The sequence below is a fragment of the Limanda limanda genome, chromosome 10 (assembly GCF_963576545.1).
Source record: "Limanda limanda chromosome 10, fLimLim1.1, whole genome shotgun sequence".
Lineage (NCBI taxonomy): Eukaryota > Metazoa > Chordata > Actinopteri > Pleuronectiformes > Pleuronectidae > Limanda > Limanda limanda.
Genome location: NC_083645.1, coordinates 8405270 through 8476443, shown reverse-complemented (window position 1 = coordinate 8476443; position 71174 = coordinate 8405270). Strand labels below are relative to the sequence as shown.

Genomic DNA, 71174 nt, shown 5'->3' with positions numbered 1-71174 from the left:
CTGTTCATTAAGGTATTGCAGACCATCAACCGATAAAATTAGACACCCCAAGTGACTGCCCATTTTCCACGTCTTCACACTGTCCATTTCTGGATGACCTAGTTCTTGAACTGAGACTTACCACTGGACGGCTAACTAGCAAATGAGACAACTTGTGAAAAATTTGCTTAACTAGAGAGACTTACTTCTCTTCTTGTGGTGGAGGCTGGCCACCTACCAGCACCTCCTGACTGGGTGATTCAATAAAGTTATTTTCCTGAACAGAACTCTTTCTATTTTACCTGTGGTGACAGAAGTTGATGAACTTCTGGCAAAGGGCCTGCTGAATCTGAGTTTGCCGATTAGTCGGTGTGGACAAGGTTGTAGATGTGGTGTTGCTCCAAACTTCATCATGGTCTACTTGGGTGGCTGGCTAGCAGGTGACTCCACAGATTTGTTGTCGTTGTAAGACTTTGTTGTAACTTTGCCAGCTATCCTTCCACTCGCTTCTTCTCAGAGACTTTGGTGTGGCAATTGTTTACTTAGGACGACTTCGTTCACGAATGTCTTCCATTTTCATGGCAAACAACAACATTACTAGCTTATTAGGTCAATAGAGCATGCAGTAGGTCAAGTTGATAGTGAACCTGTAGCGCGCCCTCTGCTGGTTCACAAGTACATCTCCTTTAGAGGGTCTGTTGTGTTCATCGACTTCAAATTTTGACATTGAACAGCTATTATATTTCAAATATTAACCCTTTATTTTAAGCTGCCAATACCAATTTCTATTATCTTATTAAAAGATACAACTTTTCTTACTCATCTTAATGTTCCATTTAAGTTTTAATATTAGTTTTTTGAAATTACCACGAGATACTGGTCATGTGTTTAACTGACTCTCCTACATCTGTTTTTCAGATTTGTGCTAATCTGTGAGACTGTTTGAATATTGTTCCTGCCAGTCGAGCGTCCATGAACTTCATTGTCTTCCGCTCACCTTGCCTTCTCCTCTTTACGAGCTCGTTAGTGTTAACTCATCAGCAGGGTCAAACACTCTGAAAACACACATTACAACACAGCCAGGAGATCACGTTACACAATTTGAATAAATACAAGGCAATTTGTCACTGTCATGTCAGAGTTGCCCCTTTCTCTGTCTGCCCTTGCCGCCTCCCTCATCCTCCCCTCCACCCCCACTCCCTCTCCACGCCCGGCCTCCTCTGCTTGACACAGCAGCAGGAAGCAGTAATGGTGATTGTATTAACCCCTCGCAGAAAGCACTGACCTTCGCTTCTGTTCAGCTGGAGGTAATAGTCCTGGAACACACACACGCACCACATATGTTGGGAAACACTGGCTCTACCGGATTAATCAAAAGCTTTGGGATGAAGTAGAGGCTTGCTGAATTAAAAAATTGTCTTTCTGATACGGCGATATGTCAAAACCTGTTCATTATGATCTCCTGACCAAGTCTGTCGATAGTTTGGCAACAGTAGTTCTGGAGTTGGTCAAACAAGGAACAGTCTCCCTCAGAAGACACACTTCACTCTGTCTCTAAAGTCCAGTGCTGTATTCTCTCAGCCGATGTGAACAGTACAGACATTTCCACATACGTGGGCATAAATGAGCCTTATGATGCAATGATCTCAAAGACCAAATAAAGCTACCATCAGACTGTGAATACAGTTAAGGGAAAACATTTTAAGCTCTTAACAACCCTTACAAGTTGTCAATTCAATAATACAATGAAGTGAGTTATTACAAATAGTCCGAAGATCACAAAATGCAAAGGTACAACATTACCATCAAAGCAGGTGCAATCCTTCCCCTGACTGACCGTCTCATTGTTTCCTCGCTCATAGTGTTACTGATTATTAAGGTTGATAATGATGAAGAGTATATCTTTTTAGATGCTGCCCTCACATATGGAACCTTTCAAATTTCCCAATCCCACCTTCAGCCAGGTGTGATTTGTTGCTGGTGCAGAGGATTGCTCAGTTGCTTGCTCAGTTGCTTTTTTCACCCTTGTTTTGCTTTTAAGCTCCTCTGCATAATAAGTAATTAGCTTTAATAATTAGCTAGATAAGAAATACTGTGGGCATGTGTAAGCTATTTGGTACGATGTAGATAAGAGAGCTGTGTAAGTCATGTATTGATACATGCTTGATACTGAACAGAACATTTAATTATGCACTGCATGAAGGTGAGCTCTGCAGTGATACGTATAAGGTGTATACTTTTAATACATACTACAGCTGAGTAAAGAAAATAGATGAGAGAGTATATGTCAGTGTGGTGTAAGTGTGTGGTTTACAATAGTCAGTAGTACTTTATAATAACTACACACTATGGAGCATTAGTTAAGTATTAGTAACTAGTGGAATCCTCATTTAAAAAGCATTGCTCCAACATTCGTAGACATGAGAAAGTTATAAATAAACATAGTAGTAAATGTTTTATTCTTAATGAATGAGCTCATCGAATTTGCATTTAATATTTTTGATTTAATAATTTGTAAATACACTATATAATATAATAACCTTTTCTATATTAAATATATCAATAGCAAACCTGTTATTTAGCAGTTGTAAATAGGTAATACATACTACATGGTTAAGAAACTATTTACTTTTACATTTGTACATGCCATCGTTAGTTAGTGAGTTCATTAATAGTTTTTGTAACTACTTATTTATACTGTATTTCATGATGAATTCAGGTGGTTACTAGTTGTTAGTTATGTATTTTGTATAACCTCATTTACAGTGACAACTATCTATGCCTTACAAAGCATTAACAAACGAGATTGAAAGGCCATCAGTACCTTGTGACTCCAAAAGTCTCAGTCAGGAAACAGACTCAATATAAAGTGATATGGTGTGAGCATGGACTATAGTGTCACTATGGACATTCAACTTCTTAGCTTTCTTAAGCGTTTGAATACCATTGAGGAAGGTTGCGCTCAGTTCTAAACTCCTAATTGATCAATCAGAACGCTTTAGTAGAATCCAAGAAGCTTTTGGCAATATGACCTTCCCTGTACAAAGATTACGTTTTATGTATGTTTTCATACATAAAATCTATTCTATCTTTGCCAAAATAAAATAAATTGTGACCTTCTTATCTAAAAGCAGTGGTAAATAAATGCTTGAGCCATTTTGATCAATCAATTCCAAATCCTTGACGACTACATCGCCAAACCCCTTTTGGTGAATTGCAGCCACTTTCAGCACAACAGTATTAATAGCAGGTGGACATGCTCTCTGTAGACTAGCTTCGGTCTAGTGTTGAGTGAACTGGCTGTACACTTCTAAAAATGATGTGACTGTTTTTGGTCAGAAATAAAAAAGGAGTAATACCACTGGCCCTGTTAAAAGAAACCAGCTCTACCACTTTCAGTTGACTGAAAAAACTGCACATTTACCATAATCACAGAATGAATATCCAGACATTAAAAACTACTTCATATCACTTCCCTTGAGATTCACAACCTCAGCTGGCTTATTTTCATTGGTGATTTGACAGCAGATTAGTGGATCTAACAGTGACTCCCTGTATGGGATTTCTTGCCAAAATATCGTTCACATTAAGCCTGACTCCTTCACACATGGATCTGTTATAGTCCTGAAATTAAAACGAAGGAGGAAAACATAAAAATATTACGATTATTTTACAACAGAGGTATTTCCCCCTTATACTCAGATGTAGACTTTTGTCTGGAGAAGAGAAATATCTTTGGTCCGAGAGGAGATCCTTTTCTCAGAGATGTGTGTGGGGTGATAGTCACACGGGGCACCTCCAAGTGTTCAGGGTTTAATACAACAGCTCAGACCTCCTGTACTCTTTCATCTGCCTGTTTCAACATCCCTCTTTCCCCTCCGCCCGTCTCCACTGCTCTCTCTTAAACAAATCCTCTTGTTTCTGACAACTGTCAAACTCTTAAATAAATCCTGCCCCATGCGAGATCCCTGCCGTTACCTTCTAGCCCAGACAATACCTCTCCGAATGCATGCACACACACGGAGACACAAACAGACACACACACACACACACACACACACACATACACAATCATGTACTCCTATCTTATATCTTCTTGAGATATGACATATGCATTCCCTGGCCCCTTATACCATCCTTAATGCTTACGCCTGACCTAAACCTAAATGAAGAATAAAGATTCTTAACCCTGTAACAACTCTTTGAATAGTGAGGCACAGTCAAAATGTCCTCACTTTCCAAAAAGGTCCTCTCTCTGTAAGGTTTATATAATGGTCCTCACAGAGATATAAGTACAAGTACACACACACACACATCCATTCAAAGACCTCCGGGTCAGATCTGTGACCTATCAAGACTTTGACCTGTGTGGGTGAAACAGTCAAAGTCCTTGTAGACCCAGATGTCCTCTCGGCTTTTAAAAACCGCAGTCTCTCCTTCACTTCCTTTTCTCCTCCTCTCTTCCTTGCTCGCTCTCCTTACCCTGCAGTCCCTCTGGAGACTCAGTGATAACCAGGGTAGACGGGAGGAGGAAGGGAGCGGAGGAAAGAGGGATGGAGGGAGCGGGAGGAGGGGGGTGAGAGGGAGTTGTGATGTCCCGACTCAGGGATATTTAATCCTCTCGGTGAGGGGCGAGCGTCTCTCTCCCTCTGTTTGGCTTTGGGAGATCAAAGAGGCGGTTCAGATCCTGGTGAGATCGCTCGCACTCTCCTCCTGAGTGAACCAGAGAGTCTCACACACACACACACACACACACACACACACACACACACACACCAAAAAACACACACGCACACATACACGAAGTGCTTGGGGTGACTGGCGAGGATGTCGCTGGTGGTGGTAATGAGGCAGAGACTGATGGGACTTTATGCAGTGTCCTCAACCACCAGTATATGAGCACACTCCAAATAAAATCCAATCTGTGTGCAGAAGGGAAATGAGGGGAGCAGAAGCCGCACACTCAGGTTAATTTTAGTTCAGTCTCTATAGAGTTACACCAGTTCAAAAGTTAACGTCTTGCTTGAAGAATCTTTGTTCTCCGGTGGACTCACAGTCTGTTTCAGTGTGTGAGAAAACAAACACACAAGAGGTTACAGTCAGTGTTGTTTAATTTCCAATCATCTACAGTCTGAGAACCCATTAGATGCACTTTTCGTTTCCGGGCACACTGTTGGCTTTAGGCCATGGCCATGGCATCCTTTTTTTCTGGTTCGGCCGTCCACCCACACTAAATTAATAATGAATCCTTCAGAAACAGATTATTTAAAACATGCTCCCCTAAAATGAGGAGATCTGAGAGCTCTGGTCCTATATAACGAGTATTGCATGTTTTCAGCCATCTTGTTATCACATGGTCAACTTCTAACATTTAATCACAACAACATCAGTTTCATCTTGTCAATTGAACTCTGTTAAATGTCTTTCTGCTCTACTGTCTTGTTTATTGGCTATATGTAGTGTTAAATAATAATTACAAGCTGGTGGACCCCACAGGCCAGATAGAGTTGTTGTTTGTCATTTCAAAGTGGATGATAAACCTGAAAGTCTGAAAATTATGTTGGATTTCCAAGTTAATCCAAGAGATATACACATCTGTTTCGTTCGTAAGGTTGAGGTGTTGGTCTATGACATTTACAGCCCACATCAGAATTCATAGATACAAGAAAAAGAAACAAAGAAATTAAAAAGACTAACTTTCCTTCCGTTTTATCTCCTGTGGCTGCAGGTCATCGTCAGGGTGAACCAAACACATGTAGCTATGAAGCCTTATTTCTAACAAGTATCATGGCGTCTGTCAAGAAAAGTAGATGCGGAATGTTGCATTCATACAGTGTGTCTCATTATTGGGACATGGTTTTAGCAACGTGAAAGGCACATTTTGAGAATTATAATTGTTAAATTGGAAAAGTTACAAGGACGTATGGCCTCCGATAAAGTAAAATCTCTTTGGTGGTGTTTTTGTTCCCAACAAACAGCTTTCACAAAACCACATTCTCACAGAGACAATATTACACAGGGAACTTTTGTGGTGTGAGCTAATAGCTGCGAAGCTGAAACCCCATTCAGAAGGGGAGTTTGCATTCTAGTTTATAAATATATTGGATCCCTGGAGATATGAAGAATGAATTGCTGTCTCTGCAACCCATGAATTGCACTACAAAAGGTGACAATTTGTTTGAGCAGGTCATTTGGGCTAAAACCAGGTGTGAGTAGCATCATCATCAGCATCATCACTACCATCTGACATCAGACACCTCCTCATACAGACCTGAATCTGAGTTAAATATGTGAAACAACTCTGTGAATATGCTCATCAGAGGCAAAGCGCTTTATTGTTGGACGCAATATTGTTTTTCTCTAATTCCTAAAATGAATTTCAAACCCATTGCAGTAGAACTCTTTGCCAAGTGTTTATAATATTACTTAAAAGATATCCTGTGAGTCATGAAGTGAGTACATTTCAGCGCTTTCTGTTTCATAACCCTGGAGGAGTTAACAGTGGGAGCTGTAAACCGTATAGCAGGCGATAACAAAAGTGATGATTCCAATGTTTCCTTTCTGTTTGTGTTTTAATTTTATACCAATCCCCTGAAACACACACACAATCACACAGCACACTCACACTCATGCACGCACACACACAAATGTAAACCCACGGCTCCCCTGCCACTCGGCTTCTGAGGTTTGCAGGTCTCTGATAGGAAGCCTCTGAAATGGAAAAGAGATAAGAGTAAATAAACAAATAAATACAATAAAAATGAATTTGTGCTGGTTCAGTGCACACAGAGGGAGCGGGGGGGGGGGGGGAGAGGGAGGGGAAGGGAGTGCACTCGGCGAGGCCCGACGACGAATCCCACAAAGATGCATTCTCAATAAAAGCAAAGCAAGGTAAATAACTAAGTGAATTCATGCAAGTTCCATTTATTCAGTGGAAAAGTCTCAACAGACTTTGCACTGGGAGAGAGACCATTTGGCTCTCTAACAATGGAGCTATCAGTTACTGTCTCTGTGTTCCCTCGATATGATCTCTGACCATTTTACACAACTGAATTGCTCCAAAAGACAGATTTGATTTCCATCACAATAACTTCATTTTGGGGTTGTCAGCTAATTCTCAGTGGCACGGCAATCTTTCCTTCAGCCCCTGCTGATACCTTTGCTGAGGAAACCGCGCTAAACCAAATGTTCTGCGTTGCCCATCTGCCTTTAAAGCAGCGCTACAAGGCTTTGATGTGCACCCACACCAACACGCCACTCCAGCAGCCTTTCTTCTCAGATGTTGCTTAATTACACTATCATAGTCGGTTAATTACCTTATCAGGGCATGCATAATCCCATGGTCAGTGTCTGAACGCCATGTATCAAAGCAAAGCAAGTCTCTTTCATGTGCTTTTATTTTGGTCGTGATTAGTGGATTCAGTGGTTTTAGGGTTGCAGATGAAGTTGGTTATTTTTACTTACAATTATTGTCTTGAGGAGCAAATAGAAATAGGTGTTTGTTTTATTTTGTTTATTTAGTGTAGCGGTGCTCTGATAATTCTAATTGTTCCCCGGGAGAATTCATCTGGTGTTATAGGAGTAATGAAAACAAAACAATGTGCTGGCCTGGTTTGTGGATATGATGGCAAAGAAAAAGCTTAATGTTTTTGGATATAAGATTTATACCACTGTTGTGTCTTTACTTTAAATACAGAACCAGAGCTGGGAAGACTAGTTTAACACAAAGACTGGAAAGAGGAGGAAAACAATGTAGTCATATAAAAAAATATGGAAACAGCACCTTTAATGCTCATTATTTAAATAAAGGCCTAAATCTAAAAAGTCAGTCTCTATTTAAACAATTTTAGTTGAACAATATTGACTCTCCCTTTATTTGAGGGCTAATGTTCATTTGGATTGATTCCAAATGGAAAAACTGTTAAATCTCCACCAATGCCCAACATCCCCCTGAGGAAAAGACGAACAGGAACATTAAAAACTTCCTCCTGATCTGGATCAACACCAAACAATAATGGTTTCTTCCCTCACCCACACTACATTGTTCTACCAAATTTCGAGGTAATCTGACCATTCGTTTTTTGCATAGTCTTGCTTACAAAGAAACAAACAAAGCAACAAAAGGAAACACAGGGCTTTAAAACAAAACCTCCATAGCAGCGGTAATAAGAAACAACCTGAACACAGTCACAGCAATTTCTGTTTTTAGTAAAGAAACAACTTTGTATCACCATAAATTGTTATTTTTCATTTTGTTACTGAGCCACACAGATGCTTCCAAATTTTATGTTAATCTAGCTAACACTTCTAGCTCAGTGACACCCAGGCATGGGATTTATGTCAATCTTTGTATCTCGGAGAGAAAGTCTGTGTCTGCAGAGAAGAATACAAAATGATTTATAGGTTAATAATCGAAAAGTAATGTCAGTCCTCACACAACATCCTAATCTTGTGTGTTGGAAATCGTGGAGTGACTGCAAACATGTTCTGACTGCCACGTGTATGTTTACCTTGAGTGCATCTGATGTGTTGCATACGTGTCTGTGTGATGCACACACGGCTCTGTTTCGGCAATGGAAACGATAATTAAGAAATAATTGGAGGGGCTAGTGAAATGTTTCTCAGGCGTGGAAGATGCATGCCTAAATGTTAATTCCACTCAGAATATGTAACCGTGTGCACAGATGTTAATGTAGACTCCGCGTTAGGCTCTTGTGTTGAGCACCTTAGTGCTTTCCCCCAGTGCGCATGTGTTCCCCCCCTTAGCTCAGCCAGCAGCCTACTGGTTCTGTCAACTCGGGGGAAAATTTCCATTTTGCAGCTAACTCTGCAGCCTTTTGATGGATACGTCTTGCCGACTTTTATCTCTCAGTGCGTCTGCAAACTAATTAATATTTTTTTCTCTCTCTCGCCCTCTCTCTCTCTCTCCTTCAGGCAAATATTTGTTTCTTCAGAAGTGAGCGTGGGCAAACCTTCCTCACAGCTCCATATGCTGCCAGCTGCCAATCAAACGGGCTGGAACCCTGAAACTAATCGCAACCCCCCTCCTCCTCCTCTCATCGAGTCTCCTCTTCCTCTCCTTCAGCAGAAATGAAAGACAGAGGGGCGGGGAGGGGGTTAAAGGAAAATAAAGACATACAGTTGAGGAAAAGGAAAGAGGATGGTTGAGACACTAGCCTGAAGCAGTGTCTCCTCTGTTGTGTCTGTCCACACACATTGCTTCATGCACGTCTTTGTTCTAAACTCTTTGTTTCTATTTTACATTTTTCTATTTATTTTATTTTTTTGTTCAATCGGATTTTACTGTATCTGCACTGGATTTGGTTTGTTTGCCAAACAGCTCCAGCAGTGAGTGGCAGATGTACACAGCGGCTTGTGTTTGTATCTGTGTGCATTCATTGAGTGTTTCCTACCCAGGTAGTGGTGTGTGTCAGGTCCAAAACACAAGCACACACACACAGACACACACACACACACAAACTGGGCCTCAGCCAACAGCTGTAGATCAGCAGGAAGTGAATGAAGAAGGCAACACCAGCAACAAAAATGATTAAAGTTGCGTATTATATCCGTCACACTGTTGTGTTTATTATATTTTAATCTGCCGGCTCTGAAGCTGCAGCTGACCTGTGAACGCCGAAACAAACACTCAGAATTGGATTTAATAACTACAACTTATCCGATAAATATCTTGTTATATAACCCTAGCACTGTGCCAGGTTTTGCTGAGCCCACCATCGCTGTCCTCTGTCGCTTGATAAATTGGTGTTGAAATGAGGAGGGAGAGAGAGAGATATTGGAAAACAAGGCAGCAAAGGTCAACAGCCAGACTCAAAATGCTGACTCATCAACACTGTGGTCAGATTCCTGAATTGCAGACCAACCACAAAGTCCCAGCAAGAGGCTTTTGAAGTACATTTGAGTTTCATCATCATGTCACTTTAGGTCATGTCCTCTTGACCTAAAGTGAGATAGCAATGTTATGTCTTCTTGCAATGACAATGGAGGACGCAGGCAGCTAAAGACGTCCTGAGCAGAAAATCATGACACCAGCATCTGAGGAGCGATGTGTGGAATATGCAAAATCTTTAGGTGACAAGATTTTGGAGCTAAATGGAGAAAATGAGGTGGAACACGTTGACTGAAATGTATCAGCTGTTTAATGTATCTACATTAATATGCAGAACAAAATGCCAGCAAAATGAGCTGAAACACGTTCAAAAAGTATCATTGTTTTTGTTTTGTGTGGAAATACGTGCGACTTGTGTGATGAAAGAAACAAATCTTTGCCCTTGATATTCGCTGTGAATGGGAAGCCTCGAAATATTGGCCTTTGCCCCAGAGCCTGGTTCGTCATCAGATAATAGCAAAGACAAAGACAAATGCTGCAATATGAGGCGTCTTGGTTTATGATGTTATTAGTCTGTTTGGACCAGCTGCAGTTTACAGGGACTGTTGTGAATCAGGATGTTGAGCTGACTCTGGCTATCAGGTAGAGAGTCTCAAAACCACTAGAGGGCTACAAGAGTTTCTCTGTGAGGGCGTGAAAGTGGACTAAAGAGTATGTGGACTTTACTTTGCTGGATAAAGAAAACCAGCTAGCCAGAAGTCTGCTGATGTCAGAGTGATTTCTTACTCGTCAACAACTCTGTTCTTCGGGTGTTTGTATTGTCTTGAGGCAAAGAATCACATAAGTTTCAATGACAGACAACACTTATGGACAAAGCCGGATAAAATCCATCTAGTCTAAAATTGTTTTGTAAACCACATTTCGACTTTACCACCTGCCTAACATTCACTAAGTTGTGGCCATTTGTCTCGGCCAAAGAGAGCAACATTCTTGAGAACTGGTTTGAGTTGCTATTAAAGAATCTGACCATCAGTTTGATATCTCATAAACTCTAAATGAGACTGAAACCAGCTTCATGCAACTAAACCTGAGACAACAGTTTTGCCTGTTACACAAAACCTGCTCCCAATTATCCACATCAGCTCTCACATGCAGTATTATACAGAAACAGACACATTAGGCACATGTATACTTTTTACAAAAATGTCTAATATTAACGCAAATATTTAAGCTAAATTATATAGTGTCTATTATTCTTATTCTAGCAGCACTTTACTTCTTTGGTATTCTCTTCTGCCCCTCACCTCACTATGTCATTTCCCTTCCAAATGTAAAACCGAGCTGTTTCTATTTACTACACATTCAGCACTTCTCAACAACAGCAACAGCAACATTTCACAATGCATTTTCAATCTCTTCTGTTTTCAGCCGCAAAACAACATCTGGTGATTTGGCTATAACATTAGAAAGCACATTATAGTAAAAAGCGTGAACATGCTGAGATGTTTTCTTTCAGAAGAAAAGAGCATATGATTTGTCATTCACTCATAAGTCATATTGTATGATGCCGTGGTCTGTAGAGACTGTGTTGTACAGTCACACACTCACTCTGTGCTGTCTCCCTCCTGCTATCATCATCACAGTGTGTGTGTGTGAGTGATCCTGTCTTTGTGAGGTTAATTGAAGGCAGCAACTCTGACTGTATCAGACATAATCTGCCTGCCTGCGTGTGTGTGTGTGTGTGTGTGTGGGGGGGGGGGGGATGTCTTTAATAACCACACTAGTGATTTATACAAAAATTGAAAAAGAATCACACACAGCAACTATTCTTTATTCCTCCACCTGCTCCCTTTCTACATCAACTATACTCTCCCCAGTACAGATTAGTGTGTGTGTGTGTGTGTGTGTGTGTGTGTGTGTGTGTGTGTGTGTGTGTGTGTGTGTGTGTGTGTGTGCGTGTTGGGGGGGTGGGGGAGCTTTTCTGGGGATTTTGGCCGTACAAAAGAAACAAAAAGGAAAGAGTGATGCCATAAGGCCTGCTATTCTCTCATATCAGCTCTTATCAGGGCAGTCATTTTTGACAGGAGAAAAGCCTTTATCTGGGAGAAACTGTGTCCGTCTGCGTACACACACACACACACACACATACAGACACACACACACAAAGAGCTGTGCTCAGTGCCTGGTGGGCCTGAGCTCACACACACAGAGCAGGTAATCGGCTCACTAGGAGAGTTAGGGGGTTAGAAAAGGGACGGAAAGATCTCTCACCAAGTGTATCCCCCTCTTTGACTGGATTAGAACCAGCAAGTATTCAGTCCAGGTGCTCTGGGGGGACCGAGGGGTGAGGAATCCACCTTGGGGTTAATTTTCTCCAACCTAGTGTGAGACCACATCCTGCTGTTTGGTGTCTGACATCAATGTACACGGGACCTTAAGCAAATACTGGAAAATTATCAGTAAATAATGCTGCCACACCTTAAAATATCCCTATTCATGCTTACACATGTACTACTGGTCAAAGGTTTTAAACACCCCCAGTCCCGGGAATAACTGTAAATTGCACAAAGATTAGAGGTAAACGGCCTAAAAAAGTTCAGGTTATCATCGAGATTTTATATAAAAAAGGCTTTTATAAGGAATTCAAATTGGTTAAATTACAGTTTTAAAATGAAGGCTTGGAGGTAAATGCAAAAAACAATTCCTAAAGATGACTTGACAGAGTCCAACTGTGTTACCGCTACTGATGCATCATCGGATCAACACTGGTCTCCAAGAAGTTGTAGGACACTATGTATGTTGTAACAGGGGTGAGATAAAGAAAAATAAATAGCAGAGGAAGCCAGTCTGGTTGGTCAGAAACACCAAAACATTAAAAGAACAGAGCCAGACCTAAACCATCATCACTGAGCTGGTAATCTTGGCCAAGGATGTTATGTTTTCATCTGACTTTGTTTGTTTTTGTGTGTTTTTGTTTGTAAGCAACTTTATGTGAAACTAGCAGGAAGGTTATCACCAGACTATTGTGGTATAGGTCGTTCAATTTAGGTGTTGATACAGGAATCTTTTCGTCACTTTATTTAAATATTGTGAGGGGGTGTTTTAAGTTTGTTTGTTTAATATTTTTGTGACTTGCAGATATCTAAAAATGTCAGGCATCTGCAGGGCGCTAATATCTATTAACTGGTGATATTTGATGTGAATCTGGATGATGATCCAGATTTTGTGAATCCCAATAAAACTTTGGGTGTGATCTTTATTCAGTTACTGCACAGAGATAAATATATTTTCATCTATATCAAATAACTGATATTTTCCTTGTGTTTAATGTGAGCTGTAGATTTCTGTGTACATGGTTAATGTATCTGATCTCACTAATAAATAAAGCAGCCAGTCAGCCTTGGCAGAGGTGTGCACGCTCTGAGTTCCCTTCTATTGAGCGATAACTGGACAGGAGGTGAAAGCGAAAGCAAACTACTGAACGCTGCTGAATGAATCAATCATTAAAACATTCAAATTTATTTCAACGCAAAGATTTGTTGATTCCTTGTTTTAAAAAACTTGTGGTGAAGAAAACTTTGTCTCTCCCTCCTGGCAGAGAGAGTTATTACACAAACACTGTTGACGCACACTTATGATGTATGCATAATAGGTAACCCTGCCCCGCTGGGTACTCTCTTTAACTTTGATTATTTAGTAATAGTATATCATAGCTAGAGTTTGACAGAAGCATGATCCATATTGTATTTGTAAGATAATTTGCCCACTGTTTAATCAAATATCCAATATTCCCATATATACAATAGTTTCATCATTTACAGACAGTATTATAAGTATATTAAAATAAAGATCTATGTCTACATATGCTTGTCTGTTTTTTTAAGCTTCTCTTTTTTTATGTGACGTTTATTAAGCAAATCACAACTGAGGAAGTAGAAAACATCAACCATGATATGGTTATTGTATGGCAGTGTCAAACACTTGTCTAAATGTGTTATTATCAAAGTATTGTTGTTTATTAAAAAATAGATTTTAGGTTTTCTTAAATATGACTTGCGTACATTATGATAATTTTAAGCCCCTGTTACGTTGATTCAACATTTCCCATCTGACCGCGCTGTTCACATCTTTTACATTTCATTTGTTTCTATCTGCAACATCAGAAACAAAATTCTTCAAAGCTTCCAAGGCTTTTCCACCATAGGTTCCAACATACTGCTTGATGCTGAAGCCACTTTGACTCCATTGCTCCAGACAATAGTAAACCAATCACTGCTGGTTGATGTAAAACACACTGGTCCTCCGGCATTGAAATGTTGCAACAGACACCAGATTTAAAACTCCAGTTTGTGAAATGCACCGATTTGACCTGGAGTGGATAGATTTAAACAGCACTAAGAGAATGTATCTGGCATTAAATTAACTGTCGTTCATTTACATGTAAAAGTCCCACACTTCATGTTTCCAGTTGTTTATTAATTATATTACTTAATTTCAGAAACACAGAGACATTCAATTATGTAAAATGATATAAGGGCTCACAAACTTCTAACTGCTAGCGTACATTTAATTCACAGCCATTACGCCTAATCAACAAGACGTATGCTCGTTGGGTTCCTCGGGTGTGCTGGGGTTAATTTGCAAAGCATTTATTACTTTATTATCATGTCATGTCTTTATTCACACGATGCTCACTATGACATATGCATAATATTATAATGCCATTATTGCTGACACTTCAAGTGCAAGATTATTTCTTCCTTAAATGAAGTGATAGTGTGTTTCCATTGTTGTGGATGACAGGGGAGGAGACATAAGAGTTAATTAACTATAATTAGAAAGAGCTACAGTCATTGAACAAGCCGGCGTTATAGTTCAATACTTCGCTCCGTAATTACCCCCTTTCCTATCCTTTCCTTTCTTTCCTTCCTTCCTTTCCTTTCCTTTCCCTTCCATACTCTCCTTTCCTCTTTCCTCTTCTTCCTTCTGTCTATCCACGCATAGGAGCATCTCCCGTTGAAAGAGGAGAGCCGGAGAGCCATCTGCTGGCTCACTGTGGTAATGTGATTTTGATACTTTAACTACATAAATGTGTATGAATAAACTGTGTTCTGCAGCAAAGAGAGTCTTTATGTGTCTTCGCTCCTCCATGATTGTTGACTGCAACCTAGGATGGTGATTTCGGAGCTGGGGGGGGTTCTTTCTGTTTTTTTCATGTCATTGAATCTTTCTTTGATATTATTATTGGTTGTAGATAGTCATCGCGACATTCACCATTGTGATCCCTAACCATTTTTGGTGATCCTGGCCTTTCCACCTACAGGCCAATACTGGTACAGGATAATAAAAATGAATAAATGTTTTGATCAAACGTTTTTCAATTCCCACAATCAGGATAACCTGCTTATAATAGCTAAATCATATTTGTATCTGTTGAAGTTCCCAAAGCCAAGAAAAGTTGTTTGATGAGGAAGCGATTTAATTACAATACAGTGAAGTGAGGAAGAAAACAGAGGATCTCAAAAAGAAACAAAAATGAGGACCATAGTTTATATTTTCAAACAACGTATTCTACTTTTAAGAGCAACTTTGATTTTTAATGAGATGCACACGCCACTGAATATACATTACATTATATAATCATACATAGTTACCATTAACAATTATGTAAAAGCCCAAAGCTGCGATATACCAGAGGTAGAATGATACCAAGAAAATCACCTACAAGTCGTAACATGGCACGTGTGTGTCTGTATGTGTCTGTGTTTGTGTGTGTGTCTGTGTTTGTATTTAATCAGCCCTCCCCAACACCACTCCCCTCTCCACAGCCGTAGATGTGGCTGATATGTGTGATTGAGCGTCCACTTGCTTGTTTCCACACTCCGCCCATTCAGACCAATGAAAGGGGAGCGTGATCTAATATTGTAGCAGTTATGATACAATCACGAGCCTGTGTTTCTCCTTTGGACAACACTGTGGAAAAGAAGGGCTGAACGGAAGGGTGATCTGGTGAATGCATTGGAAATTTGTCAACAGACTGGTTTTAGTGTTTGCATGTCAGGTGGGATCGAGAGGCAGAAAAGAGAAAGTAGAAGGATTTGAATGAGGGAGTGAAATATGATTGGGGTGAAGGAGGCAGGTGGCCGGCCCGCTGTACACCAACCAATCCCACAGCTGTTCATTTCTCAAAGCCCCCTTTGTACCCCACAACCCCTATACGCATCAATTCTTTTCCTATACCCCCCTGTATACCCACATCCCCTCTCCTGCTCCACCCCCACCCCTCTATCCAAACCCTACCCTTTCTGTCTCACGTCCATCCAGCCTCTCATCCCCTCCCACCTCACTCTGCACCGGCAACAGCCCACTCTGATCATGTGCCAAAACCAGGACAGGGGGGGGACACAGCTGGCTCACCCATGCGTACCTCACCTTCCGCTCTGTGGAATCATCATTTGCAGCATCAATAAAAAGCAGCAGTTGGCAGAATTACTGAAGGATGCAGTTGAGCAGAAGAAATATTTATATTCTCAGAGTTTTGCTTTAAAAAAAAATGAAATAGAGTCTCAGCACATTTTATACTGCTGGTTAATATGCCAGATAACATATCATGTTTACATCTATAATACTGATTGCTGACCTCTTGTGTAATTGGTTATTTTTATGGAAATGAAGCAAAACAAGTGACAGAAATCAGCAACACCAAACCAGTGTCTCTGGCCACAGGCGGATTCACTTCCAAAGGGGCGATGCAGTAATGTTGGTCGTGTGTTTCCAGTGGGTGTTTACATCCCACATGTGTGCCACCGAGTCCCAGTGCAGGACATAAAAAGGTCAGTCCGCTCCTCTCCTACGGTCCAGATGGTGAGCTCACTTGCTGGCACGCAGCGCCCGGCCCACCAGCATGAAAACCAACCCAGAGACGAGCTCCAGAGGCACGCCAGCAACTGCCACCATGAACGACAGGCCGTAGAGCACAGAAACCTTGGCGTCTGGACAGGCCTCTCCCCTTTCCTGCAGGACGTAGCTTTTCACGTCCACCGCCTCCATCCACAGGACGTAGAGCAGCAGCATGAACAGGAACAAGCAGGCTGCAGAGTATGGAGAGTGTCAGAGCCTGTCACTGCCTTGAGCAACACCAGAGGAATGCAGCTCCCTTACTCATCTCTACTGTTGCCACAGCAGCTGCTGTCGTTATAGCGACCGTGCTGCAGAGCGACATCTGCTGTACTGTGTGTTAGGGTATGTATTTGTAGTGTGACGAGTGTAAACAGCCGACAGCAGCAATGACTGCAACATGACTTTGTGTCTGTGCATGCACCTACTCCCCTGATAGTGTATTTTCAAATCCACTCATGTGAATGCACAGTAGATTATGTTTTACCAGCAGCGATGAGGAAGGCTCCACCCAGCTTGTAGAGTCGGGGGCTGATGAAGGGGACACCACAGACCAGGAGGAAGCCTCCAGCCAGAGCTGAGACCAGCCCGAGGATTATCAGCACGGTCCAGAAACCCCGAAACACTGCGGGAAACACAGCCGAGGCCGCCATCAGAGCGGTGCACCTATCTATCTGTGTGCATACTGGGCCTAGGGTAATACCCAGAAGGTCTAGAACTTGCACATGGAGGCTGTATTACAGGCAGATAATACGATTTCTACACTTAAATTGTGCATGTATAGGTTAATGAATGAATTCAATATTTTGTATTTTTTAACTCCAGAATTATTACTGGCAGAGTAAAGAGACAGCATTTAGATCTTAGTGTTGGGAAATGAAATATTAAGAAATGATTGAGCAATAAACCAAATACATTAATATTAATACTCCAGTTTATTACAAAATTTGGCTGTGGGGAGACATTTAAGGAATTCACTATTTCAAAGTTTACTTTTGAGTATGAAATGATTTGATCTTAGCTTATCTTAGTAACTGTATAATGTAAATGGCCTTAATGTCAATTGTGTATGTGTGAACATGTGCAAGTTTTTGAAATACTGGCATGTATCTATGTGATTGTGTTTGGGACTTTGGGACTTACCTGCTGTGGCGTCATAACTGGGATGAGGCACCTGTCCAAGTGCGACAGGTAGAGGGAACAGGTAACCATGGCTACACAACTTGGACTCTGGCTGGTTTGCTAGAGTAAAGAAATAATGGTATTTTTAAAAGCTCAAAACCTAAAAAGGAAAACACAATGTGGTTCTAGCCATGTCTTCATGCGGTTGAGTACAGCAAAAACTAAGATACGCCACAAAAGTGCAAAAGAAAATAATCCTATAACATGTAATAAATGCCGACATATTCGTATTACTCTCCTGCTGTATATTTTCTGTCAAATATCCAAATTATAGACATTTTTCCTCCCTGCACATGTGAGCGTGTCGAGCAGACCACGCCACTGAGCATGAGACATTCAACCACATTGGACAAGCCCCAACAAAAACCTTGTTTTTTCTACATACTGAAGAGAGTGGCCACGACTGCATCTGCTGCAGGCTCCACCTGAAACACACAGCGCCAGAAGAAGCCCTCATGGTGGAGGGTGAGCAACTTCTGAGGAACAGTGACTGGTTCCACGTCTGACTGGACCTAAGAGGGGGAAGGAGATTGTAGACAAACACAGACAGACAGTAGAAAATAATTCAAGATGGATGAACTTTTATGTGTTTCATCATCTGTCAGCACGTGTCTGTTAGCCGCTCTGTGTGAGTCTGTGCTTCAGCCGAGCTGTGGCATTAAACATGGTTCTGATTATGGCCTGCTGCTCCGTGAGGTTTTTCAAGGGGGAACTTATGAGACACGCATGAGTGATACTCTCCGCTGGCTTGTCAAAAACATGATTGATGGCGCTGAATAACACACAGCAACTTTAATCATCCTCTTTTATTGAAAATGAAAGACTTTGTCGTTCACAGGGGATTTAGCTTTTATAAATATATCCCTTACTTTGCATTTTGCGAACTCTCTCACACATGTGGCACGGAAGAATAGAAAAATGTAAGAAACTTTAACGGGCAGCACAGGAAGATCAGGTGACTCGCCATGGGGAAGTCAGCCAATGAAAGCAGTTGTATTCTCATGGCTCTAAAGGAGAGTGGTCACGTCTGAGAAAAATGACCCTGGTGATGTCATCAGGGTTATTTTAGCTTGGGAGAATTCAACAAACTATTCACTGAATAAACTAAGATATTAGCATGTTAGCGTTGTTATAGGGTGAATGGTAGCATGTTGATGTTAGCATTTAGCTCAAAACATTGTGAAAAAAATCATAGACTGTTTACAAAGATGGACGACATGACAGCTCCCAAAAGTGACCAATCACATTTGAGCAGGCTTTGGTTGGCGGCAGACAAACAGTGGTCCTGGGCCCTACCCCTACCCCTTGTTTTTTAGGGTTGTCTTGCACCTTGAAACGTAGTCACAAGGGGAACGAATTGTGACACAACGAATTGTGACACGTCATCAGTAGTCGTCGATGTAAACAGACAAGACAGTTTTGCTTGGGATGTCATTGTAATAACATTGATGAGATCTTAAATAAAACAATGCCATTGGTTGCATTTACTAAAATGACGGACCTATAATATCCAAATAACATATATGCTAATGCTGGTGGATCAATTTCATTTGAAATTGAAAAGCTTGGATGTTCTGCATTATTTCACATATGAATCAAAAGCACACAGGCTATATAGCAGTGGTCTATAGGCAACTCTGCCAGGATAGTTTGTTATTAGAGGAGCAGTTAAGTTCAGTCACATCGCCACTATAGGAGGGTTCAATCAAGTGCATTGTGTGTCTTCAAAGAGGGGAGGGCAGGGATGCGATTTGAAATTATGTGAAAATACAGGACTATCATGCAAAAAAAGATTGCTAGCATGCTAACGCTAGTGCGGTCGCGGTCTTTGATTTCAAGGTTGTTATGCAACAATTGACCATAATACATTGAAATTATATTAAACTGAGATATAACAATAATTATGGTAATTTTTAAATCCTTATTAATGGAGAAAATACTACATTTGTAGGTCTCTCTCCCTGCTGGTTGGTGATACACAAGGCATTCTAGGTATCTCTAGGTTTGAAGTGTGGGTCTGAAAAATCACAGTTTTGAGGGGTCTAAAGCCTACCCCTCAGCCCTACCCCTCCAGCCCAACAGGGATTAGGACAACCTACTCCTAGATGTGTACATGCAAAATGAACGCGAAATGATAAGGGGTAGAATCAAGAGATAATGTAGGATTGGGCCTAAGATCCAGTGTTTTTGACTCTTACTACAAGTCGCTAAAAACCAGGGTGTCTTATTCTCTGCTGCATGTTCTCGTATGAAAGTGAAATACCAAATCACTTCAGTATTAATTATAAATATCTTACTGTGACATGCACCCCACTGTCTACACCAGATCAGGTTCCCCAGAGTTATTTTTTGTGGTTATCACATGTGATGTGTCACAGTTAAAAATAATGTACTGCTGTGACTATTATTATATGCAATTAATTAGCTGGAGATCACCAAACAGTTCTGAAAACCAGCAGCAAGGTTTGCATTCAGTATGTGTATTTGTTTTGTAGAAGGGAACAATTACTTGCGCGCGCACACACACACACACACATACTGGTTTCCATAGTCCATTAATCATCACCTGTGGGGACCACCCTTTCTGAAGGATCTAGAGGTATGACAAAAAACAGGGCCACTAACCATAACTCTGTTAGTTTTTACACACCTTAAATATCTAAATTGATGAGCTAGTGTTTTGACTAGTAGTGTGTTTTTGCATGACACACAACTTGTCAGTAGACTAATGGGGATCTTGCTACAATAAAGCGTATTATTACTGATAAACAACCTTTATCAAGTAAGTCCTTCCTTGTTACATTTGTTAGAGCTGTTTGTTTAAAACTAACAAAGTTTAAACCATAAAAGAACCAAAATAAACGGCAGTATTACATTGATAACAATTCAAAATTTATCGGGCTCAGTTGTCGATAGATAATGTTGATATATAACCTGTAAATGGTGGTAGGGATGAAAACCATCACTTTGCACAGAAAATCTTGTGCTTCTTATGTACTCATCTTCACAATGAAGCAGAATTTAAGTTCAGTGTCACGTGGTTGAAGTGAATATTAATAGATGAAACTGTGACAGGCTATCTCTATCTGTACAGAGAACACATCTTGTGCAGTCAAAATGTTTTTTTTAAAATATTTTTCAACTTCAGCTAACCACAGAGCAACAGCATACTTCTATTAAATCACCTGCCACTTAAATTCCATGAGAACTCACATTTAAATTGTATCATTAAACTTTTAATGAATTCCACTTCACAAAACAACAAAGATTTGGTTGAATGAACCTCAAAATAAATTCAAGTTATCTGAGTTCTAAGGAAAGAAGGGTTTCTTAAACAAATACAATTTCAAGTTTTGCTGATCCTTCCTTTTTTTTAAACGTATACATTTTGGCCATTATTGGAAGTTTGGTACAGAACAATACAATACAATACTACAAATTTGTAATGACAGGGATACCTAAGTGTATGTGTCTGTTAGAATTCTGATCCAAAGTTATAAATCCTACACACTGTATACTAGCTTCTAAAGTAAACAACACTGATTTGTGCCTTCTGCCTGAAATTATCAGTGGGAAAGAGGAAATTATTGCTGATGATAATAATACAGTGAGTGAGAGTGAGGACGATAAAAAGAACAGAGAATGAAATAAAAAAGATCTTATTCAAAGTCGGAGGCAAAAGTGAGTCCAAATAATGCTGTTGAGAAGGACACAGCAGGAGAATTCAGATAGGAGGAGGCACCTAGGTAGGGCAAGCCATAGGCATGACATGATGTACGAATTCAGTAGCAGAAAGCATTGTGTTTTTGTTTACAGTACATCGAAGATGATGAGAAAAGAATAGTCAATATGTTTAGTTTTGCGTTGACACCAATGCTAATATTATTTGGACAACAAAGACTCAAAAGGGAGATTTTTTATTTGTATTCTCCCAGCTTCACATCTGTGGGGTGTTAGAAACGCTATGAACTTGCCTATTCACTGGCTCTGAATCCTTCTGATTATCTCCTGCTGTGTTCTCTCATTGGCTCATTCGGACAATCTGCAGAGTTTTTACTGGGGGGCTGACAGGAGAAAATATACAAATTTGCTTACCTTGTGCTTCACTTTTGCTCATCTGCACAAGTTATTTATATATCTTCTTAGCTGGTATCTTCAGCAAATAATCTTCTTTTTCTCTGTTGATTACCACCTGTAAAGCTGAAAATGTCCACCCTGCTTAAATCCTTCCTAATGAGAACCAGGAAGTCGGTGGTACCCAACCATATTTGGAAGCTGTGTGTGTGTGTGTGTATGTGTGAAGCAGTGGGTGCAGTATTAGCCAGAAACAAGTAGGGGCACTAATGAGCAATGCACACACACACACACACACACACACACACACACACACACACACACACACACACACACACACACAGACTCACCAAAAAACATGCCATAAAGGCCAATGCTAAAATTTCACAGGCACCTTCAGAGTAGATCCTGTAGTTATTTAAAAGGGTTATCCTTATGGGGACTGGATTTTTGGTCCCCGCATCGCAACCGGTACCCATGACGTGACTGACACACACACACACACATTTGTCCTACCTCAGTCCCATTGACATCTTTCCCCCCTGTCTGGGTTGTTTGTGTCGGCCATGTATGTGGTCCACAGTTGTCACTGGCCACCAGCCAGTAGTCTGTACCAAAGGCCAGGAGGAAACACAGGGTCCCCACTGCCCCAAAAATCCCCCCAGCCAAGGCCGCGGCTCCCACCCTCATGACTCCGGCTAAAAATCTCCTCCTCTGTGCCCCTCTCTCCTCAGCTTCCAGTCCTCAGGTCAGTGACTCGTCAAGACCCCTCACCGGCGTCCACTGTGCCGCCCTCTGCCCCAGCCCTGGTCCTAAAGAAAACAGTGTGGATCTCCCAGCCACTCCCTGCAGGAGCTGTGGTGGGAAAAGAGACCAAAGCAACTGAGGAGGTCAAAGTGGGGGTGGGTGAGTGGATGGTGGGGGGGCTATTTTTAGGAGGCTGTCCTTGTCAAATTACCACTGGGTGTGTTGTGCATTCATAAAGAAAACAAGGAGAGGCAAGACTGATTTGTGTGTGTGTGTTACAGTGTGGACGGCCTGTATCAGCGTTTATGGCTGCAAGGTATTTCTAAGGTGGGTGTAACTCTTGGGGAAGCACTTTGAAATTAAATTAGACTGCAGATGCAAATGACCCTCAAACCAGAGCTGTGCAAGAGGTGAAACACGAAGCATAGCAAAGCTTTGTCACTGGCAAACATTCAAAATGATAAAGCCCGAAGGTGAAATATTTAACACTTTTAATTGGAGGATGCCCATGAAATTGGTTAAAATCCTTCATAAACCCAATTTACACACCCCACAAGTAGTAACTTATAATTTTATGGAGCCAAAATATTGTAGCTGAACACACTGGAGTCATTGATTTACATTAACCCCCGGGCTTTTTTTTTCTTTCTCACAGTCTGTGCTCAATGCCGCTTCTCGTTCTCAAAAACTCTCAGAGTTAAGGTGTGCAGGTGGACCCAAAAATGCAGAAGCAAAGCTCAGTAGCAAAACAAAAAGTGTCCTTTAATAAACGTACAAAGTCTAAAAACCAAAAGACACTGGAAACAAGACAGCTAAAAATCTATGACAAACCAACGACAATGAAAGAGAAGCACAGGGACTTGGGATAAGGGAGGCAGAGTTGAATACAAGGGAAACACAGGAGGAAAAGGTGCAGACGATCACAGGGGAGGGAGAAAGGACAAAGGCAGGAAATAAAGTTACAGACACACAGGGGCAAAATTTCACCAAAAAAAGGGTAACAGAACTGAAAATGAACACATATCCAAACACAAGGAAAAAACAGGTAAAAGTCATAAAGCAAAAGAGACCATAATCAAAGGAATCCAACCCTGGGCAGACAAAGACCCATCTCCACTCATGCAGGTCCTGTATAGTGGCCGCATCCAGGAAGATGAAGATCAGTATTTCACACACACTGCACCCCATCTTCAGGAAGAACTGGAGTTAGCTGGTGTTGCTGCTCTCCGACACGTTTGCCTCCACATACGGTCTCATGGTGACGGCAAAGGTCACAATGCTAAAGGAAGATCATTCAAAATCAAATTTTACCGGACAAAGCATTGAGAAAACTAGATTTTGGGGTTCAAGTTAGTATTCTGCAGCACTCACATTTTGATACCTGAGTAGTGTAGCATATCTTCGATCAGGTACGACATGTATGACTAGAGGAAAACAAAGAGTGGGCCGATAACATCGGTTCTAGGGGGGGGGATTTTCATGTCAGGTGTGCCACCAGGCCAATAAAAGAGAGGCCTGCACAATAAACGAAAGAGACCATAATCAGTCCAACAAAAAATCCTCAATCTCAGAGTTACTGTCAGGATTGTGTTGTATTGTTGTTTGGTTATGTCTCCTCCCCCCTTTCTGTATGCGCCTGGGTAGGGTGTTGTGGTAGGAGGCGTGGCTGGCTCCGGCTGATGCAGACGAGGCACACCTGCACTCAATCTAACCTAATCATCGCCTCCATATATACCTGGTCTTCTCAACACTTCGGCGCCAGATTATTCCGTCTTCGATGGTAGTTAGTATATAGCTTAGTCTCGCCACGTTCTTGCCACCCTGACTTCCGCTAACCTTTGGTTTCTCTTCAAACCCAGAACTCTGTTGTGCTTCACCACCTGGATCTGCGACTCGCCGTGTACTCTGTCTACTACGTGCTTGCTGCCTGCTACCTGCTACCTGCTGGAGACCTGCACGCTACCTACCTGCTACCTGCCTGCAACCTGCCTGCTACCTGCCAGCTGCCTGCCGCTCCTGTCTGCCAATAAACACCGTTACCTCCATACTATCCACTCTCCGTGTCTGCTTTGGGGTCCAACCTGTACTAAACCTTAACAGAATAATCTGGCCAAAACATGGACCCCGCAGACGCGGAGAAGCTCAGACAGGCTTTCTCCTCTCAGGAGAATCGAGTGGGACAGCACGAGAGAGCGTTGCTGGAAGTAATGGAGGCCCTCACTGCACTTACCTCCAAGGTGTCGCTGATCGGGACTCAGATGGAACGGATGTCGACACATCTCATCTCGCTGCCGGCTCCCTCACCTGCTCCGGTTCCGGATCCGGCTCCAGCATCTCCATCAGTGGTTTCATCGGGCTCGGTGTCCACTCAGCTCCGGGAGCCCGTCCTCCCCAACCCCGCTAGGTTCACCGGTCAGTCGGGTTCCGGTAGGGAGTTTATTTTTCAGTGTAGTCTGGTCTTCGATCAACAGCCTTCCACTTATTCTACTGACAAGTCGCGGATAGCATTCGTCATGAGCCTCCTCTCTGAGAAAGCCGCGGCTTGGGCTGTGGCTCTCTCACTTAACAACTCTCCGGTTTGCTCTTCGTTTTCCTCATTTTCGGAGGAATTCTTAAAAGTGTTTGATCATCCGTTACGCAGCAAGGAGGCCAGTAGCCGGCTCCTGTCGCTTCGTCAGGGGGAAAACTCCGTGGCCAAACACTCCATTGATTTCCGTATCCTGGCTATCGAGAGCGGGTGGGACGAGAGAGCGCTTCAGGGGGTGTTTCTCCGGAGTTTGAGGGACGAGCTGAGGGACGAGTTAGCAGCTAGGGATGAAACCTCCTCCTTAGATGAGTTAATCTCGTTATCCATTCGATTGGATTGTCGGCTGCGCGAGCGGCGGAAGGAGAGGTCCGGGAGGGGGAGTCACATCCTTTCCGTGATGCGGACACCGGGTCCTCTTCAGCGGGGGTTTCCGCCATCTCCACGACCATCATCCGGCGCCGACGTCATTCCTCCTCGGACCGCAGCTTCTCCTTCCTGCTTCGAGGAGCCGATGCAGCTGGGAAGTACGAGACTTACTCCGCGGGAGCGTCAACGGCGCCAGCTGCAGGGTCTGTGCCACTACTGCGGGCAGGATGGACATCTGCGGGTGCACTGCCTGCTCCGGCCAAAAGAGGGGGCTCATCAACCACTGGAGGAGCGTTGGTGAGCCAGTCCTCTGTCTGCTCGTCTCCTCCTCGCTTGATGATCAAAGGTACAATTTCGTGGGATCTGATCTCCCGCCCTCTGTCTATCCTAGTGGATTCAGGGGCGGATGATAACTTTATTGATTCCAGTTTGGCTACCCAGGTACGCATTCCTTGTCAGCTCCTTCCTCACCCGAAGGAGGTTTTGCTTTAGATGGCAGACTCCTAGCTCAGGTCACCCATCGCACTGTGCCCATTAGTCTTTTGTTATCCGGTAATCATCATGAAACTATTTCCTTTTTTTTGATTCCATCTCCGGCCTCCCCAGTAGTTTTGGGGTTGCCATGGTTAAAACTTCATAACCCGCAGATCGACTGGGTCACCGTTTCTATCCAGAATTGGAGTCTATTTTGCCACTCGCATTGTTTACATTCTGCCATTCCATCCACATTATCTAAGTCACCTTCTCCTCCCAAACCAGTGGACCTTAGTTCCATCCCTCCTGCTTATCATCACCTCCAGGAGGTATTCAGTAAGGACCGGGCTTTATCTCTCCCTCCTCATAGACCATACGACTGTGGGATTGATCTTCTTCCTAACGTTTCATATCCCTCCAGCAAACTATATAACCTTTCCAAGCCGGAACGAGTCGCCATGGAGGTTTACATCACTGACTCGTTGGCCACGGGACTCATTCGTCCCTCTTCTTCGCCATTGGGGGCGGGCTTCTTTTTTGTTGAAAAGAAGGACAAGTCGCTTCGGCCCTGCATCGACTTCAGGGGACTGAATGACATTACAGTTAAAAACAAATACCCCCTCCCTCTCATTGACTCCGCTTTCGGCCCCTTGCATGAAGCAACTATTTTTACTAAATTGGACTTAAGGAACGCTTACCATTTAGTGAGAATAAGGGAGGGGGACGAGTGGAAGACGGGTTTCAACACGCCACTGGGACATTTTGAATATCTTGTCATGCCCTTTGGTCTCACCAATGCCCCTGCTGTCTTCCAAAATCTAATCAATGATGTGTTAAGGGACATGTTGAACTGTTTTGTGTTTGTTTATCTTGATGACATTTTGATTTTTTCCCGCAACCTCCAGGAGCATGTTCAGCATGTGAGTTTAGTGTTAAAGAGACTCCTGGAGAATAGACTGTATGTGAAAGCGGAGAAATGTGAGTTCCATGTGGGTTCTGTTTGTTTCTTGGGGTTTATTGTGGAGAAGGGTCAAATCAAGACCGACCCTGCCAAGGTTAAGGCAGTGGCCGAGTGGCCCACTCCTACATCAAGGAAGCAACTGCAGAGGTTTCTTGGGTTTGCCAATTTTTACCGCAGATTTATCCGGAACTATAGCAGAGTTGCCACACCCCTAACCCAACTCACTTCTGTGAAAGTGCCGTTTGTGTGGTCTCCGGCAGCCGAAGGTTCTTTTTCTAGACTAAAATGTTTGTTCTCTTCGGCACCTGTGTTAACCCATCCTGACCCTTCCTTACAGTTTATTGTGGAGGTGGATGCCTCCGACTCCGGGGTTGGAACCATCCTCTCGCAACGCATCACATCGGACTGTAAGCAGCACCCCTGTGCTTTTTTCTCCCGGCAGCTCTCTCCTGCGGAGAGAAATTACAACGTGGGTAACCGGGAGCTGCTGGCAGTCGTGCTGGCTCTGCAGGAATGGAGGCACTGGCTGGAGGGTTCCACTCACCCATTCATCGTTTGGTCTGATCACAAGAACCTTTCTTACCTCCGTTCTGCCCGCAGGCTCAATTCACGCCAGGCTCGGTGGGCGTTGTTCCTGGGGCGGTTTCAGTTCACACTCACGTTCCGACCGGGGTCGAAGAACGTTAAACCGGATGCGCTTTCTCGTCAGTTTGCGGCCCCTGGGGAGGAGTCTTCGGGAAGCACCATTCTGCCATCAGCCTGTGTGGTTGGAGCAGCGGGCTGGGAGATCGAGGGTGTGGTCCAGGGGGCCCTGAGGGACCAGCCCGTCCCACAAGGTTGTCCTGCTGACAGGCTGTTTGTTCCCGAGGCTGTCAGGTCTCCAGTGCTGCAGTGGGGACACTCATACCGGATTGCTTGTCATCCTGGTGCCCGTCGGACCCTGGCTCTGCTGCAACAACGTTTCTGGTGGCCCTCCATGGCGGCGGATACCAGAGAATTCGTCGCTGCCTGTTCTCATCAGGCCCCTGCGGGACTGCTGCGCCCCTTACCCATCCCTCACCGCCCCTTGTCGCACATTGCGGTGGACTTCATCACGGGTCTTCCTCCCTCTGAAGGCAATACTGTTGTCCTTACCATCGTTGACCGCTTCTCTAAAGCGGCACACTTCATCCCGCTATCCAAACTTCCATCCACCCTGGAGACAGCAAACCTGCTGGTCGTGCACGTTTTCCGGCTGCATGGGATCCCGGTGGACATCGTCTCAGACAGGGGTCCGCAGTTCTCCGCCAGGACATGGAAGGCGTTCTGCCTAGCGTTGGGGCCGTCGGCCAGTCTCTCTTTGGGATATCATCCTCAGACCAACGGCCAGACAGAACGGGCTAACCAGGATCTGGGAGAGGCTCTTCGTTGCGTGTCTGCTCAACACCCGGCGTCCTGGGCCACACACCTCCCCTGGATCGAATACGCCCACAACTCCCTGGTCTGCTCCGCCACTGCTATGTCGCCCTTCATGGTTATTAATGGTTTCCAACCTCCGCTCTTCCCTTCCCAGGAGACTGACGTAGCGGTGCCATCCGTGCAGGAACACCTTCGACGGATTCGTCGGATCTCGCGAGAGGCCCGGGCAGCTCTCGTCCGCACGGCTGCCCGCAATCAGCGGGTGGCCGACCACCACCGTACCCCAGCTCCCGACTACCAGCCTGGACAGAAGGTCTGGTTGTCGTCCCGGGACCTGCCTCTCCAGACTGAATCCAGGAAGCTGACCCCGAGGTTTATTGGTCCATTTGAGGTAGATCGGATCATCAACCCATGTGCGGTAAGACTAAAGCTTCCCTTGTCACTCAAGATTCATCCTACGTTCCACGTGTCCCTCCTCAAGCCAGTGTCCACCAGCCCCCTAAGCCCTCCTGCCGAGCCTCCCCCACCCACCCTGAACATTGATGGCCATCCTGCTTACACATGGTTAACAGAGTGTTGGATGTTCGACGGCGAGGCCGTGGCTTCCAATATCTTGTGGACTGGGAGGGTTACGGGCCGGAGGAGAGACAGTGGGTTTCCCGTGCCCTCATATTGGACAGATCCATTTTGGACGATTTTTACGCTCTTTACCCGGACAGGCCGGGTCGGCCGCCAGGTGGCGTCCCTTGAGGGGGGGGTACTGTCAGGATTGTGTTGTATTGTTGTTTGGTTATGTCTCCTCCCCCCTTTCTGTATGCGCCTGGGTAGGGTGTTGTGGTAGGAGGCGTGGCTGGCTCCGGCTGATGCAGACGAGGCACACCTGCACTCAATCTAACCTAATCATCGCCTCCATATATACCTGGTCTTCTCAACACTTCGGCGCCAGATTATTCCGTCTTCGATGGTAGTTAGTATATAGCTTAGTCTCGCCACGTTCTTGCCACCCTGACTTCCGCTAACCTTTGGTTTCTCTTCAAACCCAGAACTCTGTTGTGCTTCACCACCTGGATCTGCGACTCGCCGTGTACTCTGTCTACTACGTGCTTGCTGCCTGCTACCTGCTACCTGCTGGAGACCTGCACGCTACCTACCTGCTGGAGACCTGCCTGCAACCTGCCTGCTACCTGCCAGCTGCCTGCCGCTCCTGTCTGCCAATAAACACCGTTACCTCCATACTATCCACTCTCCGTGTCTGCTTTGGGGTCCAACCTGTACTAAACCTTAACAGTTTAGTCATGACTAATTATTTTCATTAGGTCTGTGTGGGCCCATAAAACCAAAACGATTAGCTGAAAGATGTCAAAACTCAGGGGAGGCATCTAAGGCCAGGTTTTAAAGGCTAATATCAGCATGCTAAGACTTTCACAATGACAATGTTAAACAAAATGTATATTTACGATCATGTTAACCATTTTATATTGAATTACATGACATATGACCACCTGTAACATCAACTCAAGAGTGGGCCTCTCGTATATGAGTGAATTTGAGGCTTGTGAGTTTGGCCAGTGAGGCCAGCATGATCCAGAGCACAATCTCAAAGGGAGCCTGCACACGGTGCTAGTCCACACTGAACATTGCCAGGCCCCTGACATCACTGCTGTTGTAACCCAGCAAGGTTGGCTGGTTGTGGGGCTCAGGGAGCTCAGCAGGGGGGTCAGGCCCACACATCCAAACACACCCCAAATGGATAGCAGCAGAGGCAGAGCAGCCATCCTACAGCCATGCTGTGAAAACAGAAGACAGAGAAAGAGTGTGGGACAAGGGTTGTGGGGATGGCCACTGTTGTGTACAAGAATCCCTTAACTACTTTAGCTTGATAACATCATTCTGTTTCCTCCTTTTGTCTCATTTTATTGTCAGTCTAGCAGGTTTTATGGTGAACATGAGGACTGGTATCAGATAAGGCTTTCATTTGATAACTACACCACTTAAGCGTCTCAGCATAGCTGCTCCTGCGATTGTCATCCTACCTCCTGGCTCTGTCGATCGCCATGTCTCTTGCCATCTCTGATTCACAGAATGAGGCTCAGTCCTCAGAGGAAGACATCGGATTTATTCCCGAAACCCAGGCTTACTCCGTCGAGGTCCAATACAAGGACGATTCTGAAACGTCAGGGCCGAAGCTCCCGCGTCAACCGCAGACGTCTCGACGGCTGACGATGGGTCAGCCGTCGAGTCGCATCTTGGGGGAGTTATATGCTCGTAAGATCTCAGTTCAATCGGGCCTCAACCATGAGGAACTTATTTCAGACCTGCGCTCTCATAGGATGGATCACTCTTAGGATTACCATAAATATTTTTCCACCAAAGCCGGCATGTACATCTAGAAATTTAATCAGGCATTAAATTAGTCCATAGTCGACCTGGCCCTAATCAGCCGTCGTTTGACCGTTCCTGCTCGCTCTAAGGCTCTGTCAAAACACCTGAGTAGATATTTAGTAAATTACCTAATCATCTGCTTAGTCCAAGGATTCTTAGCAGGTTTATGCTGGCTCCCAAAAGCGAGCCATGTCTGTAAAATCCTGCAGTCTGCATGCAAGAGCGAGAAGTGGTAGATGGTTAAAAAAACTCCCCTTTCCCATCTTCAGAGTAAGCCCCATAGGCATCGCCGCCAGAAATTATTCAAATAAAAAACGTCTCATCATCGACCTCTCAGCTCCTCACAAATACGATCTTAATCGTATCTTCTACAATTCCTAGTAACAACAGCCTAAATCCCCCAAAACCCTTTTCTTTATTCTACAGTTCCGTCGACAATGCTATACAGATGATAAAGTTAGCAGGGGTCGGTGCATGCTGGGAAAGGCCGACATTACAGATGCCTTCAAAGTCCTTCAATTTCACCCCTCTCAATGGCATCTTTTTTGTACTAAATGGCATTCAAAGTTATATTTTTCTGTGAAATTGACATTTGGTTGCCGCAGTAGCCCTTTCTTTTTTTACCACTCTCTCAGAAGCACTATGCTGGACTCTTTACAACTCGTACAAACTCCCATTCGTCCTTGTGTTATGTCTTAGAAACAGTCAGTATATCAGGATCTGTTTGAGGGACCAATATTTTCAAGTGATATAGTTTTTGCTGCTGGAATAGACCTCTGCTGTGTAAATTAATCAATCCTAGTCTTAAACTCAAAAGGGATTATTGAGACAAACAGTAGGCTGAGTAGTAAGAGTCCTACCAAGCCACATGGTGGAGCCAGAGGGGGTTTAATGTGTGGGCTGCCTGGAGAAGACGGCAGACACCTGAAGGTGGCACAGCTATACTCCTTACTATACTATATTCATTGATTAGTTTCATAAAAACAATCAGCTTTGCAAATTTAAGAGCTGCTAAAAGTACTAATAATACGAATATGAATAGATGTCAACGGCACAACCCTTTTGGTTTTCTTATTATATCATATTATTACAGTCGGTGTCAAGTATAACATTGTGGATGCAGGGGTGTTTCTGAGGCTAGAGATACATCTGACTGGCTACTGGTTTGTATGGCAGTGCTATGAAAACCATGTGGCCCATTGAGTAGATCAGATCACCTCTATGCCTTTTTAAACTAAACTCAACACCTATTCTCATAGGCAACAGAGTCAAAAACTGTCCTGTTTAAGAAACTACATAAAATGTGGTTGCAATATAAGTAAGATAAAAATAAATTATGGAAATAACACAGTCGTACCAGAGCCACAAATTGCATGCATGTTAAAAATGAATTCTTATAAACATACGTTTTTAGCAGTGATTTAAAGACAGGTAGTGAGGTGGGGAGCCTAATCTCGTCAGGCAGGGAGCTCAAGAGCCGCTGGGCCTTGACAGAGAAAGCACCAGGTCACCCTGAGAACTCAGCCTTGACCTAAGGACAGGCAACAGGGCCAGGCTTGCTGATCTCAGGTTGCGAACAGGATTGTAGGGAGTCAAGAGCTGTAATATGTAAGCAGGGAAAAGTTAAAAGAATCTTTAATTCAATCCTGAATTTAACTGGCAACCAGTGAAGGGATGCAAGGATTGGCCTGATATGAGACCTACTGTTTGTTTAATTAAAATACAAGCATAAGCATTTTGAACAAGCTGCAAACGAGTTACTAAGGTTTAACTAAGGCATGTATACAGGGCGTTGCAAAAGTCCAGACAGGAAAAGACAAAGGCATGTATCAGCTTTTCTAAGTCAGGGAGAGATATGACTGATTTAATCTGGATAATGTGTTTTAAAATTTAGTTGGGAATCAAACTGATATTGGTTGCCAGAGGGCCAAGAAATGGTCGGAGTTTGCCTGCTGATCGGAGCAGAGGATTATTATTTCAGTTTTGTTTGAATTTAACTGAAGAAAGTTAAGTGACATCCCTTCCTTAATGACATTTAGGCACTCACACGGCTGACAGGTACAGTAGATTTGGGTGTCATCGGCATAGGAATGATAAGTGATCCTGTTGTTGCCCAAGCTGCGCCAGCTCTGGCCACTGGGAAGAAATGGACTCCGGCAGAAGCCAGCACTCAAGCACAGGGACATTGTGGGCTAAGTACGGCAAGGGAGGAGTGGTCTTGGCCTTGGGACCAGCACATCAACCTGGAACAAGGCTACTTTGTCTCAGAGGCTCAGCGGTGCAAAAGATACGCCAGCAGGAAGAGGCAACAAGGTGTGCAAAAGCCATCGCACAGGCCAGGCAAGGACAGTGGATGAGATAGGAAGGAGTGAGCAAGGGAAAGATCTCAGAAAGAGTTGTGGGATATGTAGACATTCAGAGCAAGCTTAACCATCAAGGTATCTATCTATGATGTCTTGCTGTCTCCCAAAAATCTCAGCCAGTGGTACTGAGATGACCTCATATGCTCTCTCTGCCCGACGTCGGTCACACTCAACCACATCCTGGTGGTTAACAAAACCTTACTTACTCAAAGCCAATACACCTGGCGGTGTAGCTGGCAGTTCTAGAAAGTCGGCGGTTGAGAGTCGATGCCCTTCCTCCTCCTTCACCCTGCTGGGCTACAACAGCATTTGTTTTGGAAGGTGAGGGTCATGCCAGACTGGCCACCTCAAGACCAGACAAAGGGGAGATAGTCGGAGCACATGACTGAGAGTTGATAGCTGACATATGGTAGAGACTCTGCTTTCCGGCTGGGATCGCTGCAACCAACCTCAGTACAGTCCTTGTGCTATGGTCGGCCTCACTCACGCTCGTTTACATCATCGAGCCTACTGTACCGGAGGATGCAGTGGAGGAGGCCTACAAGAGTAATAAGAAGCTGAGGTATATAGAGTTCTCGGGTTAAGTGCAAGAATACGGCTGGAAAGAACATATATATATATGAGTGTGGGCAATTTGTTCAAACATCAAAATAAAAATCTGTATCCGGTGAATTTAAATGTGGTTTCATAAGGTGATTGTAAGGCCTTGGCAGAGGTATGGACTCTACTGAGAGTCATTCTAGTTTATAATGGCCCTGCAGTGTCCCGGTGAGGGAGCTGGGCTCATTGTTTAGGTTAAACATCTCCAAAGAATTCATTCTTATTTCTATTTCTTTTTCTTTGTATTTAGTTTTTAGATTAACAGCACTGCATTATCTGGAAATTAACAAATAAAGGCTCTAATTTCGGAACTGAAACTGTATAAAGCCTTAGAGACACCATCGCAAAGCCTTAGAGACACCATCGCCTCTAGTCTGATAATCACAGATTTACATCTTTTTGCACAGATGAGTGAATTGGCTCAGGTTTCCGAAAAGCCAACGTGTGTGTCAGTGCACGTTAATAGTTCACCACTTCCCTCACTACATGTGCTCTGAGCGGCCCAGATATGAGGAGCTTGGCCTCGCTCTTCACAAATTAACCTCAAGCAGGCCGATGCATCATAAATCCACAGGCTTCTGTCGGTTCATGTTGGACCTCACTGTGATCTGCAGGTGCATTTTAAAGAACTGCTGACTCCAAACAGACTCAACATGTCAACATGCTGGAAATAGACCATTTTGTCTGGTTGTGATGCACAGCTCCTCAATAAAGTACTTTTATATATTTTTTTATAAAAATACAGAATTTAGCTTCTGACTGGCTGTGGCTCAGGGGATATAATGAGTCGTCCACTAATCAGATGGTTTGTGGTTCAATCCCCAGCTCCATTTTGCATTCCCAGGTGTCACTGAAACACCAATTTCCCCTGAGGGCTGGGATGAAGATGTGTGATAGAAAAGGTGCTGTGTACAGAAGCGCTGTATAAATGTGTGTGTGTGAAAGAGCGAATGCGACTTGTGAAAGTGGTTAATAAGACTGGAAAACCTTTATATAAACCGTCCATTTTACATTTACACAGGCAATATCTCCATAATGTAAATATCAAAATATGAAAATTACCCCATGGTACCATCACGTTGGCTGTAGTTGATCCGTTTAAATTTAAATAGAATGATCAGTCTGTATATTTAGAGGTTATCATGAAACAGGAAATATTGAGAGCTGTGATTGAGGAATTATGCTTTGTAAATTATTGTTTAATATTTTTTAAAAAACGTTGGACTGTAGTTTCAGATTATTATCAGATTCCACTCCCACATTTAATAATGTTTGTATTCTGGCAACATGCAATGTGGCATTTAGATTTGGGCTTTAACTCATGTTCTATTATATATCTCCTGCTTCACTCTTGTACTGGAAATGTAAATGATGAGCAAACTGAAATACTGCAAACAGCTGCTGTCGATCTCCATATTTAATGTTACAGCCTGGATGTGGCTCTGTGTTTCCTGGTTTGTGGATGTGTCAGAGCTCAGACAGCCTGTCATTAAGATCACTAATGATTTAATGCTTCTCTTATGAGTTGGTTTACAGCAGAGGGGTTATTTTACAGACAGATACATGACTATGCGTTCATGAGGACTCTCCAGGGTGCAGTACAACACTGACTTTACACTTTGCTCTGTTATATTACCTACCTCACACACACCCACTGTAAATGTCAGGAAGATAACTTCTTATGAACTACAGGTAAAGTTACTGTGGTGTAGTACAACAATTCAACAGCAGGTGGCACATGAAAGCAGGTCAAATTGAGGCATCATTTCTCATCAAGCAAGTAAACAAAAATGATGTAGATACAGAAAGAGAAAATAAAAAAATATAATTCTTTACTGACCCCTCCCATTTTACAATCTGCTGATATGTGTAATTGTGAATAAAAGACGCAACAATAGAAAGAAAGAGCAATACAGTCAATTACATTTAATTTTGCAGGATGTGTTCCTTCATGTTTCATTTTTTCAGATAAGTATTATCATTCTCTGAAATCCTCAGTACAGGGGAGCTGAAGTTGGACGAGCAGGGAGCTAAGTTCTGGGTGCTCAGATAACTGATTTTCCTTTCGGCTCCTCCTCCTGGTCCTTCCTCCAGACTGACCTCCAGTGAGTCGGGCCCCTGTGGCAGCACTAGGCCGCGCAGGAGGCTGTTCTCCATGTACGAGTTGCATCGAGCCAAGTTGTCAGTCATGTGCTGCATGTACACCTCCTCCAGCTGTTTCTCCAGCAGCCCGTTCAGAAGCGAGTTCGACATGGGCTCCAAGCCAGATCCAGGCAGACCCAGGCTCACATCCACATTGGACCCCATGACCAGATATCCCTGGTCTGGTATGGATGAAACAGGCTCCCTCTGCAGCTTCTGCTGGGCTGCCCGCTCTGCGTGACGTTGAACTTCAGAGACAGGGTTGTACAAACCATGCTGGGCGATGGCGGCTCTCAGCGGGTTGTGCGAGATGCGTCCTGAGTCGGCCACCTGTAGGTCTGGATACTGTTCCAACAGGCTACAGTCGTCTATGCAAACTGCGAAGTCCTGGTCCAGGGTGAGGGAAGGTGGACATCCAGGGATTGAGAGGCCTATGGGGCCCGGAGGTCCAACTCTCAGTCCCTGGGGTTGGGTGGAGTCTAACTCCTCCTGATTTGGATCTGGTTACACAAAATAAACTAGTCGTTTTCAGTTTCAGTTTGATTCTCATCTGAACTTTAAAACACATGTTAATCAAATCATGAAATCCTGCTTTCATCTACGAAAAACATTTCCAAAATCTAATTTGTTTTATCTCTCCTGGACTTAGAAAACTAAAACATGCCTTTGTTTTCTCCCGCCTGGATTACTGCTAAGCCCTGTGTGCATGCCTCAGCCAAACCGTAGTTACTCGTTTGCAGTTTGTTCAAAACACTGCTGCTCGTATTTTAACAGAAACAGGGGCTGACATCAGGCCACTTCTCGCATCCCATCACTGGTTACCAGTTAAATTCAAGATTCTTTGAATAACTTTTAAAGCTCAACATGGGCCGCCCCCCACATACATTTTGCAGCTCTTGACTCCCTATGATCCCGGTCGTAACCTCAGATCGGCCAGCCTGCCCCTGCTGGCTGTCCCTAGGTCAAGGCTGGCTACTCAAGGACACCGGGCTTTCTCTGGAACTCAACTACACTCAGTCTCATAGAGTTCAAATGTGATGTTCCTGACCTTATAATGTTACGATTTGGCTCTTAAATTGGACTGAACAAAATATCTTTTATCACAATCGAATATTAATTTTGCCATGCACTTTTGTGTGAAGCACTTTGTAACCTTGTTTAGATATGTGCTATACAAATAAAGTTATTATTATTATTATTTATTTTGGTTTGGGCAACATATTTGTCAATGTGGTATGAACGCATTACAAAGATAAGACAAAGGAAGGACATTTTAGCAAAGGGGAAGCAGACAGTTAAAATTAGAACATAAAACCATAATGATAAGTTAGACATTTCACTATGTCTATAGGCTAGAACAGTTAAGGAAGCTGTTTACCTGCTTCGGTTGGATACGACAGTGAATCTGAAGAGTCGGAGCTGGAGGGAATACAGCTGACCTGATCCGTACCATGTGTCTGTGTTTTGTCTTGTGTAGAAGCAGAGGCAAGTTTCTTCTCCTCCCTGTAATGCTGCACTCTGAGAAAACCTTCGGCCAGCATGGCAGAGACGACTCTCCTCTTCTTCAATGTAACTCCTTCTGCTTCTTTTGGTTGTCAGTCTGAAGTGCTCATGACAATGTGACACAGCCTGTTTCACTTCTGCAACGGAGAAGGGGCCCCTTCAGCCCAATTCATACTTCCTTTATCTGCAACTGAACCGCATATACACTCTGAGAAAAGTTCATAGACTGAAAAAGGACTCTACTATAACCATCTGTTAGATTCTCCTGAGGAAATATAAATGTTTCTCTGATGCTGCTGTGTGGCCGCTGCAGTTTTTCTCCTGTTTAAGTGCTGCTAGAGAGGTTTCGTTTTTGTTTGTTATTTTGGTTAGGCTCTCTCTGAAGTCATTTTGCTTCCATTGCTGGCAATAAACAACCTTAAATGACCTACTGGACTCATGACATATTTTTATCTGGTATTTTGTTACTCCCCCTAACCCTTGACCAAATTGGGGATGTAACACCATCTTTTTGATATAAAGAATAAAAGTTTATTATGAGGAAGCTGAATTGATTTCAAAATTAGTCGACTGTATCTTTATTAGGTGCGGCAGTGAGTGCTGTCGCCTCACAGCAAGAAGGTTCCCAGTTGAATTGCAGTTTCTTTGTGGAGTTTCCATGTTCTCCCTGTTGTCAGCGTGGCTTTTTTCTGGGTACTACAGCTTCTTCCCACAATTTTTTCTGGGTACTACAGCTTCGTCCCACAATCCAAAGACACTGAGATTGGGGTTTAGCTTGACTCTTAATAAGTGTGCATGCAAGTGTGAATGGTTGTTTTCTCTGTATGTCGGCCCTGCCATATGCTGATGACCTGTCCAAGGCCTCTCGTCCAATAGGATTGGCTCCAGCTCCCCCTGTGACCCATAAAGGAAAAGCAGTTTGGATAGTGGGTGTATGGATGGATGGGTGGATGGAATCTTTGTTATTTCGTAACCACCAATCCAGAGTCATGCTTGCAGTCTTGTTTCTCTTTTATTTTGGGGAAGATACCAACTTATGTAAAACAGGAATTTATCAAATGATGTGAAACAAAAGGCCACAAGCGAAATGCAACAACCAAGTCCCATAAGCAACAAACACAGCAAATAAAAAAACTGTCACTTTTCACACCCCTCTGTGTTTGCATACATTTTGGCATGTTTTATTATTTTTAAACATATCATCTTATAGAAAAACGTTTGCTATTAAAACAGCATTAAGACAATAGGAAGTAAATAAAAACACAGGGAATGGGATCGTAATAGCTAACTCCTACAGAAGGTGCTGCGGGTTTAGGCGACAACATGAGTGGTGGGTAAGGAGCACAACATTCTACTGTTTTTCAGAATTCAACAAATAAGACTTGAGCTTGATTAAACCTGCTGAGTTACACATATGACAATGGTGTCAACATGGACAACATTCTGTTTTGGCCGAACAATGAAATCCGTGTTACAATTTTCAAGGTGGGCCCGTTTTATTGTGTGTAATGATGTGTTCTCAGACAGGAAGCTACACATTCATGCTAATGGTTGATTGACATGCCATTAGGCCGAGAAGGCTTAGCAGACTGAGGTTAGTGGAGGACGCAGAGCTGTTTTTAGATACCCATGATGCTCTGGTGCAGTACCTCCTTTGACTACAGCTTACAAGGCACAGCTGAACCCAAATTAATAATAGGAAAAAAATAGAAAAAACACCGAACATCAACATATTTATAAGCTAAGTGAAATGTTGCTTCTTTTTTCCATTTCCTGGATCTGTTCCAGGTCAGTCCGGGTCCAGGTCTGGGTCCAGATCTGGGTCCAGGTCTTAGCCTGAGGTCTCAGGTAGAAACAGTGTAAAGCTGCTACTGCTGTGCTTTCTTCAGTAGGGCCTCAGCCTCCTGGAATGAGACAGAGAAGACGGTGAACAGATGAAAAGAGGGACAGAGTATTTTATATTAAAATGGAGGATATTGGTTTATATATCCCCTGCCACCACTATAAGGAAACCCCCTCTGTTTCTATGGTAACTGGCACACCTCCCTGCAGTTCCTGTTAAGACAGAGAGGAGGCACCAGTGTGCAGGAGTAAGAGTAAAAGGGGTAGAGGCCTGCTTTGGCCTTAGATTATCATGAACAGATGTATTATGTAATGTGTGTTTTCTGCATAGAAATTACACTGCGTTGATAAATATATATTCAGGCACCGGTTTTACAGGAAATATGGTTGGGCTGCAGGAATGCAGTTCATTCGAAGGACAGCGATCAGTGTGTGTTTGTGTTTATAAGCTCACCTTAGAGCCCGGGGGAGCAGTGAGACCCAGAAAGGCATACACAGCGTTGTCCTCTCTGGCATCGAAGAAGGCCTCATAGTTCTGAGAAAGGAGAGGGAGACACAGAGAGACAATTAGACGTTGATCGATCAGCGGATCCGGTGTCTTAAGTGTAAAACAGACTTTGGAGCAGCACCCGAGGGCGTCAGTCCGAACAGCAAATGCCACAAGTCTGTGATAAACAGTCGTGGTTGTGTTATTTGTCCAAGGACAGGCCTCAGTAGTCTGCCTGATAGCTGGGTATTGTCTTTGAGAAAAAAAACCCCAGAGTAAACAAACTAACACCCATTTACTGTTCGGTCTCATTTCTTCACTCCTCTCATTCCTTTGTTTCTCTCCCTTTTCTCTCCCACACACACATACCAGTACACACACACATACACACACACACACACACACACACACACACACACACACACACACACACACACACACACACACACACACACACACACACACACACACACACACACACAGGTTTCTCAAAAGGGACACCACAGCGACAAGTATCCTGGGAAATGCTCTTCTGTTTGTCTGTGACATCCAATACAACCCATCCTGCATGTGTGACTTGACTTCCAGCGATCCATTTGCGTCACAGCATGATGCCTTGGAGCAAGCAGGCTAAAGACCCTATGTCTATCTAATGGCAGTGAGACAGGACAGAACTTCAGGGCCCATGGTAGAGTATATCTGAGCAGAGCCATCGCTACGATGTTTGAAATGCTGAGGTCAAATGTCCAAAAATCCTCATTTGCAATCCCAGAGCACTTTTCTGAACAGTTAAAATATAACGTGGGATTTTTCAGTGAATTTTGTCTCCACAAATGATGGTTCAAAGGAATCATTTGTCATTTTTAAATAAACATTTTCTCTTTGCAGGGAATTAAATTAGAGGATCAATACAAGCCTCATATCTGTCCGTTATGTATTCACCTAAGCAAGCTAACAGTTAGCTTTGCGCAAAGACTGGACGTAGGGGGGAAACAGCCCCAGTAAAGCTCATAAATTTACATATTTTATTGAGTTTTAAGGGGGTTACCTATTTTTTACACTCAGATTTTTGTGATTTTTGTCCTAACCTTAGGCAGATTATTTTACCTTAATAAAATAATCTGTCTCTGTTTCCAGTCTGTATGGTAAGCTAAGCTAACCAGCTTCATGTTCACTAGATACAATGATATTGATCTTTGCAAACTGTTGAACTATTCCTTTAATTTGCTGATCTGAGACCTTAACAAGAGAAGTATTATTAGATAAGTTTCAAATTCCTCATCCTATATAATTCACTAACATTGTCATCATCACAAACATGCTAACCAAAATTTTTTCATGTTTTTCAGCATTCACAACCAAACTGTTTACTCAAATTAAATAATAATTTGAATATGACACAAATGTTCAGGGCTTGTAAGAACTGTTATCATTTCTATTACTTATCTCTATTTAAAGATAAGAAACCACACTCTGAATTCAACACTGATTAATCTGTATGTGCATCTATCAATCAAAGGGTTGTTGTCAAGGCGGTTGCTAGGTGTCATTAGCCAGCATCAAGACACTATCAGCTGTTTATCAGTAGGCTAACCCTTAGTTTTTATGACAAAGATCGGTATAATCTAAAGAACTGACGGAGGTATACTTCGTTCGATAAGCTGCCTGGTATCAAAACTGTTGCGTTTCATTAAACCCATGGCATTAAAAGGTGACTAGCTGAAAATATGGTCACTCTATGTTTGCTGCATCTCATCAGATTGATGAGAGTGCTTAATTGGGGCCATTAAAGGAAAAGAAAAACCTGTAGCTAACAGGAGGTGAAAGGCTTTATAAAGTCAAGGGGGAGGTGTAGACTCAGGTGATAAGTCTCTGTGGATTCTTCACTATGAGCAACACTTAACATTAAACAGTTATTTGATCTGTTATTAATGTATAACATTTATAAATGCATCTTTTTACATATTTACTCAAAAAGCAGATTCAGCATTCAGAACCCAGCATGCATGATTTGTGTGTACTGAGCGCACACTCAAGCTCTGTAGGAGTAGTACGGTAATTGCATGCAACACTCATTTGCCAACATTTCAGGGCATTTGTCTGTGTGTCTCTCACCCCGCAATATTTGCTTTCATTAAATATCTGTGGGGGCAGAGGGTTCCCCGTCGCTGGCCTGGACTCCTCCGGGATATTCTCTCTCATCCACTTCCTGTTGGCCTCGTCGGCCGCGATGTCACACTCCTCGAAATCAATCTTATTGGCCGCCACGAAGCCCAAGACATCCTGCTGCTGCTTTTTGATCTGCATGCAGGGGGAGATGAGAGAGAGAGAAGGGAAGTTGTCAGTTAGACATGTGTTAACTTGAGGAAACATAAGGGTTCAGCGTGCTGCCGTCAGTCTGTTGCAACAATGAGGACACTCTGCCTCTCCGCTGTGGGTAATAACACCAGAGAGGTTTGCAGGCTGCGCTGTTACTAAGTTACAGCTCATTTACTGACAAGTGAATGAAGTGGTATAAGAGAACTGAAGAGGGTGAACTCAGGCAAAGCTCGGCCGGGACAGACTGTGTTTTATCTGGAAGAAAAATGTCAGATAATGAGGAAGACGGCAACTCCCAAGACTGGACTGAAAAATACTCTCCATAGTTGCAAATGGAACCATTTCAAAACCATTTGTGACACGTTGCATACTTTTAATTTGACAAAATGTCCCGACGACACATTTTTTGATAAAAAAGTGAGAAATATTTCCTGCATGTGTTGACAGTTCACACAATAGTCGCTGTCTTTCTCACTCCATGGGATATTGCACTGTTTATCTGTTATGTCTGTTTTGTCTGTTAGCAGGATTGCACAAAATCTAAAGGGATGTTTACCACAAAGCTTGGTGGAAGGATGTGTAATGGGTCTGGGAAAAACTCTTAAAAGTTTTATGTGGTCCAGATCAGGGGGCAGATCCCAAAATAGGTCAACATTGTGAGTTAGGACTTTTTTGGTAATTTTCACTGATTTCCGAGGCCTTCATTTAAGAATGTTGATCAGGCTGATTTCTTTAAGTGGGTGCAATTCAGTGCAGCTTTATTGAATTTTTAAGGAGACTTTTGAGCCTTGGTGGAGGTATAGGTTCTACTGAGTGACATTTTAGATTAATATGCAAGCATTTGTGACACACTCCACACTTTTAATTTGACAAGATGTCTGGAGCAGACATTCTTATACAGAGTCTTTTTCACTATCTGAGATTTTTATCTTTAACAATAAAAATTGCAAGTCTATCATACTTGTTACAAAACCTTCCTGTACAAAAACTCAAAGAGTTTTATAGCAAGTCTATAAAGAATAACAGTGACATCCTGTGGGCTCTCACCTGTTTCACAGTGAAATATAAGGTCTGTCCTTAAAGGGATAGTTCCCCGAAAAATGAAAATTCACTCATTATCTACTCCCAACTTGGCCAATGGAGGGCTGGGCTATGAGTTTCAACATTTTTTGGGAGTTTCAGGGGTGAAGTGAGTTGCAGCCAAATCCAATACAATTGAATTAAATGGTGACCTCTAAAAAACAACAGAAGAGGCATTAAATGCCTCCATACTGTTCCTGTCAATCAAGTGTCCGGAAGCCCCGACTCGACACAGCATCATTTTCACCGTGTTTTTATCCTGAAACTCTCTTATTCTCCTGCCTGGAGCCACATTCGTGTTTGCTCTCACCCCAGGGGCACATGAGGCCATCAGCGATACTTAGCAGTAACTGCAGCTATGCAGCGATGCTACCGGAACTAGCGATGCTACCACATACCCCTTGTGCACCCATGGGCAAGAGCTTGTGTGCAGTGTGTGCGAGCTAACGTGGCAGAGGGGGATATCAGAGGACATTTAGGCTAAAAACTTCACCCACCCCTCCATCGGCATAGTGGTGAGTGGCTAATGTGTGAATATCTCTATTTCATTATCCCTTTAAGTTGCTATATCACAGGCTAACCCCTATTACAAGTACACACTTTAAGACCATAAAGATGCTACAGTATACTGAATGTGTCCTTCCTGCTTCTGCCTCTGTCTATAAGGACGTGCATGTGGGATTCAGTGTATGAAACTGTGGTCCAATGAGCTGTCAGTGGGTGTGGTTCACAGGGAGGATGGCCCTACAAGGCCTGACGGAAACAAGCGCTCCTCTGGGAATCGAGAGGAGGTAACTGGTCAAACACGAGCCAAATAAGGCCTGCTGCACGGGGACACACGCAACCAGCTTGTGCTTCACCACACACACACACACATTATTTGTGTAATAATGGATGTATTCTCTTTGTGTCAGTCCAGACGAGTCCACGCGAGGGCTCCACCAGACTTTATGGTTTTGCAGAAAGGACAGGTTGATTATTTAACAGCCATCTGCTGAAACAACACCGAGACAAGGAAATGAGGGAGCTGGCAGATTAGCTGTGGCACAGCTTGACTCGTTTGACTGCAGTTTCACTCCCAAGGCCAAAGTCCTAAAACAAGCTCCCTTCCCGCCTGCTTTGGACAAAGCAGCCGAGTGGAATGCCACAAGCTCTCAAACTCACATCAACTCTCTCTCCGTCTCTCCAAACACACAAAAAAACGAGCCTCTATCTGCTGGTAAGATGTGCTCGGGCTCCTCTCCACACTTACTCAACATCTTGCTTTTTTGCATTGTGCACGACATTGAACCTTTATTGCTAAAATGACAGGTTATACATAAAGATCCAGAGACCCTCTTTTCTCCTCCACGTGTGCCCCCTGACCGTTCCCCTAACAAGCCTGCATTGTACTGTTGCCAAGCAAAATTAATTTGTAGGGCAAACTGGCCTCATGCCATCTGCCCCTAACTGTAATTTGAACAGTGAGAGTTCTCAGCTTGGCCCCTTTTAGACCTGTCGCTTTATTCTCTGGTGTCTTGTGGTACATTTTTCTCTCCCTCTTTAAATTGGAAGAAACCAAACTGCCATTATCGGGTGTGGTTTGTAACAACTACTCTTCTCTTGTTGCCTCACATTAACTCCTGTCTTTCAGTGAAGGAAGCAACCAAATAACTTATCGGTCCATCTAGATAAGACAGAGGGAGACAGAGTTGAGCCTGAGTCAGGCCTGCAGACAGTCAACAGACAGGACCTGGACTCCTCATTAGGATTTACATAACCCATTGCCAATGTATGCAAATATAGACAGTGGTTGTGTCTGAAATCACTCACTCAGTCACTGACCCCTACTCAGAGTCTTTAGCCAGGCTACGCCAGTTGATCAATCACTGGTTGACTGAAAGATCTCAACAACTATTGAATGTACTTTAATGCAGTTTTGTATAGACATTCAAGATCCCCAGATGATAAATCCTGATGACTCTGGTGATCCAGTGACTTTTCCTCGCGGACAATCAGCTGCTCAGTTTTTACACATCAGGGAGACTGTGTTCTGGTGCATGCCTTCTAAGTCATACACACTGTTCATGCTATCTCTAAACCCCACGTCCTCCATGTTAGTGGTTGGGACATGGAAACAAATCAGTTCATATCTCAGTGATGTATGTTCAAATGCTGTTTGTTTTTGTTCTGGTAATTATGGTTTAAGTTAGTTGATGATATAAAATGGTGTGAAATGTCATGCTCCATCCCCTCATCACTCCTGGACAAGGCTCAAATACGCAAGATGAAAAGGTTAATTCTGGGATATTTTGGCTTCATTTCTGGATAAGGGGTAATTTTTATTGAAAGTCTATGGTTCAGTACTGTGATCTCTGAGCGACCCTCCTCCAACCGGGTACCACCTCAGATCTGGATACACTGTCATCTCCCTTCAAACCATCCAATCAGAATCCCTTCAGAAGACACTCTACTAGTGTCTGAACTAAGCATCTAACTATAGGACTGCTTCCATGATGTTCTAATGCCTGCTAGGGTCTTAACATCAAAAAATATTCTTTGTGTTCATGATATATTTAATTTGATTCTAATTAACAAGTGTTCATTTGTTTCCCTATAAGTTTCTGCTGGCTGAAATATCTCAACATCTACTGGATAGAAGGACACCGAATTCTGCACAAAACATTCATTGTTCCCAGGCGATGAACCCTACTGTATTTAATGAACCCATGACTTTGTAGCACTGAAAAATAAAATTGTTTAACAACTCTCAAACATTACTTCAATTGGTAAAAAACTAAGGGAACTCAGTTTTTTTTAAAGCTTGCAATTGTGTCAATATAACTTTGTGGATGAACAAATTAATTTTATTTGTGTGACATTTTTTGCTTATGTTGCTCCAATAACTTTTTTTTTCATGTGGCCCCACTTAGAGTGTGGCCATGGTTTGCTGCAGATATTAGTGTAGCTTCGGTGATTCTCATACTCCTCTAATGGCATCATCACATCAAATTTGAATTCACCCGATTCCTTGTGTGAATTTAAATTTTATATGACATAAACATGCAAAACTACTGACATTCCCATTAGCCTCTGCTGTACTTTGAATTGAGGGCAAATCAGCAAGTGCTAAAAATTGTTAACATAGTAAACATTATACCTGCTTAAACACTGTTAACATGTTAACATTAGGAATGTGAAAATGTTGCCAGCTACATTATCACTTGTACTAATCTGATTTCAAAGTTTTCTTCCTGATTTTATTTCACACGACACCAGAGAACACTGTTAACTCTGTTTGACACAAACCCGTTCTTTTACAACACAAGAAGACAGAACTGCTGCATCTCAACATGATTTAGATCAGGTGGTAATGGAACCATCACACATGCCTTTTTTACTCCTGCAACACTCTGAGCTGCAGAGTTTAATTCATTCAATGAATCCCTTCTATACCCAACAGCACAGCACACAAGAACAGATACAAGAGATGAGAGGTCGGTTTAATTGAACTCACCTATTGTTGCACTGACCATTATTTTGGACAATCTACAACCTGTGTTAACTGCGCCAAAGGAACCTGTACCATGCAGTGTTTGGTTTATGTTCCACATCATGTCATCATCCTCATGTGACAGTGTGGCAGCAGGGCACTGAGATAACATTCAGACCTGATCAATCCCATAATAGGGTCAGAACGCTGACATCATCAGGCAGACATTGATTAGAAGCACTGTATCCACAGCACAGGCTCTGATCAATACAGTAGAAACTGATTGTGGTTGAGAGTGATTCACTCACACGCAAAGGAGTTAACTTTTTTTAATGTTTAAGATACTGTAAGATTAAATGACCTCTCTAATCCAACATTAGAGTCCAACATTAGAATTTGGAAAAAGCTCTGTCTGGACAAGAGGAAACACGAATCACTCCCAACTCTTTGTGACTGTGAGAGACAAACGTTTTTGACTTGTACTGGAACTCAAGCACCAACAGTAGCCTCTACCCAATCCTGTGGTCAGTCAGCATTACAACATCATTAGAGCAGCTTTTTACACTGCTGCTCTGGCCGGGTTCCTTCACTGCAGCCCAAAGTTGAAACAACAGCAAAAGGCCAAAAACCTGACCTCTTGTACAAACCAACTGACTCTCAGCCAACTTGAGACCATAAATGTCAAACAGAAAGTGAAGACCGCCCAGTGAATCTGAGGGGAAGAAAGCCTGAGACTTGAAAGCACACACAGATAAAACATTGGAACACAATCTCAGACAGAGTGTTATCAAGCTGTTGCTGAGTCTTAGTGCATTTATTGTGGCAATGAGGAAACTGTACAATATGGCTGCAGGCAGTAAATGTGTTTTCACACAATGAGTCTCAGCAAGTCTAGTTGGCCTACTGGTCTAGTCAAGATAAACGGCTGTGTGTGTGTGTTGTCTAGCTATTACCCATTTAGTCACATTATGGGGACTTGTCTCCCTTATGTGGACAAAGAACAAGACCCCGTGATGTCATCAATTACATTTCGAGGTGAATACATGTTTAATGTTAAGTGTTAGTCAAGTTATGGTTGAGGAGAAAGTCTCAAGAATGGGATAGACTGTAGAAATCATATGTCCTTGTGGGAGTAATTTAATATTGTGAATCTCTCGGAGAATGAATGCAAGTCTATGTGATGTACTTTGTATGTGTGTGTGTGTGCGCTTGTATTTATTTCTTTAGGACCTTATTTTGCAGCATAAACATTGGCCTTGTCAGGACCAGTAGATCTTACGATTTGTTTCGGCTGTCCACAATGAATTGAAATCAATGTAAAGTCCTAATAAGGATAGCTATGCAAACCTGTGTGTGTGTGTTTGTGTGCGTGTGTGTGTTTTTTTTTTTTTTGGGGGGGGGGGTGTTTGCATGTGCAAATAATTTATTTACGTGTGTGATTTAAAAGAAATTCTATGTTTCCTATTGAAATTTTGCCTGAATGTAACCACAGGACCAAGTGAATAGGGAAAACATGGAACAACTCTCTCAGACATTTTCATACAAATCTCATCAGAACATTGTTTAAGCTTTTTATAGGATGTGTATGTAGTATGACCTAATCTTTACAAGTCCATCGGCGGTAAGGTGAGAAGCGTCTCGGGGGAATTCACGAGTCAGAGCAACCTTTCTTCAGGTGACTCCAACTCCCTGCTTCTCATTAGTGGCTTGTAATGCGATGATGTCAGCACTCGCTCAGTTTGCAGGGACAACACCGTCCTCGTTGGATTAACACGGGTCAGAGGTCAGGGGGGAGAATAAACTGGCAACCAGTGCTTTGCTCAGAAACACTCTCACTGGCTGTGGCAATAAATGTTTGTCTTTATAGCTTATGCGGGTTGATTCCACAATACCGAACAAACTTTATATACAGTCTATGGGAATAATGTCAGACTGTTGTTAAGTGTTTTAATAAATGGCTTTATGTTTTAAGGCTGCTATATTCTTCTTCATATTACAGCTTGAAAGATAACGTTTGACCAGGACTGATATTAGCCTGCATGCAGCAAGTACGGACTAAAGAGGAAGAAGAGCCAGCACCCAACCTAATCTCTTCACCATACCTGCACATTGAGGAACAATCATGTTGACATGCAGCAGCTTGCTTAAGTTTTTCAATATCTGTTATTACCATGCTGTACTTCTCTCCAACTCATCTTTATGGATTAGTACACATCTTTTGTGCATCAGCCATGGTTGTATTGTATTAGAAAATGACAGGTTATTCCTTAAACCTTGGCCATACCATTTTGCTGTTATATGATTCATAGTCTGAAGAAAATCAATGAGCAATACAAGCTATTAAAGTGTTTGTCCACAAAATACAAGTCTTTGGAAAATCGATCAGTCTGAATAATTCTGACTGTTGTACCATGTGATCTGCTGAGTCTGACACATCCCTCTGGATCCCTTTACACTGTCTCCTTCGCTTCACTGCAGTCATTACCCAAGTCAAGCTTGAGCTTGAATTGTTGGTTTTGAAATCCTCCTTCTTGTCTCCCTGTTTTTGGCTCTTGCTCCCCTCACATGCTTTACTAGACTGGAGTGATTCATGTCTGGTCTGGTGGATGGTGGAATGCAAATCACATTGTTGTGTGCGGTCACTGGTGAAATCTAACTACAAGCCTGAGGGAGGGCAGAGTTTTCACCATCCCACACTTCCCAAACACATTCTCGAGACATTTTTAAATAAATACTGTGTAAGTCATGCATAGAGTTAGTCCTATAAACTCTATAATGGGAGAGCACATATCAGTATTAAATTAGAGGGACACTCAGAGACAACAAGCCTCCACCAAGGACAAACACTCAATTCATGAAACCACATTTAAAATTACTAGATCGAGATTTCTATTTGGATCCGTACCAAATCGCACAAACCCATAAATACTAGCTCCCGAAACATGTCTGATTGTTTTCATCAAGATTTGTATTCACTGAAAAATCAAGGAAAACGTCCTATGTACCTTTGTTACAGAATATGAAATAAACATTCCTGGATCTGACCCTTGAACCAGATCCACAACAACATTTGATGGATTCTGTCCTGAACAATTACACATCCTTCCACCAAGTTTTATGGTAATCCATCTAGTACTTTTGCATAATCCAGGCAGACAAATAAACACAGACAAAAACATGGAGGTAATGAAACCAAATAAGTTAGTCAACACAGTGGAGTGGTTCATGAGGAAACAGACATGATGCATTAACTGTGCAATGGCTCACTTAAATCAGGACAACAGTACTGACGCAGACAGTAGATGATAATGTGAGTAAAAGTCTGTCCGTGCAAAGAGCAAATATCGTCGTCCACCAACTCCGGCAGAATCTACTAAAGACAGATCGATGAGGGACAGTGCATTTTCCAAGACGTGCTCCAGAATAGTGATGGCATCACTGACTCTAAATTCTGACTTTACAGCAGGCTCCTGTCCTGTAAGGCTGCTGCTGCTGAGTCCTTATAAAGGTCCTTTACTGTAGGGGCAATTAAATAACTCAGTGCTCCAACTGAAAACAAGCTCTGGGTTTGATCATTTCCTCTGTGCGTGAGCTATGAAAATGTGCTGTAAATGTTGTAAATCATCCTAAATGTGATCTGAGCTGCAGGATGTGACACGGGACTTTCATCTAAGTGACTTCTTTGTAGGGAGATCGAGAGTGGATTTTGATATGTCTGTTATTTCTTTGCTATTTCCATCACAGCCCTTTCAAAAGTGCAATATTTAACGTTATAATAACAACCTTAAATATATGAGAGACAATGCTTGGATGCTAGAAACTCAGTTTATGTCCAGAATGTTGCAATAGCCATGAGTTGAATAGGTTTAACTGCATAAAAGCAACACTCTAAAGCCAGATTTCAACTTCTACTGTTGCACAGTGTAATTCTACTACGCTGACCCAGACCTCCAATGATTCCTAAACAGTGCCTAAGCATTTCTAGCCTGCAGCTGCATATCTGAAAAGGGGGCCCTGGAGAATTGCATCACCATCATTCCTCCCCACTCTGGACTAAACTGGCAATAAAAATGAAGCTGAAGCTGCAGGCTGCAGAACAATGAAGCAAACAACCGAGACTCTATATCACAACCCCTTCATCAAATACACAAGCGGTCTGCGCAGGCATCAGGTGACAGGGTGTGGACAGCTTTCAGTACATGTATTGATTTTGAACCACATGCCCTTTCCTGTTTTCAGTCTGGTTCCAGTTTGCAGAAACACATCTCTGTCACGTCAGGAAGCGGAGAGAGAGAAATGTGTCCTCTAATCGGTTTATCACCTCAGACTTCCTCCCTGCCTGTGTGACAAAGTTTGAAAGTGACCGAGGCAGAGACTTTCAGAGACTCCATTTGTGCACAGAGTGTTGAGAAGGGCAGAGCTGCATGCTTTCTGATGAGTCAGACCACTCCAGACCGAGTCGCTGACAGTCGGGTGGACATCACTCATTGAGTTCGGGTAAAACTTCAGCCTCCTTTCTGCTGGAGGCTGCAGATAAACACCACACGCATGCACACACACAAACGATGCTTTCCTTGTGTCTCTTACCGAGGTGGATCCAGAGGACGATGCTATGTACACTTTGATCACCATGGTAAATCCCCGGTGCTGACTCGAGTCCGGCTGGTTGGTTGGATGTCCTCGCCCCTGTGCAGACACTTTGCAGGCTGGGATCGGCTCGGTGATGAGGCAGAAAGGCAACAATGACAACAACAGGGAAACTTCACCGCGCTCCGATGTGTCAGCTGTAGAGGCAGCGCAGACTGTGTGCGTAAAGGCTCTCTACACTGGATGGAGCTGGGCATTCCTCATCCGCCTCCCCGCCCCTTTTAGTCTCTCCCTCTCTCTCTCTCTCTCTCTCTCTGAATGTGTGTGTGTGTGTGGAGATCGAGCACACACTTTCAGACACGTACACGCACGCTCACAAAGAGCAAGAGAGAGAGAGAGAGAGAGAGAGAGAGAGGGGCAGAGGGCCTATCATGGTGGCACCACAGTGAGAGTCTGACATTTCTAGCATCGAACCCATTGTCTTCGCGCCAGACACCCATCCATTGTTCCTTTTACGCACGGAGCAAGCGAACGGCTGCAGGTGTGTTTTAGTCAACACAGGCGTGGTTTGCACCATGAGTGTGAACATGTATAAATCTGCCATGATTGTGAACACTGCTGATCGCGCTTTGTGTAACAGCACAGCCTGTGGAAGCACCGTCTTGTGCAGCCGCGGTCAGTGTTATTACACGGGCTCCGTGGGCCCCCTGCAGGCGTCTGGAGCAGACGGCGCCCGGGCTCGCCCCCCCCACCCTGAAATGAATTTAGGGAAAGCCGACTGACAAACAAAAAAAAAAATGTGTCGGGAGAGGAGTGGGCGCCATGTTGGACTCAAAGTGTGTTTGTGGAGAGGTGTCTCCTGGCGGGGCTGCTGCAGATGTGCTCTCTCCCCGGCCTGGTTCATGCATGTGTGGCTGTAAAGCCCCGGGTGGTGCCTGTGTAACGGGGCACGGGAGAGGGCAGCACCCGGGCTCGGTGGTCCCCGGGTGCTGCCCTCTCCCGTGCTCCCAGGCTTCCTCCGATCGCCCCCTGCAACAAGGAGCCATTCGAGCAGACCCCCGAGAAACATCACCGGCTCCAAAAAATTCCAAGGGTTCTGCAGCCCCGAATGGCGTCACCCGATTGGCCGAGGCCCTATCAATCATGCCTTTTAGCCGCACCCCTCCCCCCATTCAACCACTCGCCTCTCGGTTCCAGTGTGTTTACTACACTGCCGAGCATAAGGGAGACACTCGTCTTCACATGCACTGAACCCACAGAGAACAACAGTTTTTAGTTGTCTTTGTAAGAGCAGCTCCAGGAGATCAACATGCCCAAGAGAAAGGTGCGTATCCTCCGAACCATCCACACACTTTGAGAAGCCTCTGTGCTCCAGGAGCAATGCAAACGACCGGGAAGACATCCCCTCTGAGACATTACTTAATTATAACGCAATGTGTGACGGTTTTTCCGCGCTGCTAATTTTTGCCCATGTTCTAGATATAATGTGCATTTTTTTTGTGTTAGGGTGAATATTTTCCTGTTCGCGCACGGCCTGTATTTGGCGTCGGAGTGTGCGCGCCGCTGTCCTTTGGGGGAGTCAGAAGTCTCTCTCGGTCTCCATGCAGTTAAAGCACAAGCAGCAGCCATGCTTTGCAGCTCTCGTCCACCTTCGTCGCCGACCTACCGAGAACAAACGCCCCGCTTATCGTCGTTCGCCCTCCGAAGCGGCCGAGAACGGCGCCAAAAAATGCCCCGGTGCTTTTACTTTGCGTTTTGACCGCGAAAGCGAACATTGGCCGTCGCGTTTCGGTAAAATTATATATTTTCTCTCTTTGTTCGCGGTCCCAAATGGCTGCGATGGCGCCGCGCCGCCGCCCGGTGGCGCCCGCGGTCGGCCCCGGCCGGAGTCCCTCCCCCCTTTCTCGGAGACTCCCGCGCCAGCTTTCAAATCCGAGCTGGATGCAGTGAATGGGAGAAGGAGATGGGGGAATGCGAGGGGAGAGCGGGGCCCGGGCCCTCGGAACGTGGCTCCAGGGGCCCGCATGGCTCAGCCCTCACAGCCTGGTCCTGAAATCACACCTTGCCACCACACCACCAGGCTGTGATACGTTAAATCTAACTCTATTTAGGATACATTTTTATTTTGACACCAAACTCAAAAGTCTTTTCAGCAGCTCTGTAATTATCCATAATATGCACCTGAAGCATTAAACAGCAGTTTGCTGTTCTTATAAACACAATTAAACTGATAATAATGTTGTATATTATAGTTTTTCTATTTTAACTGTTTCTGTTTGTGTTTTTCCCTCACAGGGAGCAGAAGGAGGGGAAAAGGATGAGGTAAGAGGGCGAAACACTGAACAGCACACAACACATGAGATAAGAAATCATTTTGATCAGTTTATTTCCTAAAGGTGGTACTTTAATATCAAAGTCACATGTGTGTTTTCTGAATACAGTCTCAATCAAAAGAATGACCCCCTGATAACATTCTTCTGTTGTGTTTCAGCCCAAGAGGAGATCAGCTCGGTTATCAGCGGTAAGAAGAATAACAGTGTCGCTACTCAAATTTACATCAACAGATACAGTTCATTAACATGTAAAACCTATTCTAATTCTTCAAAGAGCTCACACGCACACAATACTGATTGAATCAAGTCTAACGCTGCTTTTAGAGACAAAAAACAAGTATTTTTCTTCTCAAAAGTACTTCTGTTTGATTAACCTGACAAAAAAACTGCTAAACACATAATTTTTACAACACCAAGCTCAAGAATTAGTAAAATATATTCATGTACTGCTTTGCATCGTTAATAAGTTGGCAGAAAGCTTAAGATAAACACATGGATAAGTTTTTAAAATATATAAACGTCAGCAAAAGTAAAAAGTGCAGGATCTGTTTCTAAACACAACTGCACATCTATCTACTTGTAGTATTAACTAAATACCATGTCTCAATGTTGTTTTAGTTCCTAAAACAATTGAGACATTCAATAAAATTTGTATAAAAGCTCAGTGAAGGTCTTTATTAAAAGAGGAGATTTTAGACGTTTGTTTCTTTGTCGTTCTTTAATAAAGTGTCTCATTTGAGCCGGATGTTCTCAGAATAACAAGAAAAACGGTAAATTAGCAAAACGTTGAGGTCTTACCTGCATATTTTCTCTTTTCTCTCAGCAGAAACCGGTCGCAGCCAAGCAGGAGCCAAAGGTCAAGAAGGCAGCGAAGGTAAGGAGGCGCTAGGCCCGAAAACAATGCGTGACACGGGTAGACGTGCAAATTCAACCTACTAACACGTCTACTTATTTGCCACTGCAGAAAGAAAAGGCTGTGATCGACAAGAAGGAGGACAAGAAGACCAAGAAGGCAAAGGAGAACGCCGAGGCAGAGGCGAATGAGGAGAACCACTCCGAAAATGGAGAGGCCAAGACCAACGAGGTGAGCGGACGACAGAGTTCTCCAGCAGGAGAAGTCCGGTATTACAGACTTTAGAAAAGTTTTGACCCCTGTCCTCTTCGTCCCACAGGTGGAGGCAGCCCCAGAGGAGGCCAAGGAGGAGGCCAAGTCCGAGTAGCACCACTGCCCAAGCTTCCTCTTCCTCCTATACACCAACCCCCTACCCCGCACCCCACTCCCCCAAACCCCCCCAGCCAACCTGCCAGAACCCCCCACCCACCCACCCTCCGCCCCAAGTCTCCCACTCCGGCTTCCCTCCAAGGCGTATTGTTAACAGAGGAATATTTTTATCAATGATTTTATAAGTATCCGTACAGATTTTTAGCACAAAAAGCAAAGCTGATTATGGAGCGCCTTGCAGATTTGCAGTGGTCATATCAAGTGTCTGCAAGCAAGATGAACACACTAAAATCTTTTTTAAATGGCATTTCATGATTGTCGAAGGCTTGTTTGGTGTAGAAAGTGTGTCCCTGCTGGATTGGCTACGTCGTGAGTTGTGTATTCCTGTGTTTTTCCGCCGCTCGCCCCGCCCCCTGATCTCCCCTCTTCCTCCTTCTCCTCCTCCCCTATTCTCCCTCCACAGGTTAGACCTTCCTCCCCCCTGACAGTTCAGCTTTTTATCCATGTTTTATCGACAGTTTTAGCCATGTTAATGTGGGTGATTTCTTTTTAGACCTCTAAATGTGCAGTGAGTTTCCCTTTTTGCTTCCGCCCCATGGTCTTGTTTTTTTGTTTTTGTTTTGTTTCTTTCATTTAAATCGTGCTTAAAAAGAAAAAAATTAAAAAGCGTGTTGAAGAGTGTTGTCCATAAGAAAGAGGAAGACGAACATGCGAAAACATTCCGGGAACAGCGATTGCCTCCGACTCCGTCTCCTAAGACGACCCTGCGTGTGACAAAACAGCTCCTGCTCCATCCACGCTGTCATGTCAGCTTTTCTAAACACTCTGGTTTTTTTAAAACGATCAAATTTGGAAACCTTCTCTGACAAATGCAGGTGTCTGGTCCCTCTCTTATGTTCTGAAATTCTCTTAATAAAAAGAAGTCCTGGGAATTTTCCTCGAATTGAGTGTCTCCTGTTTGTTTCTTAAAAGCACCTTTTTATTATATGATAGTTGTAGTTTCTATATTATTACCGAACTGTCAAATTATAGACATTGTTAACATTTATCCTCCACAGTCCACTTCAGGGATAGCTCACAGTGCAGCTTAAAAGCTCTAGCGCTGGTTTCATTAGTAAATACAATAATGCATTATCTTGAAATGAAAATTCAAAGCTACATAGTAGCATAATAACAAGGTCTCCACCAGGTTTTTTTGCAATCTTCATTATTAACAACATGTGAGAGGTTTTCACTGTACTAGGACATGTATAATTAGACCTTTAACGCACATCATTGCATTCACTTGAGTAGAATTGGGACTTGTACAACAGGATGGTGCCATGACCTCCGACTAGACAAAACACATCTCTGAAGTAATTTCCCTGCAGACACATCCCTTGTTTAATGATGCTGCCTAAGGTAACATGTTAGGTTCTAACAAAGGGCAATTCATCCTAGACAGGGGAAGTTTGAAACTCAAATCAGCTGAGGATTTGGACCTAGATCTTCCCAGAAATGTGATTTATTCCACATATGTGTTGCTTTAGCTTCATAGTGAGGTCACAGAAGCAAAAGGTCACAAGCTGGGACGGAAATCCAAGATTCCCCGACAGTAGGAGAGGTTTGCTCTTTCGTTCATCATCTTTAAGGATTCATCCTTCAATCACTTACATTTTCAAACTGAGGACATACCAAAGAACCAAGCGAAGGCCTCTAGTGAAGCCTTTATATTTCATGGCCCTGTCTTGTCCTCCAGCAGCATAAGACTGCTGGAAGTTACAGCACACGTCATAAGTGTCTCTATCCACCCAGCATCTTCCCTCTCCTTCAGGCTTTTGCACATTCATATTTAACTCTACATGAACTCAAGCGTGAGCGCCGTGACCTAAATCCAACTCAACCCTCAGACAAAAGTATCACCGCTGTATGTAAGCCACGTCGTTTAAAGACGGTTGCATATTTAGTTAATGGCACACAAAAGCTGCATGCATGAGTTCACGGTAGAAGCTGCAGACATGATAGATGCTGTCCTTGATTAAGCAAATGCAGGACTTGCACAGAGCTTTGTGTGAGCACTTGCCTCCAGCACGTGTGTGTTTGCTGGACTCCTTCAAGCCCCAACCTGAATTTCCTGTGCACTAAATAAGCAGGGAGATATATTTATGTGATCATAATGAGTGTGATTGGTGACTCCCTCTGCATTATAACCATCTTTGAGCATTTGATTTGCAGCATCTGGCTGCAGCAGACTATCTGCAGTGCCAGTTTAACTGTAAACCACTTCCTGCATTTGTCCACACAAGGTAAAGCTATGCTCATTGTTTAAGTCATTTTCTTCCGCTGTTCTGAGCAGCAGCTGCAGCTCCTCTGACCTGCATTGTCATGGCCGAGCACCGGGCTCCATTTTGTCGATATTATTTTTGTTGTGTGCACAGCGTTAATGCACAGCGCCGTCGCTAGATGGCAGCATTTACTTATATTTTTGTTCGCCCTGCAAACACAGTGGAGCTCCCATGCTCATGGCACCAACTTTGATTATCATTACAATTTATTAGCTGATTGATTAAAATTGTTCTTTTTTTTGTCCGAGGCATATTACCCTTACAGGCTACATTGTGAAAACACGTCAAACACTCAGAAATGGATCCCTCAAGGCTTTCATCCTCCTTCATCCTCTCTTGTAATCCCCTTTTCAGCATCCTCTGTTTGATTTGTTTGCTTTTACTCTTCTTGTTACCAAGCAGCAGTTCACATAAGAGACAGTTCTGAGGCTCTGAATGGAGCCTCTCGTGAGTGAGGATCTATTGATAAAATGCAGTGAGGTAAAGGGAAACTGAAGATTATTGATTGGGCAGAATGTTTCAGATCTCAGACACAAGGTGGCCTCTCTTTTCTGTGCCACCTTCTTTCATCTTATGATTCTCCTCAGTTCTGAAACATTCATTGATCCGTCCATTTATCCCATCTCGTTCAAAACACAGCAGCTAGACTCCTCCAAATCTGCTAAAAGAGATAGCATACGGATGTAGGCCACTTCAGGCAATGCGGCAGCACACCTGACCTTCTTGTGGAAGTGAGCCGAAAGTTGTAAACTTACAAATGTGGCCCAAATATCCCAAGACAAAGGCGGGCCACTTTTGGCAAACATGAGATGCTCTAGGCAAGGTGAAATCTGGATGTAAACCTGGAGCGGCCCATGTGCTGAATGGTGAATATGGCCCAAATATCGTTAAACATATTGGGGCCACCTTTTGCTCTTTTGCTTGACAAGCAGTATTGTTATGGCTTACTTGTGGCCCACATCTGGCAAACAGGAGCAGAGCGCTCATGTGCCATCATTCTACTGACTGGTGGGCCAGTTATGGGATGTGGCATCTGGGCCAAAACAATTTTGCTATGTGGAGCAGCATGTTACACCAATTTTACCCTATCTTCATTGGCTTCCAGAAAAATTATTATTGAATTTAAGATTTTATCACGGGCTTTTAAAGCTAAACTTGCACAGAAGTAGATTTGGGATCTTTTGACACCACATGTACCCAGTCGTCACCTGAGGTCCTCAGTTAAGCACTACTCGCCTTTCCACAGTCGCAGACTCGCTCTTTGGAACAATATCCCTGAGAAGATCCATATGGCAAAGTCCTTACTTACCAAATTTAAATCTCTCTGAGAGAGTCATTGTGATTTCTCCTAGTTCTGATCTTACCAACTCCTTAAGTTCGGGTTCCTTAACCTTACTTTACATCTCACCTCAATGAATAATACTACACATAAATAATAAGTGAAGTCTTTTGATAATTATTGGAGGACAGAGGAGCAGGGTTTAATAAAACAGGGATTATATTAATAATTATTTTTACATATCCCATACAAGGGTCTTCATCTCAGCTGGTCCAGGATTATTTATACTGATTTCTGCCTTTTCCCTGAATTTTTAAATGTCACATACATAGGTCTTGCAAGTAGAAGAAGAGAACCAAAGAAAAGTTTCAAATTGCGGGAAGCTATCAGGGTCTGTGCTCCATGCGTCTTAAAATCCTTGTAATCATTTTATTATGTTTTATCTTCTTTTTACTGTTTTATCATGTGTAACATTTCTTGTTTCTCCATCTATGATCTAATGCTGTGTGATCTTCAAATTGCCTGCAAATTCAAATTTTTAACTTGTCATCTTGTTACTGTGTTTTGAAATATGCCATATAAAGTGTATTCTTATTATTAGTGTTGTTATTATTGTTATTATTATCTCCTGACTGCATTCATACTAAGATGCAGACGTATGGTTGAAACGTCTAAGAGCTAATCACGCTATAGTATTAATATGTGTGTGTGTGTGTGTGTGTGTGTGTGTGTGTGTGTGTGTGTGTGTGTGTGGTGTGTGTGTGTGTGTGTGTGTGTGTATGCTCTCTCTCTCCCTGCTCTGCCTGTACTGAATGTGTGTCTGCGAGCTTAACTGTCTGTCTGACCATCTGCCGGTCTTCCTGCACCATCCTTTCCTGTCTCCTTTCACTGTCTAGGTGCAGTTATCCCAAGGGAGTTGTGACCCAGCCGTGCACAAGTGTTCACCCTCGTCTCTCTGATAGGTTATGATAGGTTGACTAAAATAGCTTGTTTTCCCTGTTTAAACATGCACATATCCCATTCTGTCATCCCACGCATTACCAGGCCCCTGTCTCCTCCCCCACACTCACCCATCCACGTCCACTGTCCACATCATTCTGGTCAAGGTCTCACACACAGGAGGGGGTGAGTGAAAATGTGTGTATGTGTGTGTGAGGTTGTTTGTTGTGCGTAAATGCACCCACCCACACCTTCGCATGTGCGCTGGTGTGTGTATTGGTACGAAGAGAGGGAGAGAATTCTCTGTGTAAAGGAAGAAGATGACCTTTCACGAGGAAGTGATTTAAATGATGTCCTGTCGTCACCAGGGATACTGGCGTGTGAATGTGGATGAGCAATTGTTGTGTTTACACATGCCCACACACACACAAACACGCACTCAAGTTGCCAACAGGTACACAGTGTCATTTAGTGTGAAAAGGCATGAGTCAAATGTCATCCCTCCAGACTGGACCTCAGCGATGCCTGAGATGAACAGATGTTTGGTGGCAAGGTTCTCCGGCGTGCTGCTCCAAAAGGATGTTGCTGTCTGGCTGTCTTAAATTGTTTGCGTTCAGCTGTCTTGTTTATCTGCCAGGCCCACTGCACTCACTCTTTGGGGCCGGGATGTACAAGATGCGAGTGAATGGGAAGCGGCAGGGTGAGGAGAGGGAGAAGAAGAGAGAGTACCAAGGGGGGGGGGGTTTGGAGCTGGATGCAGATGGGGATCTATTCTCTCCACACGCAGACAACATGGAAATGAGTGGGCGACTGTGACGTCAATCAGTGTAGCCACACACACACACACACACACACACACACACACACACAGAGAGAGAGACACTCCCCTCCTCTCCTCTCTCCCAGTCCCATGCTAATACACGCTTCGGTGCAAACAGCAGCAGTGCTACGGATCACAGGCATAAACAGCAGCACACACAAACAGCCGCCGCACCCCCCCCCCCTCCCCACACCACCACCAATACAAACATGAACATACGCACACTCAAACACACAAATCAGACTTTCATCCCTGACCTTGCTGATGATGTCAGTCCATCATTTCTGTCTGTCATATAGAAAAAAAGAGCCACTCAGATCCTTTAGGGAAGTAAAAATAGCAGTTTAAAACAAATGATATGTTACAGGCCCTGCACTGGAAAACATACAGTGCACCCAGAGACCCGCTAACATTCACATTTTATTGTGCTGTACATGTAATTCTAAATAGATAAAATGCCATTTTTGGCACTTAATCTGCTCCCAATAGTCGTCAATAATCCACAGAGACAAGATGAGAAGAAAAACTGAAATCTTTCTATTTAAAATTATATAAAAAGAGGCCTCTTTGGCTGCATTAACACTTTGAAATCTTCTTGGTCAAAGTCTACAGAGCCTCTGTCCAGTCTCCCTGTCCATGCTTCTCAGAAGACTCCTCAGACCATGATGCAGCCAACCCCAAGCTGCACTGTAGGGATGCTGTTACCCAGGTGATGAACATGAGAGAACATTAAGTTCTCGGTCACGTCTCGGACCAAGTTTGGCCGGACAGCTTAGTCTGGTGGTTTCAAACTTTTTTTTGAGAGACACTGAAACCACTGGAAACATTCAAATTGTTAGAAATGGTTTGAAACCTTTTACCTGATCTATACCTCATCACATTTTTGCAGAAAGTTCCCTGGACTTTCATGGTTTGGTTTGTGCCCTTGTTGAAGAAATTACATGGTGAAATACTGGATTTGAAAAAAAAGGAAAAAAGTCTCGTCCTGTTTCTCGTGTTTTCGGTATTTTAAAAAATCAAGTCATATCCACCCGCCCTTTTTTGGCAAGCTAGTTGTGGTTTTTTTTAAATAAGCACTACGTACTGGAAATACTAAAGCTTGATGTACTTTAGAAATAAATCACACTTTGTATGTCATATTTGCCAGATAATACCTAGCATGCTATACTAGCTATAGCCAAAGAAGCAACTATAAACGTGGGGTGATATAGGTTATTCTTTGTTGGTGAGGCAAACTAAATCAAGAAAACCAACATTTATCGTCTTTACTAATATTTTTCATGTGGTGTGAAGGTTTGATAATTTTGGGGGGTGGGGGAGTTGATTATTTGGGAGGGTTCTAATCCCAATTGCCAGGTAAATTACGCCCAGGTACTTCCACAGGTGCCTGTCTTTCTCAACTTTGTCCTACGTCTTCATTTTGCCATAGGTGCTAAATGGATCTGGAGTGAATTGTGAAATACATACTAGGAACACTGTGTGCTTTGTGATGTTAAATAATTGTTTAATGTCTACACCAGCCTGCAGCGTACAGCTATACTGCCTGGCTCACTAAAGTGTACCCCTGGCTCTGCTGTAAATCTGCCTTTCTGTCCGCCTGATTGATCGCCTCTTATGTAAGCTTGTGTCTGTGTCACATGGCCACCATAATGATCAGTTATGCTGCATATTTAGTTTGCATAATTAACAAAGTAAGGTCTCTGCGACCCACAGGCTGCTGAATGGATTCGATACCAAAGAGACAGATAGTACAGACACCATTCAGGAGTCATAATCATCTCAAACTACACTCGGTGCACTGTGTGGATTGATGCAAGAGGAGTTAAAGCAATTACGGTACAATTTGAGCCTGGAAATAGCACGGATGGTTGGAAGCTGTATGAGGAATAACAAAGCCGTATGAATGACAGGTTCACTTCCTCAAGGTTGTCTGATTCAGGCTCCATGCATTGCGAGCATTTGGCATGTTCGCCTTTAAGAAATCATTCATCCATGTCACAGAGTCGTGACGACACAGACTTCTATCTTGAGAAATGAAAAACTATTTTTGAAACACTCCTCCCTCCCTCCCCAATGTTGCTTTAAAGGATGAATTAGCTGATAAAGTGAGAGTGTATCAATTTAAATGAGGTGGAGGTGTGTGTGTTTGTTGAGAAAGGGTTGGAGGCGTTTGTGAGTGTGTGTGTGTGTGTGTGAGTGTGTGTGTGTGTGTGTGTGTGTGTGTCTGTGTGTGTGTGTGTGTGTGAGTGTGCTGTAGGCTGCATCACGGAACCAAAGATGCAGCAGCAAATTTCTTTGGCAATTGCTCCATTTCTTTGAGTGAAATGGTTTTCTTGGCTGTTTTTCATCAAGGTTTTTATCCTCTTGTACCCTCGGTTGGGAGAGGACTGAGTCATAGCAGTCAAGGAGGCATTTGGGTGGGAGGAACACAGTGGGTAGGGAGGGAGGGAAGGAGGGAGGGAGAGAGGAGAAAAGGTAGAGGACGTGGGTGGTATGGGTTAAGGGGAGGGGAGGGGTGAGGCATATTGTAGTGAATGAAAAAATTATGAATGGTGAATACTACGCATCCATTTCATTACCCGGGGTTCATCAGTCACCGAAGCAGAAATTCTGTTGGAGAAGGAGCATAAAATCCTCACTAATGATTACAGTTTCTACACCAGCTGTGCGACAGCAAGTGTTTTGTAATCCCAGTTTTATTTGATGGTTAATGGTATCCATATATAACACTCTCACATGACACTTTAAAAGGGGGCTGGAAATCGACAGAAATTTACAGAGGAATTAAGTTGCACGACATGATGAAGGCTTTCAAATAAACTGTCTGGCACCCATAATGATCTTGATTCACACTGGAGCAACATGTTTATCTCTTAAGCTCCAATACAAACACCAACTTGATGCTTTTGTCTCCATTTATACTCCGGAGGCTGCGTGTGCCCACAGGCTATTCCTATTTTAACAACTGCAAACATGTAGAAATAAAAAGGTTGGATTGTTAAACCTTTACAACCTGTGTGAAGATGATTCAAACGGTGCTCAGGAGACGAGTCAGATCGAATGTGTGAGAGATGAAGAGACAGATGTGTGGGTGATGTCTTCTTTTGGTCTAAGTGAGTTTGTTTGTCGAGGGTGGACGGGTGGGCAAGCCATTAGGAAAATTAATGCGTATGCAGCTGTGTGTATGTGCACACTTGTACGTGTGTGTGTGTGTGTGTGTGTATGTATGCGTAGGTGTGTGTGTGTGTGTGTGTGTGTGTGTGTGTGTGTGTGTGTGTGTTTGTGTGTGTGTGTGTGCGCCCCTGCTCTGACATCAATGCTGCCGTCACTGCAGCCACCTTACAGTGACTCCCTTGTGACTAGGGGCCTGACAACCTCCCACGCTCTCCCCATCAACTCCCCTGCTCCCACTCCTCGCCTCATCTTATCTATAACCCCCCCCCCCACACACACACACACACACACACAATCACACACGGACACGACACCCCTAACCGGACTCGCTCTCTTGTCCTTGGCTTTCCGTCTCAACTCTATTTTTGCATCTATTCATCTCTCTCTCTGTCCACTATCTTTCTCGTTTTCATTTCACCCACCTCTTTTTCCTTTTTTTCCTCTGTTTTCATCTATCTCTCTCCCCCTCATTTGGTGTGTGGGTCTTCCCTGTCTTCCGTCATGCTCTCTGCGCCCACGGTGCTGCCTGTCTCCGTCTCTATGGAAACCCCAAGTGGACACGAGTGGCGGAGAGGTCTGTGAGACACTGATACAGACTCTATTAGATCACATGCTCTTTCACATGCTTTGCAACCTCGTGCACATAAGTGCGCACCTATAGTGTGTGTAAATAGATAGTGTGTGGCAATTCCACTACTTGCCATCACACGAGCAACCCCTGTAGAAAGAGATGCCCCCATCTCCCAATGTGGCAATGACCTATCATTGGTGTGAAAAGGGAGGAAAAGAGGGAGGCAGTGAGGGAGTTAGAAGGCAGTCCCATTATTTTAATATACTGTGGGTCTCTTCAATTAGTAGGTGGAGAGGGGGACCACCTGATACCACCTCCCATGTGAAACCCACTCACCAAAAGACACGCACATATTCTCCGACCCCCTCCTCTCCTGTCTCCCCTCGCCGTCTCACACATCACCAACCATATTCTCCTCACATTTACACATTGTTGAGCCTCCTGTGTTGCGTAGACCGTGCGTCATTCGGGTCCAAACACATCTGAAGGATGGTGATTTGCGATAAGAGGCCTCACACAGACAGAATTTCACAGCTTTGGGGCGCTCTCCGGGGCACCGTCGTGATTTGACGGTCACACTTAAGTGGATCATTGCGGTGGGAAATCATGGGCTGGATACGTAAGCGGTACAGCATATCATTTGGGGGAAAACAGGTAGGGAGGGGGGGAGTGAGACTGGAGCAAAAAGTGAAAAAAGGTACATTTTTAAAATAATTCACTCTCTCTCACATCTGAAGGTTTGTTGAGTTTTCACCTTTATTTTATCAAAATGTACATGAACAAACTACAACAAAGGACTACATTAAAGAAGACATCAAAACAGGCAGCAATAACAGGGGTCAACAACTGAACACATACCCGACCCAACCCCGAGCCCACCCCAGTAACACCCCCAGTGCAGTGAGATAAAGACATGCCAATCATGTCTCACATTTAGGCACTTGATTTCCCTACCGAACCATCTTTGGTCATAGTTTGCTGTTGCACGGATCTCAACTTAGATTCATACAGGTTTGATGTGGATTTGAACTTGTTGATTCTGAACTGAGTTAAATTGAGGATGCTGATTCAGGCTGAGAGTAGTTTAAATGTAATTCCTTCAAGTTTGGACAGACGTGCGTCTGCCATGTTTTGAGGTGACCCAAAGATGGTTGTAACCTGACTACCTCCACTTAAGTAAACATTAGCATTAAAAAAATCAACTCTAGATGGTATAATACTTCACGTGATTACAGAAAAGACTCCACGAGGAAAGAAATCAAGCACTACATCTCAACACAATTTACCTGAAAACAATTCAGTGTATTTGTACACAATATACTGTAATCGATGCACAGTTGCAAAGGCATTGTTGTTGGCATTTTTCTGTAGGAACAAACCAGTCTGTTTACCACTGAGTATTATCTTTGCAAAAATAGATAGATTTGTTTTATATTAAAAGCCTTTGCTTTGACTTCAGGATGTGAATTATATATTCAGCTACTCATGCATTGTCTAACTTTGTGTGCATACAGTATACTGTATGTACGTATGTATGCATGTATGCATGTATATTTGTGTGTTTTTTGTTATGCATGCATGTGTGCATTTTGATAAAAGTACTGTACACACCGGCGGACTTGTCCTTCAGTATCTTTTAAGAATACACCCCTGTCAGTAAAAGAATAACGACGTTACATTAAACTGGTTAAGAAGCATAGTAGTCACACAGTATTTGGCAGTGAGAGAACAGTCCTAATTTATCCATGCACAATATCAACCACAGGCAAGGTCCACATTCTGAACAAAGCCATTTAGAACAACACAGTAAGAACATGAAAAAAGTGTACGACAATTCAAGAACCTGGAAGTGTGTTTGCGCATGTGTGTGTATGTCTGTGTGTGTGTGTCCGTGCATGTGTGTGAATGTCAACAGCACAGTTGGTTTCCCAGGGAGACCAAAGGGCGATGACTCATGCAGGGCATACAGCATTTTCTGGAATTCTAACAATATCGGAAGAATTATTATTTTCCCACAAAGCCCAGATAATTACATATAATTATGTTAGAACCTCACAGAGAACTCTGGGAGTTTACTGTAAAACCCACTCAATCCTGCCCGCATAGGTCTATTATAGACCAAACAGTTTATCCCTGGATAATATTTCCATTCTCCAGTTTTTTCGTCATGGCAAGCACCTTTCCCCTTGTGTTATGTGTGTTTGAATGTGTTTGTGTGTGTGTGTGTGTGTGTGTGTGTGTGTGTGTGTGTGTGTGTGTGTGTGGGCTTTACACTAGTCCAGTTTGTGTGTGCAGGTGTAAGGGGTAAGGTTGGTAAAGCAGAGTTGATCCCCCTTGGGGTATGTAATAGCTGCAGTAGCTGGGTTCTGCGAGATAGGGGGCACTGTGCTCTGCAAGGTACGGGGCAGGCTGGTAGAAGCATGTCACATGGTCTGTGTTGGGAATTATGTTCTGCTCTCCTAGAACCTTCAGCGCCAGCACTGTGATCATATTCAGTGTCTGACGCCTCTCGTGTCCCATCAGACACACCGTGCTGTCGTCCACCACGCGACGCAGCGTCATCAGGTACTGGTACTTGCTCCTCTCCTCGCCGATGAAGTGGTTCTTCAAGTAGGATAGGATCTTTCTCTGCTGCTCCTGCACATCAGGGAAATCGATGAAGAAGCGTGAGCACATGTAGCGCTCCAGAGTCTTTATCTGAGTCTCGCTGGCCGGTCGGTAGTCCCTGACCAACAGGTTGCTGTATTTTAACAAACCACCACCCCGAATCTCCTCTGGGTTCCTGGTGGCGATTAGGCGGTAGTGCAGGTGGTCCATGGCTGCTTTGAAGTCACCGTACATGCTCTCTGCCAGGACCTCGACAGCAGGGACTAAGCCAGACACCCAAGGAGCATTGCTCTGTTCAGGCATGTCTGCGGTTAGCTCAGGGGCCTCTCTGATCTCAGGCACCAAGCTGGATGCCTCTTCAGCCTTTGGAGGGCCAGATTCCCCTGGGCTTCCAGACTGAGAGGGGGGCAGCACAGGCAAGGTTGAGCTCGGGACGGTGATTGGAAAAGAGACAGGCTCTGCAACCCCAGGCAACGGCGAGATATAATCATCCTCCTTTTTATCCTCCAACTGCAGTAGACTAACCTGTGGCTGAGGGGATGATTCTTTAATCTGCTCCTCGCTGGCAGTGTTCAATATCAAAGGCTCCGTGTCTGGAGATACCTGAGGTACGAGATCCTCCGACTCCACCGGTGGGGTGAGGCAGAGGAGGGGAGGACTGAGGCAGGGGGAAGGTGGGGTGAGACAGAGTGGGGGAGGGCTAAGGCTGAGCATAGGGGGAGTAAGGTACGGAGGCGAGCTGAGGCAGGATGAGGTTGGGCTGAAACTCAGGGGCGTGGAGCTCGAGCTGGTGGTGAGGCTGACGCAGTTTGGCAACGGAGGGGGAGGGCTAAGACATGGGGGAGGGCTGAGGCTGGGGGGCAAGGGGGTAAAGCAGGGAGGGGAGAGGCAGAGGACTGGAGGGGTGAGACAGGAAACGGGGGTGAGTGCGATCTCTTGTGGGCTATCGTTGGGCTGATTCGGGTCCGACTTTTGGGTCTCTCTGTTTTCATCCTCATTACTGACCTCAACTTCTGAGGTATGTTCAGGTTCCTGGGAAATTGAGGTTGATGCATCGGTGTGGGAAACTGATCCGTCCTCTGAGTCCAGAGGCTCTGATTGGCTGGGAGTTGAGACAGTTTCTCCAGGCGAGGACTGGCTTTGCTCATCAAACGCCTCGTATGTAGATGGTGTCTCCTCTAAGCTCTGAATGCATGACTCACATGAACCCTCTGCGACCGGCTCAGACGAGGAGGGCAGCTCCTGGGGTAAAGACGTGAGTTCCACAGCAGATGCTGTGATATCAGGGGCTACTTCAGGAGCTAAGGTAGGCTCTAGGTTTGAGGGTAGGTTAGTGGAAGGGATGGATTCAGGCTCTGGGTTTGTTTTCGCAAAGATATCGGTTGATGTGGTAGTTGGAGCATCTGAACTTGGAGCTGTCCACTCTGGGTTTAAGGCTACCTCAAGTTCAGGGCTGGTGCAGGGGCTTATATCTAGACAGAACGCTGTGATAGTTTCGCTTTCAGACACATGAGTTGGGTAAGGACTGTGGGTAACCTTCCTGCACATCCTGCGAGGGGGTTTGGGGGAGGAGTGTTTGAGCACCACCATGTGAGACAGTCTCTCTGAGGGCTTACAGGAAGGAGAAGAGGAGGAGGTCTTTATGTCAGAAACAAGGCTGGGCGGTACAGGGGAAATATCCTGAGTATCTGGAGGGTTATCGGCGTCAAGTACGTTGAGGGATTTTTCTGAGTTATCTGTGTGTGCTGTGCTTTCAATCTCTGGTGTATCCTGTGTGTCGTGAAATGTTAGAGATACTGAAGAGAAGGAGCAGGAACAATCAATTCCCTGTGTGTCTCCTATGTTCTTGGCTTCTGGTGTTGAATCCTCTTCTGTCTCTTCGCTGGTTTCTGGTCCATTTTTCATTTCTGCTTGTATCTGCTCGTCTGTCTCCGTTTCAACGTTTCCTTCATCTGCTGACTGTGTCTCTTCCTTAGCAGGTGGAGATGTGTCCGTTACTGGAGCAGACACATGCTCTGCGTTATCTTTCTCATCGTTCCTCTGATCCTCACTGAAACTCTCACAGAAGTCGGACTTATCAGTGCTCTCTGTTGTCTGTGATTCCTCGGCTTCTGCCTGCCTATTGTCTGAGGCTTTTGACAACTCGGACTGTCCGATCTGCTCTGTGGGATCTATCTGTTCGTCGGGGCGGTTTGTGTGGTCGGACGGTTCTTCCTGGACTGGGAGTTCCTTGTGGTTTGATTGTGCTGGTTGTGGGCTGTCACAGGTCTGGGTTTGCTCTGGCTCTTCTACCTGTGTTGAGCGTTTGGTCTTTTCCAAGAGTTCTGGCTCGTGTGTGAGTTCAGTCTGAGCTGGTGTTTCAGTTTTCTCAGAGGTTTCCGACAAAGGGTTTGGGGATGTCTGGTCAGAGATGTCTGTCTCCCTGTGTTGTGACATTTCCTTCAGCTCTGCAGGTGTTTTGTCTTTTTCGTCTTCTTCCACTCTAGACTGTGTTGTCTGATTTGAATTTTGAGTCTGTTGTAGGAGGTCGGTCTGCAACTCCTTCTCATGCACCTCATCTTTGTGCTGAGTCTGGCTAACCTGATCCCCCTCTTTGCTGGAGGACTCTCCACCAGCGGGCCTCTCTGGTTCTGGAGCACTGGGCTTTTTGAGTGGAGAATGAGAGGCTTTGCTTTGAATCTCCTGCTCCTTCAGCTCAACTCTATTATTTCTCTGCAGTGACTCCTGCTGCATGTAGGACTCCAGGAGGCGATCCAGAATGATCTGGAAGGAGTCAACACTGAACTCAAACTGCCTCCGCAACACGCTAACGAATTTGAGCTCCAGGTTTTTGCCGCTGTTGTTTGAGAGGGAGATGAGGCTCCAGCGGTCATTGTCATTAAAGACCTTCACCATTTTTTGGACGTAGGCCTCCTTCATCGTCGAGCTGCTTATCCGCTCCCTGTTGACGCCGGCAGGCAGGCAGTCCAGCAAGCAGCCCAGCACGGACTCTTTAATAACCTGGGAAAAGAGGAAGTCAACAACATGACACCCACAACTAATGAGTGCAATCTTTGTGCAGTTTTGCTTGTATTATTAAACTGAATCGTGTGAGACTCCTGTGGTTTCTGTATAATGAAGTTAAAAAAACAAAATCACTACTATTGAATCAGCCTTAATGTTAAATATTCTGCAATTTGATTATCTTTACGATTACAAGAACATCATTATTACTGTAGCATAACAAAAATCAATGCTGCAACACCCCAGAGAGAGTAGATATTTACTGCCATTTTAACAGATATTACAGCAGAATGAACCCTAACGATTTCCTCTTATTACACTGACCTGCTTCCTTCTTACAACTAAGCACTGCAATAATCGTACCTGGAACTCCTCCTGACTGGGCAGCTCCACTCCAAAGATGATGTCCAGGTCTTTGTAGCTTGTCCCGTTGTCTCGGACGAGGACGTGGCTGGCCGTGGAGCCGTTCAGGCGCACATCTCTCACAGTGATCCCCTGCTTCTGCAGCCTGGTCCTTACGGCTATGATGATGTCTCGAGGACGCAGCTCCAGCGTGGGGAAGTTGCCGCGTCCGTGGATGGGGACCACCTCGGACAGGACCTGATGGAGAACTTCGACCTGCTCGGCATTCAGGCTTTGGAACCGCTGGCTGGTTTTGGTTTCAGACATGCTGCTGCCCTTGAGGGAGGGAGAATGAATGTTTATTACAACTCTACAAACGAAATGTGTTGTTTGTTTAACTCTCTTGCTGTCCCACAAACACACACAGACCCAGACACACAAACATACACGTAGCAGTTGCTCACGCTCCCTGCCAGTCTGCTGTCTGGAAGTCACAGTTTGGCTGACAGCTTTTCCACAATGCTAATGTAAATGCTGTGTTGACAAGCTGGCACTTGGAGCAAAGCATGTAGATTTGCTTTGCAAGCATTTTCCTGCAATGCTCACCGACATCCTACAATCTGATATTCATCAAAGTTTTTACTAGATTTTTTATTCGACCAAGTTCTTTATAGTTTTTTTTCTCTATACTAATCACACACTCCATTTCAGTCAGATACAATATCTGGAGCATGGTCCACACCAGCACTATAACATTACAAATAATGAAAATGCATTTATAAATAATTATTGTGTAAGAGGATTATAATTACTATTATCATCATTATCACAATGACATGTAAAGCCAGACTGAATCTTTGATTATTGATTGTTTTCACCGGAGGAGCAAGGGTTAGGCTGAATGAGTCATCACCGGCAGACTGCATTAATCACACTAACGTCACTAATTAAAGACACACATCTGTTTTCGTGTCTCTGTGTGCAGCACATGATGTGTGTGTATTAGGAACAATGAGTGGCGCATACATTCATTATGAGTGAGAGCAACCTTTTTTACAAAACGCCTTTTGTAAATTGCAAGACAAATCGAAATAGAGGGAAATTTAACACCCGCCAATTATTTTCTCTGTTTGGCTCTCACATGTGTAATCCTCCTGGCAGTTACTCACGCAGCACTCCGCATCCAGACTCCATCAATCAATCTCTGCAAACAAGGCTCATTTTTTAATAGCCCAAACAACATTTTCCAAACTGAGCTGCAGTCGAACGAGTCTCTGTTATGTGATTATTGAGCGTGTGTTAGTGGGCGCGTATCGGAGTGTTTTGAG

At 43.8% G+C, this 71174-nt stretch overlaps 5 protein-coding genes across 6 annotated transcripts in view; 1 reads left to right on the top strand and 4 right to left on the bottom strand.

Annotated features, from left to right (window-relative positions):
* Positions 1 to 16699: 16699 nt before the first annotated feature.
* Positions 16700 to 22672, bottom strand: LOC133011278 (transmembrane protein 182-like). The gene is made up of 5 exons (XM_061078967.1): positions 22499 to 22672; positions 18294 to 18420; positions 17870 to 17968; positions 17214 to 17351; positions 16700 to 16920 (listed from the first exon to the last, which is right to left on the bottom strand). The coding sequence occupies exons 1-5, from the start codon at positions 22670 to 22672 to the stop codon at positions 16700 to 16702; spliced, it is 759 nt and encodes a 252-aa protein (XP_060934950.1).
* Positions 22673 to 35289: 12617 nt separating this feature from the next.
* Positions 35290 to 37504, bottom strand: si:dkey-237j10.2 (uncharacterized protein LOC568721 homolog). The gene is made up of 2 exons (XM_061080037.1): positions 37321 to 37504; positions 35290 to 36442 (listed from the first exon to the last, which is right to left on the bottom strand). The coding sequence occupies exons 1-2, from the start codon at positions 37481 to 37483 to the stop codon at positions 35757 to 35759; spliced, it is 849 nt and encodes a 282-aa protein (XP_060936020.1). The 5' UTR covers positions 37484 to 37504; the 3' UTR covers positions 35290 to 35756.
* Positions 37505 to 38600: 1096 nt separating this feature from the next.
* sh3bgrl (SH3 domain binding glutamate-rich protein like) lies at positions 38601 to 51485 on the bottom strand. The gene is made up of 4 exons (XM_061079311.1): positions 51233 to 51485; positions 41890 to 42075; positions 39742 to 39822; positions 38601 to 39349 (listed from the first exon to the last, which is right to left on the bottom strand). Exons 1-4 carry the CDS (start codon positions 51275 to 51277, stop codon positions 39314 to 39316), a joined length of 348 nt encoding a protein of 115 aa, XP_060935294.1. The 5' UTR covers positions 51278 to 51485; the 3' UTR covers positions 38601 to 39313.
* Positions 51486 to 52415: 930 nt separating this feature from the next.
* On the top strand, positions 52416 to 54864 carry LOC133011546 (non-histone chromosomal protein HMG-14A-like). Of its 2 annotated transcripts, none has more exons than XM_061079289.1 (6): positions 52416 to 52556; positions 53528 to 53554; positions 53724 to 53753; positions 54392 to 54439; positions 54530 to 54649; positions 54738 to 54864. In XM_061079289.1, exons 1-6 carry the CDS (start codon positions 52542 to 52544, stop codon positions 54783 to 54785), a joined length of 288 nt encoding a protein of 95 aa, XP_060935272.1. In that variant the 5' UTR covers positions 52416 to 52541; the 3' UTR covers positions 54786 to 54864. The 2 variants fall into 2 exon arrangements, with proteins under 2 accessions (XP_060935272.1, XP_060935271.1); XM_061079288.1 differs by having other exon boundaries at positions 54389 to 54439.
* An 11298-nt stretch (positions 54865 to 66162) lies between these two features.
* The window catches only part of LOC133012261 (terminal nucleotidyltransferase 5C-like), a 6615-nt gene continuing 1603 nt past the window's right edge, over positions 66163 to 71174 (bottom strand). The window contains exons 2-5 of the mRNA XM_061080238.1: positions 69868 to 70182; positions 69224 to 69501; positions 67256 to 67288; positions 66163 to 66751 (exon numbers count right to left, since the gene is read on the bottom strand). Coding sequence (XP_060936221.1) covers positions 66163 to 66751; positions 67256 to 67288; positions 69224 to 69501; positions 69868 to 70173 — 1206 coding nt within the window. The 5' untranslated portion in view covers positions 70174 to 70182. The remainder of the gene's footprint in view (positions 66752 to 67255; positions 67289 to 69223; positions 69502 to 69867; positions 70183 to 71174) is intronic.

Bases quoted from the DNA above. Each gene is read 5' to 3' on its own strand.
- sh3bgrl (XM_061079311.1), bottom strand. From the start codon at position 51,277: ATGGTGATCAAAGTGTACATAGCATCGTCCTCTGGATCCACCTCG. The intron at 39,823-41,889 runs GTGAGAGACACA...CTCCTTTCTCAG, and splicing joins ATGAAAGCAAATATTGCGGG to AACTATGAGGCCTTCTTCGA. The intron at 39,350-39,741 runs GTGAGCTTATAA...GTCTCATTCCAG, and splicing joins CTGCTCCCCCGGGCTCTAAG to GAGGCTGAGGCCCTACTGAA.
- si:dkey-237j10.2 (XM_061080037.1), bottom strand. From the start codon at position 37,483: ATGCTGGCCGAAGGTTTTCTCAGAGTGCAGCATTACAGGGAGGAGAAG. The intron at 36,443-37,320 runs GTAAACAGCTTC...TTGTGTAACCAG, and splicing joins GTCGTATCCAACCGAAGCAG to ATCCAAATCAGGAGGAGTTA.
- LOC133011546 (XM_061079288.1), top strand. The intron at 53,754-54,388 runs GTAAGAAGAATA...CTTTTCTCTCAG, and splicing joins GATCAGCTCGGTTATCAGCG to CAGAAACCGGTCGCAGCCAA. The intron at 54,440-54,529 runs GTAAGGAGGCGC...TTGCCACTGCAG, and splicing joins AGGTCAAGAAGGCAGCGAAG to AAAGAAAAGGCTGTGATCGA.
- LOC133011278 (XM_061078967.1), bottom strand. From the start codon at position 22,672: ATGAGGGTGGGAGCCGCGGCCTTGGCTGGGGGGATTTTTGGGGCAGTG. The intron at 18,421-22,498 runs GTAGGACAAATG...TCCCCCTCTTAG, and splicing joins AAGATGTCAATGGGACTGAG to GTCCAGTCAGACGTGGAACC. The intron at 17,352-17,869 runs GTAAGTCCCAAA...TGTTTCCCGCAG, and splicing joins CAGTTATGACGCCACAGCAG to TGTTTCGGGGTTTCTGGACC.